The following is a 72,089-nucleotide window of genomic DNA, read 5'->3' as shown; positions in this document are numbered from 1 at the left end:
TAAGAGCTTTACAATGGAAATACGTAAAACTAAATAAGCGTTGATAAATTACTTAAGCTGCCCATAGAAATGTTGTAACAGGACCCACAATTGTCGTTGAAGTGAATAGAGGAAAATGAATAAAATAAACGTTTGTGGATTGAAACAAAAATATATTTGATTTCAAAATACAACAGGAATATTTCCGTTCAAAAGTACTTAGACTTGTATTAGAATATTGCTTTTCTCGGGTATCTTTAAATTTATAGTCACGGGTACACTTTGGAATATGTGGAACACGTGCCTGTTGAGTTGTTCTATCTATAATTCATTGTATCAGCATCATAATACTAACCCTTCACCGGCCCTACATGGCAAGGGTTTCCTCCCCCAAGTCCGCGCTGGCAAAGTGCGGATTGGTGGACATTTATTGAATACTAATTGAGACTTCCAGCAAAATTTTATGACGCAATACTTTTTATATTTACGTTGCGTTGCTACGAATTAGCCAAACCTGATACGCACCATTGTGGCTTATTTTTATGTGAATAAAGTGAAACATATTATAGTAGTTTGTCAGATTGACTTACTTTTGTGGAGTTAAATTCCATTAAATACTTAATAAAAAGGACCGGTTCTCAGTTCGTATGTGACTCGGTTTTTTTTTATATCAATGTAAAAACAAATACTGTTAATTGTAAATTTGAAATCAATGTTTGCTTCCAACACGAAAACCCGAATATGAATACATAATATAACTTCAGTTACAGTTTTTCTGATTACCAGCGTGACTCATTTTTTTTCCAGGTCGTTTTGTCAAACTATCTGTTGAACAATGATGCAAAAGTAACAAAGACAATTTTGTAATCCTGCGATATTTAACATATTTAACCAATATTAAACGCGGGCGTAGCCGATGTCTAGTATTTCATATTTCGCTTAAAACTTACTTATAACTATGAAGTAAAACTTTTAATTTCATAAAATAAACATTGCTTGTCATCATTATGAAACATATTTTGGTTATATAGAATTTACAGGGTCAAGGCACATGCGACTGTTTAATCGTTTATATTCGCAGCTCACGTTTGATTTTACTTCGTTTGCTGTATTCAAATCCTGCTATTTAAAGATTAATAAGATACACATACCCCAAAGTCAGAGTTAATAGTGAGTGCCTGAGACTGGCCGCCTATTTTATGTTGAATTTTTAGCATTCAGTAAAGAACTTTCAAAAAACAACTTTCTCGGTGAGAGTAAAGTTTGCTTGTGGGCTGATAGCATTTAGCAACTCAATCACCGATCACCAATATTATAAGTATCGTGTTCGCTGTGGCACTTAGTCTCGCAGCATTGTCGGGTTTTTTGTAAACAAGATTATGCTGTAAAGCAATAACCATCTCGGTACTTAATCTCTAGGAATACTATTACGCAAAAACCGTTCATTTTTCATTTTATACCAGACTGAATGAAGACTTTGATAGTTACCTTTATTTAGTTGTTGGTTCACTGCTTCTTAGAGTAGGCATGCACAGAAAGCCTCTAGGTATCACAACCCTTTAACGGAAACATTTGACGCGTTAAGAAAATCAAATGAGAGTAAATTGTTCCAAATAAAAAAGAGCGCTTAGCGCGTTTAAGATGGCAGCGGGCTTATCTGCTATGCTATTAGAGGTAGGTATGACAGTTATATTAAACCTTATTGGTTTAATATAACTACCATGGTAACATATTAAATCAACGGCCTATGGTATCTGCACGGCTAAATTGCTTGGCGAGACATCTTGGCGGCAAGTGTGGGTAGGATAGTAACTAGCCACGGACGAAGCTTTCCGCCCGGCCAGAGCAGAGGAAATTCGTAAATCATAAATTCGAAACAGCTCTCAAAAGGGAAGGTCGTCAAAAATATAAATAGGTTTTGGTTCAGCGTCGAACAGATGAATAAAAGCACAGATTATCTGTGCTTTTATACTTCTTGTATCTATAGTTTTGTTGATCAAACCGCAAGAAATAATTGCACGGTTGGTTGCTAACCGCTAACATATGGCGCCTACATTGCAATGCGGTTCGTCAATATTGTTATACCTATTAATCATAGTTACCTTGATTACCGGTATTTCTTTTTGGTAACTCGAACCGGGGTCTTCTGGTTTTGGAATCGACAGATTACCCACCTGAGCTATAAAAAACTTGTATACTATAAAAGGTTGATGGCGAATTTTTATGATATTTGAGCAAATTTTCATTGCCATAAAACGACGTTTTCTTAAATGAAACTCTAGCTAGAGAGATGATACTCCACCGAAACTTCATTCAGTTTATACTTATAGTATATACTTATGTACAAGAATTGCTCGTTTAAAGGTATTTATTAGATTAACTAGTTGTTCCCTGCAATTTGTTCCGCTTACAACTTCTTTATTTTCCATACAAACATTCAGTCGCTATCTAGTAGTCTCTGCGTATTGATCTAAGAGTGGGTTTTCGAATATCCATTATTTAAGCAAATTAACATTTTTTTTTAGGAATAAATCACTCTAAAATTATCTAAGGTGGAATTCCGGTGGACTTCTAGCCTAAAATCGGGATCTGCAAAACTAATAAAACTGTCGATATTAAAAGAATAAACAACAGGAATGCGTTAAATAAAAACAGGACGGACGACGTCCGTTGTTTTAAATATCCCCCACAAAGTTCTCTGTTCTCGAACACCACCTATTATTATATTATAGTTTTTTGGTACACACAATAGTAGTTTTGCTGAAAAGGATATTATTAACCCTTCTGAGGTATTTTATGATATTTTACGGTTTTATTTCAGGCAGCCAGTAACCTCGTAGTACCCGTTACTTTCGCAAGCGAAAACAACAGTCCGCTAACGTTCTAATCGATAATTTAAGTGACAGCTCTGCGTTCTAATGTTTTTAAGGCGAATAAGAGACGGTGGTAAGTTCATCCGAAATTTTCACGGTCGCTACGCGTAGGACACCGTCTTTAGAGCTATGCACTTTCTATACTACTGCTAGAGGCCAAGCCAGAGGCGGTTATCATTTATAACTACGACTGTTCCTGGCGTGAAGGGGTATTCTATTTTAAACGAAATTGCAATACGTGTAAATATTTCATTCTCCACCGATTCCAAAAGGATGGGAACATTTTATCTACTAGGGAGTACCTTTCAAACAAGCTAGTTTTATCTGAAGGTGTATATCAAAGACTTGGAGTAAGAGCCAAAGGTTCCGCGGGGTCAGAGCTTAGTTTTGACGGTGAACATGATTCAAAAATGCGTGAAGCATTTTTTTCTGCGAAATCAAAGTCGTCAGCGGTAATACTAGTATCGCGACGGGGTATTAATTTGACAAATCTACAAATGTATACAGTAATGTATGTATACGTTGAAGCTTGCTCCACGAAGAAGTACGGCGAGAAAGCTCGTGTAAGTCGTTCTGCCTTTTAGTTTCATAGACAGTGTATATCAGAACTCCTCGGTTATGTCTTTAATGGGCTGTCCTTTTAGAGTTTTGAGTAGACTATGGAGCCACAGAGGGTGTGAGAGAAGCTTTTCAGGAGTTACACCTCTGGATAGAATATTGGCAGAGTTCTTAGTGCCAGGGCAATAAAAAATGGTTCGGGTGAGATATTTCCAGTTATCTGATCAACACGACGGTGAACTTTTTATCTAGTATAGTGCGACTATGGAATCGAGAAATGCATATATAACCTTAATCGGGATACGCTCAGAGAAATTGTAATGCATGAAGCAAATTTGACGGTAAGACGCTACCTAATAGTTCGAGACGAGCGATTTGATGAGGCCTTGTCGGTTAAAGTTTACTTTTCGCACAGACAAGATGCACTTTGTTACCAGTAGGGGAGCTAACGGGTCAATAATAAAAAAAAATTATAATAAAAAATAAATAAAATGAACGATAGTAGGTATCTGACAGTCCCGGGAGAGTGACATACATCATCACAAATGGCATGACAACGTATCAGTCAGTATCGGGATTACGGACAATAGACGAAATATAAAAGTCTTCGCATTCGTCAGGATGCGGAATGGAAGCGTAAGGAAGCTCTTTAAGTTCCCAGAAGCGCTTGACTAAGGAGTCAGTGGCGGGAGCCTCTTAAACGAAACAACATGTCAAGGCCGTTTGAGTATTTACGGTAGGTGTTGTGGGTGAATTGCCCATGAACATGAGACCTAACACCGAGCGCAATGCAGTCGCGCCAACGGTTCGCGACGTGACGTATGGACGCAGTCGGGGAGAAGTAAGTGCGGGATTAGGAAAGCTCCTATTAAAGCATCAATTTTATCAGGTACGCCGGAACTTGCATCAACAAGCGGAATACCTTCCAGGTATAGTAGGACTGACGCATCTACCACAGTCGTAGGTAATTTATGTGTCACTTTATCAAAAACAAATGCCGAGATATTAAAACTAACATTCGCGACGTGACGTATGGACGCAGTCGGGGAGAAGTAAGTGCGGGATTAGGAAAGCTCCTATTAAAGCATCAATTTTATCAGGTACGCCGGAACTTGCATCAACAAGCGGAATACCTTCCAGGTATAGTAGGACTGACGCATCTACCACAGTCGTAGGTAATTTATGTGTCACTTTATCAAAAACAAATGCCGAGATATTAAAACTAACATTAAGCGAGAATAAAACGTTAAATCCATCGACTTTGATTGAAAACCCACCGAACCCCTTCACTTATTTGAATTTAGTTTGCAAACCCAAGCGATCGCAAAATTCTTGTGAAAAAAAATCTCCCTGCCAAATCCAACAACATACGTATAACTTGCAGTTCACAGTAACATTCGTAAACAGCAACTTGTGTATCAGCTATTAAGACAGTAAATCGCTTGTCTCCTGCACTATTTAACAAATTAATATTATTCACCTGCGTAGCGATTGTCGTCGGACTTACGCGCGTAGCGCACTGTGCTACGTGGGCGTGCATGTTAGCTACGAGCGATGACGCGATACCGGTAGGTGCCTACGGTGGCGGCACGATAGTGTTTGACACTCCTCCTCGCCCCCCGCACTGCTCGTGTGTTTCGGACGACCACAGGAGCAGTGCGGGGAAGCCTTTACATTGCCCGACAATATGTTTTACAGACAGGCAGTTCACATAGGCATTCTTCTCTTTGACGCACTTAAAACGATTATGAGGAGTGAATATTTTATTAAACTCAACTCATTTATATAAATTCATTGTGTTATATTTCTACACAGACACTTAGATGTAGGTTTTTCAACCGTGGTTATATAGGACTGTCACTTCGGCGCATTGCCAGAAGTCCCGTTATTTAACTTGTTTGATTTTTACTATAATGTCGTGATTAAAAGTGTTTTTAACTCTCGTATTTGTACGCTCAAACATCTTCGCGCGTGTTGTGATCTAGTCCTCAAAGGAATTAGGTTTTTTTTTTGCCGCATTTATTTTAAAACGCACGTATAGTCTCAGCGTCAACCTTTTGCATGATAAGATCGGCCAACTTTAAGTTTTAAAACGCTTATTGCGCAAGCGAACTGATCTATGAATTCTCAAAGTTAGTCGCAGAGGGAGTCTGATCTGTCAAACAATTATAACGAAATAATTCATGTAAATACGTGGAAGTCAACATACGTTTATCATCGAACCTATTGACGAGTGTTTGTAAAATGAGCTGATTATTCTCAGCACACTGAGAAATCCCAGCGATTGCGTTTTTTGCCTTCTTTGTTAGCTTAGGTAACAGATAAAATAGCTTTTAAGCGTCCATGTGTTATGGATTATATATTATCTACCACTGACTTAAAGGTCGTATACAACATCTGAAAAGATTCAATACGACCATCGAACTCTAATATCAATATGAGAGCTAGCTTTGGCTTGGCTTTTGGCAGCGCAGAGGTCGCGTTCTGTATTTCTGGTGTCGAATTTAAAGTCAAGTATTTTGTATTATTGCAAGCTATTATACAAAATCTCAAAGGCGTACAGACATTTGTAATCAGGTTTTGCATTTGAATCTAAGTTTAACAAACGAGTATTATACCAACATACATCACACGCAATGAATCAATTCGTAAGATTCGTCGGAAATGTTCTCTTTTTTCGACGTTCGTATCATCATCGGGTTCAGGAGGTAGGTCAAAATAATTCTGCATGAGACCAAATATAGCTTTACGTTTAGCAAGTAAGATCGACAGTTTAGTATCCTGAATCTCCGTATCACTTTCACTTGACTTAGAATCTACTTTTGAAGGCATTTTAGTAAAATTTGAGTAAGACAATTTTATCTAACGATCACGAAATGCCTATATATTTATATGAGTATGAAAAGTCTAGTCAATCATATACGGGTAAATTAAGTAGGTCGTGCGGAATGCGGACAATATGCGCATACGCGCGCTTCGTATAATATTAAGCGTGGTTGGATTATAAAGAATGTTCGATCGACCGAGGCTTATACAAACAGATCTCGACCTTAAATTCAAGGCCTGACGACACTTGAATAAATGTTTCATAAACGAAGGTACTACAATAATAACAAATTGCAAATTTTAAGGTTTATTTCTAATTGTTAATTTTATTTATATACCATAATATTTATTAAAACATACACAAACATGTGTAGATAATTAGTATGCCTAACTGGGGAAATAGTTAGATCGATTCTATAATGCCGTTTATGCCAGTATTAAGACAATGAAAATAGATGACGCAATGACCTAATTTATATTGGTTTATTTGTATAGAGCCCATAGAAGTATTTTAACAAGAACACCTACGTTTCATATGTTAATTTATAAAGGAAATGCTGAAAATATCCTGCGTAGAAGGTTCCAAAATGTATGCGTCAAGTTATATTAAGGTATTTTTTTAAAGATTTTTATTATCAATTAGTGGACTATCCTTCTCCAGTCCAGTCCAGTCCAGTCCAGTCCAGTCTTATTCCAGTCCAGTCTCAGTCCAGTCCTTAAAAAAAACAAGTTAAGTTGTAACAGTATTACGTCGGGCTAAGTAAAATACTTTTTTATAGCTTGTAGTAGTAGTTATAGCCATTATAAAGACGCAATAACTAACTTACAATGTATTTTAGCGCAGAATTAGATCTGCAGTCGACCACAGCTTGAGGTAGGTATAGAAACTTAAAATATTAGATCCTTTAAAGGCAAGGTAAGAAAGTTAATTTTATGACTACACACTAAACCAACGTGTTAAGTAAATGGAAACATAAGGAAACATGGGAGGTTCAATAAACCAAAATCCTTTTTTGTTTACTTATGCTAGCAATTAATGTACATCTTAAATGTACATTATTTAAATTTGTAAGTGTTTTTACCAAGTGTGTGTGTGTGTGTGTGTGTGTTAAATGAGATGGATATTATAGTGAAAATTTTCCAACGAAGTGAAATGTTGTAGGCGGTGCTAGAGACAATAGACATTAATAATAACTGGGCCTTGTTAAAACATAATGCGAGTATGAAATTATATCGATTATAATATTATATTAAAAAAAGAGGCGAGTAAATGAACAAATTCATTTTCATTATACACCACGGAAAAAAAAACAAAGTTTATTTCTAATATTCAAACTGAAAGTATTGATTTTAACAAGGCGTGGTCAGCGTACCTGTGTACCTAATTAACCAATTCTCTGCGATCAAAGCCTTGACAATATCGCTTGTTCCTTTTCTTCGCTCATAGATAATGTTAATGATACATCGGGGAAAATAAGAAGAGCAATAATCTTGGGCGCACTCAATCGATATAACCGATATTACGGATGAGTCCTTTTGACGATATTCTATTATTATTAGCTAATATTGATTTAACGTCGAAGCGTTGTGGAATCGGGGAACGGCATACATTTTACATTACATCTTAACAGTGCAATTAAAGTTCAACAAAGTTTGCTGCGAGATTCCGAGGACTTATGGCTCACTGCTAGTTGTACACGGATATAACGTAGATGGATAACTTCGTGATCGATTTGTAACGGAAATGACTTCAGGCCATGAAAAGATAAGTTGTGTAGTCAAGATCTAAAGAAGTTAACTTTAACGAAAGAGGTGTTTATTGCCTATAGGTGGCGCCAGTTCACGGAAAGGCGCAACATCTTCTGCACGGCTAACAAGGCAGTAGACAAAAATTTTATCCCCAGATTATATCCACTGACAAGACATTACTTATTCTCCTGCCAGCAGCATGGGTAAAGAATAATTTTACCTCTTTTAATATGACACGCTTATTGTTTTGTATCCTAGCAGCTATATTCGAAGAGGGGATACAACTGTGGGAGTAGATAAACATTTTTTACTCTTTCCAAGAAGGAAAATTCCGGTGTCGAGCAGTGCGGTGTGCGGCAAAGCTGTGGCAAATGTTAAAATATATGGTAGCACCAACTACAGTTCAAAGCAATGCAATGTTTAATACAAAAAAGTTTTAATGACCAAGTAACTCACATAAAAACAATGAACGTGTTATTCGTAGTATGTTGCGTAAAGTTCATTTGTTGTAAAGCGATGCCTACGATATAAAATGTTTTAGTGTTTGAGCGGTTTCTATAAATGATTCGCAATTTTCAATGAATTGAACATTTACAGAACAATAAACCATTAGGTGCAAATGTAAAACTATTACATTCGGAATTTATTTATAGCAGGCGATTAGTTTATGAAGGTTTTGACACATATAACTCTAAAATTCTTATTAACTTATCTCATGCATTACGAGTAAGTTGTAAGAGAGAATGTCCAATTAAGAGAAAGGAATGTAAAATAAGAAGGTATATATACACCGGCATAATTGAAATGTAACTTTAATAAAATTGAACCTAAAACATTAAAGTTACTAAAAGCAATAAAAGTAGGTATAGAATACGTAGGTACTAAATACATTTGGCAGGTATATTAAACAAACAAAGTCCTGTTTGAACACTCAAACATTACCTCATTTAAGCATTCCAATATCCGAAGCTCAAATAAAATGATGTATTACATACTTGTTTAAACTGTACATTCTATTTACACAAGCCGTCATTTTAAACCCCGAACTTGTGTTAATATTGTTTTGGAAGCTGCTATAAATATCATTATAGATAAATAATTAAATTCTAAATAACTGTCTCATATTGAGCTATGATTTTGTTAATATTAAAATATATAGTATTTATTAATAATATTTATTTTAATATAAATAATATTATATATATTACTTTTAGTAAAAATTATTTACTTCGAAATATAATGTAATGATAATTACAAAAGTTTGAAGCGTTAAATCTTTAGATAAGACTCTTTCAGCACACCTTTGGAGTTAATTACTTGACTAATATTATTGTACAATTTTTCTGGCATCCGGATCACTAGGTAGAGATTTCTTACAGAATTAATTAAAGTGTTATCGTCTCCAAATATTATCTTGATTGTTCTTTGTGACTTACTGTTGTTACCAAATACCTATTATGCAGATAAGTTACTTTATATCTTTTATATAATATTAAAAGATTATGAAAGATGCTTTGCTTTATATTTTAATACTAGCTGCTGTACGCGTTCGTCATCCGCGTTTATTACGGTTTTTTTACAAATCCCGTGGTAACTATTTGTTTTCCGGGGATAAAAAGTAGCCTATGTTAGTATCCATCCCTTCCACTAGCTCTTTGCCAAATTAAGCGACTAATCGTAGTTGATTAGTAAGGTCGTAAAGCAACGACAAACAAACGAACAAACACACTTTCGCATTAAATACTTATATTAAGTAAGGATCACAGAAATATTTTTTTTTATCATTTAAAGTATCAGTACCGGCTTCTCTTTCAGGGCGTTGAGTTCGAATACTATATAACTTTAAGTTAAGTGCGTTTTAAGCAATTAAAATAACACTTGCTATAACGGTGAGGGAATACATCGTGACCAAACCTGCATGCCTCAGAGTTCTCCATGTTTTCAAAAGCGTGTGAAGTCCACCAATCCGCAATGGGCCAGCGTGGTGGACTACGGCCTAGAACCCATCTTATTGTGGGAGGAGACCCGTGCCCTGTAGTGAGGTAATTGGTTGAATGAATGAATTAATGAATACACTTTTATTGTACACCAAAGAAAAAAAGTAGTTACAGAAATATAAATACATAGCAAGAGAGTACAATTTGGTGGCCTTATCGCTACATAACGATTTCTTCCAGGCAACCAATGGCGTAAAAGGAAAAAACATAGAAAAGAGGTAGGTGGTGCAATAAATAAGGTTTGAAAATTATAAAAAAATATATAAATAAAATATATATATATAAATATATTACATATGAATACAAACAAGATATATATAAATATGTAAATATATAACATATAACATCCTCAATTTATATGAAATACATAAATAATTAAATTAATTACACACTTAAAATGATCCGCTTCAGTGATGTTCGGCTGATAGAGACACATAATGATCCTTCACTAGTTTCTTGAAGGTCCCAATCGATTGTCCCTCACGGATATCTAACGGCAGGGCGTTGCATATTTTAATAGCCTGAACCGTAAATGATCCGTTGAAGATGGAGGATTTGTGACCAGGCACCTTCAAGATTTACTACTACTCTACTACTCTCTTTCAGGTAAGTAGGAGTAGAAGGATGAAATAAAACACAGTACAGAATAGAAACAATGATTGATATAATGGTTGATATAGTGATGATGATGCAGTATTACTACTGTAAAGTATAGGTTTTAGTTACACGTGCAAATTGAGAATTGGCATATCGAGGCAATTTGAAGACGTTATCTATGGTTCGTGGATTTAAATTTGGAACGTTTACTCCAATCCCCCAGTGGATCGACACATTAATTGGCCCTCGGATAACTTCATTTACCCATGGACCCATAGCGCTATGGATTTCGCGCATCAACTTCAGTTTTCATTCACGTTTCCAACCTAATTTCACGAGACTGAAATTACTCAGTTTGAAATATAAGGTGCATCGTAAAATAAATCAGTTGTCGTTTAAAGCAAAGTAGAAACCGGTAAATCGAGTGGTTAGCAGCAAGTATTAATTTCCAATAACGAGCGTACCGCGTACAAATGGGTAATAATTTATTAGCAAAACTTCATCGACTTATACAAGACAATGCCTAAATAAGCAACGCTTAATCTGAGGATATTCCAAGCATACATCTTCCTTTGGCCAATAGTTATCACCTAAGAGTTGGTGAAACGTAAGTTGAAGCTTAAACCGAATCGTCTAAATCGAATGTCAGAGCACTCGATTTAGGCGATTCCTAGGTATAGTTAAGACAGGCAATTTTTATTTTGTTGTATCATTTTGTATAATAAGTCGAGTATAAGAGATTTTCATATATTTTTTTATTAGGTATGAAATTTGATATAATGAGGCGACAAGTAACAAAACTCATTTTATTTTCTTTCATTCCACTATACCTTTACAAGTTAGCCATTGCCGTAATGGTAACTGATACAGCCCAAGATAGTGAGGGGTTACCAGTTAGAGGTTCTACGCAACATCGTACCGTAACGCTATATCTCTCGGTGGCATATCTTTGTCGGCAGAGTGTTAAATAGCCACGGCCGAAGCCTCCCAACAGACCAGACCAGAGGAAATTCAGAAACTATAAATTTCCAATTGACCCTGTCACCCACGCGGAGGATCGCACCCGGCCCCTTGTTACCATGTTAGACAACATCACCACTGACCACCAGGTATTGCAGTAAAGGTGTAGATTGTTAAACTTTTAGACGTAAAAATGATTTGTTGATCTAGATAATCCTTAAAATGTCTAGCCAAATGACTTCGGCTCGGAGTTACATAAAAGATCGATATCCACCCCCACGCCCCGGAACGCACGATAAGTTTTCGTTTATTATCACTTATATTGATTGAGTTAAATTAAGAGAGATATCAGCATCATCAGTCAAGGACGTACTTGTAAAGTAAATGAAAAAGAAACTTGACCTCTACCAAAAACTACACGTGTACATTTAATTTTGCAATGCGGTGAATGGAATCCAATATCATTCTGCACAGAATACAACATAAATTAAATTCGTACGATAAATTCGCTCCAATCCAAATTTGAATAATATTTTTCGAGTGAATTGTAAATTACGAATGCTTTTAACATTTCTTCTTACTTGTTTTATAATGTAAACAATCTATTCATAACTTTTTTGTGTAAAATATGTACATATAGTACAAGTGCGTTTTGTTAGGATTCAAACACGATTGAGATCAATGTGACAAATTCTCGGGCATGAATTGTCTTCACGGTTAAAGTAAGTGTTATTTAATTATTTAAAACACACACAACCCAAAAAAGTTAGATGCGCCCAAAGGCAAGATCGTGACAAGCATAAAAATAATAATTTGTTTGCTTTGTACTGGTAGGTCCTACTTCGAAGAGAGACTATAATAAGACAGAGAACTTACTTTAGCCTATTTTTTCTTGTGATGAAAATCGTCGTATGTAATGCGTATGGTAGGTACACTCTCTGTTTCTTATCGTAGCCTACCAAGGCGGTATTAGTATACTGTAATAGTGCGAAAGCTTATAGAAAAGTCCTATTATAGTATAAAGGATTACGTAAACGATAAAAAAGCTTGGGTGTAAACAATGCTCTAACCAGGTTGCTTCTTAAATATTTTCTAATGACAATGTGAGATGGTGATAACAAAAAGAACACCCGGCTAAGTTTTTTGTGGGCTTCTTCTTAGACCAGGGCGCGAATGGAACCCTCGTAGCTTTAGTTTTAAGTTTACGATTGTAGTTATCGCCATCACTACTCACTGCTATGTACACATTTTGTATATAATAACGCATCAAAAGTGCCATCTATGTGCCTATTTGAATAAAGAAATATTTGACTTTGACTTTGACTTTGTTAAATCAAATCTACAGAACTCAGACAATATACTAATATTACAAAAACATTTTAAATTTATATTATTATCCTTCTTCAGTTAACGGGTTGTATAACCAAACAATTCATAATTCTCATAAATAAGCTCGTTAATAAATCATATTTTTGGTACTCATTCTCCTACTTTTATTTTTCTTTTATTAAGCTTTCTAACGCGGTTCAGATCCCGGCCGTTACAATTTAGGAATTTATAATTTCTGAATTTTCTCTAGGTTCAGTTTGGTGGCGACCTACTCACTAATGAGAAAGACGTGCGGCGAAGCGATTTAGCATTTCGGTATGATGCCGCATAGTAATCAACTGCCTTACCTCTAACAGGTTAGCTCTATCATTACTAACCAACAGGCGAGTTTGGAGTCGAGTGTTAACTTGTAATGAAATTTAAAAATAATATTTTAATTGAAAATTATAAAAACTTTTTCATTTTCATTTGATACCCATAATACGGGGTCTTGTTAGCCCAGCAGGTAAACGTAAGGATTGTAAAAAATATAAAACCTTTATATTCTATACAATAATGTGATTATTGAGACTACCTAGGATAAAACTATTTAGATACTTTAGCTGAGAGCTACACGAGCACATACTTAACAAGAAATACCAGATGTGAAATACACCGTTAAAATCAAAAACATAGTTTGCATTGATCAAATAGTTAGCAAGACTATTAATTTACAGGAAACTAGGCGAACATTTTCCGTGCAATTGCGCGGCATTGAAGTGTGGGCAGCGCCCGAACACCCAACAGGACAGCAATTAGATGTTTAAACCCCCTGGTACCTAAAACTTTCATGAAATTTGGATACCCAATCTCAACCGCTGGTCTATTTTGAAAAAACAGTGTAATACCAATTTTCAGGGATACTCGTAATTTGGAAATGACAAACTTTCAAAAAATCTTTATTTCTTAAAAAAACTTTAAAAGGGTTAACCCTTTCAAAATAAACCTTCCTTAACACACCTGTAGAGTGCTCAAAGAATATGAGATTCCACAGTTTTAAATTTTTACGTTCAGCCGTTTGTGATGTACGTTGTCTGTCAGTAAATCAAGACAAAGTCAGTCAAGCTTGTACATAGTTATAGATTCATTCGTAAATAAGTCTTTTTGTAAGTTGCCTTTTCAAGGGTAAACATATTTAGATCAAATTGACAAGGAGATTGGTTGGATTGCTTCCTAGGGGATTCCTTTAACTTGGGAAACAAGACGATTCTTACAAGATTTTAATAAAACATGTAAAAAGTTGCAGCTAGCTATTTATTTTATAAATTTAAAATTACTCATAGCTCGCTCGGATTGCGTCTGCACTAAATAGATAAATTGTTACTATCCTAAACCCACCTGCTAGCGGTCTCTGGCTACGAACGCCAAAGTATATGGTTGGGGAAAAAGTTTTTTCGCATTTAAAAAGAAAATTAAAAATATTCTTTAATATAGTTTATTTACATTTAACTAGAGTATGTAGGTACCATATTATTCGATAACTTTTTTCCATCTTATAGGTAGGGACATAATCCTATTGCTATAGAAATTTCGGGGCTTCTGATAAAAAATCCGCGACAAGTTTACTTTAGTTTTCTTTTACTTTAGATTAGAATAATTAATATAAGCAGTAAAAGTAGTGCAAATAATTATTATAAGCGGTTAGCATTTAAGATATTTTATATTATTTAAATGCTAAATAGAAAATTATTAAGTAATACGGTTAGATTGTATAAGAAAGATTATTAAATAAAGAGTCTCCATTGGCGGTCGAGTACTTTCACGCTCAATAGCTCACCGAGAGTTCTCGACCGAGAATTTAATATAAATAGGCTGCCCTGGCCGAATGCCAGTTGCCAGCTCCCCCCGATGTAGTCGAGCCCTGGGGCTCTTCTCATGGCGAGCTTTCGCGCTCTCCCCACTCCCCCGGTGACGACTCAGAAGTCTTTTATTGCGAAGCAAATCCTGCTACCTGAAGAACGGTTTCGCTACCCCCACCACGAGCTACGGCAACCTGGAACACGGTGGAAGTACACGACCGCGGTGCGTAGCAGACGGGCGCCGACCAGTGCACAATTTTCCAACTTTGTCTCTGAACATAAGGCAGGGTTTTTATACCTGCCTTATTTCGTGCCTCGTCACACAGTGGGACACGTTTCCTTGGCGTTGCTTCGGCCGGTTAAACGCCAACGCGTCAACACTGACTCTGCCTAAAGAATTCTGAAGAGACCGAAACAGGTGGAAATCTGAAGGTGCAAGGTCAGGACTATACGGCGGATGCATTAACACCTCCCATCCAAACTGTCGTAATTTTTGCTGAGTGGCTAAAGATGAGACCTCGACCTCACGAGGTTATCATGATGAAAAACCACACCTCTTCTGTTGATTAATACCGGCCGTTTTCTCTCAACTTCTTGCTTTAATCTCATCAGTTGTTCGCAGTAGAGTTCAGATAGACCTTTTTCACACGTCCTTGTCGTGCATGATCCACTTCTCATCACCAGCTATCAGCTTCTTCAAAAACGGTTCGGTTCCATTACGTCATAATAAAGGATCACAAATGAGTACACGGTTCATTAGGTTTCTTTTAGTGAGTTCCTCAAATACCCAAATTTCCGACTTTTTTGTGTACCCAGTTTTTTTCAAAAGCGCTCAAACTGTTTTGTGGTCAATTTTCAGTTCTTTAGCTACGTTGTAACTACTGAAATTCCGATCTTGCCCCGCTTTTTCAAAAATGGCATCCATTTTATCCGTAATAGGGCGACTAGAGCGAGGTGCATCTTTGACATAAAAATTTCTGGATTGAAAACGCTTGAACCAAATTTGTGCTACTCTCACAGATGCTGCACTAGGTCCATAAACAACGCAATTTTTTTTCGCGCCTTCTGTTGCATTTTTAACTTTGTTGTAGTAACATTTTAAAATGTATCGATTTTCTTCGTTAGCTTTACTCATGTTCACAGTACGAGAAACAAATAAAAATCACACATTTCCCTAATTTGAATTTCGAATTATCTTCTTTAAAATTTAAACTTTTTATGATACCAAAACCAGCCAGATACAAATAGTATAGCCAAAGAGATTTTGTTACAAGTTCATAAATACTATAATGCGAAAATACTTTTTCCCCAACCTATTATGAAAATCCTTCTATAAATCGTGTTACAGTAAGTTCATTAAAAAAACCGAGTCTACGAGATGAGAATATAAGATTCATAGCCGACTTCTTTTTATTCAGTATGTACTCGTACTACAATTTCGATTGCAGAGCTCCGAACTATTTTACGATGGACGTCGGGAAAACAAGGTGCTGGGATGGCGATGTCACAGCGGTAAACGCAACCTTGGTCGACCCCCAAAGAGGTGGCAGACGACTTTAAACGAGTCGCTGGGAGCCGTGGAAACAATCTCCCTTCAAAAGACCTATGTTAGTAGATGTCAATCGATTCGAGTGATGATTTTTCGTAGGCTTATTTCTAACAAAATATTATGGACCGCTCGAAGCCGAGTGTTAGTTAAATTTCTTATTTTTTATAATATTAATACCTAATTTCGTCACCGAATTACTATATATTATACTCAATAATAAGTACAATCTACTGCGATCATCCGCCCGCCTTCCCAGCGTGATAATTATGCGCAAAACCTTCCGATAGTAGTGGCTGATCCAGCACTGGACTATTATCGCCTATCGATTAGTAAAATTACCTTGGTGATGAATTTTTAAGTAGTTTCGTTTTATCGATTACAATGCCAATAAGTATTACCGGAAGGTAATTGGCTTTTTTTCTATTAATTAATCTTTTACTCAATTCATTTCAGTAATAATGGCGAATCCTAACGTGCTTACCGAGGTACTGAGGGCTTGATCCCAATCAGAAATCAACCTTGGACCTTATGATGCATATTATAAGACTAAACTGCCTCGTTGGTACTGGGTTCAAATTCTGGTTCGGGGCTATTTTATATAAGGTATTGTGTATTTTCTACCAAAGAGTTTTCAGTACCTACAAGCCCGGAGTTAAAAAATTTAAGATGCCAATCCCCGTACCTCGGAGACCACGTTAAGCCGTCCGTTCCGGTTGTTAAGCCCACCAACCCGCATCGGAGCAGCGTGGTGGGTTTGTGCTATAAAATCGTTTCTTCTATGAAAGACGAGACCTGTGCCCAGAGATGTAAATAGGCTGTGGATGATAATTAGATTAGACATCGGTGGCTAGGTTATGTCTAGGCTTTTTCAAGGGTATGTCACCCCCAAGCGGTTTCTACGCGGCATCGTCCAAGAAGGCTAAAATCGATTCGGCCGCTCGTCCTTGCCGGTAGAGTGGTACCTAGCATTGTTGCATATTCTGAAATTATAAATTCCCAAATTTTCTCCAGCCGAGCATCAAACCTGGGAACTCCCCTTTATAAGATAAAAAAGCACAGGTTTATCTTTTCCAAAAGATCCTATTGAAATTATCGTTATCCAAAAGCTGGTTGTGGGAACTTGAACCAAGGACCTGTAAGACTACATTAACCACTGCCCCAGTGAGGTCGTTAGCTATTAGAGCTATTACAAAAAAAAGCGTAATACTTTCTGTTCTCAGAATATACAAGCCCTTCAAGTTTACTTGCTTATCGATCCGACGCCGCTATGCACAGATTGAATGTAATATTCACTTAAGCGGAGGGCTTGCAACGGAATATTCCCTGGCAATTTAACACCTGTACTTCACCTTGAGTTCTATTACCCTTCATATTAAATTTTATAGATGAGTAAACCCCGTTTAATCGATGATACGAATTCTTTTAGGTAGAACGAATTTTGAACTGTACGAGGGTTTTTAGACACACCCTTACTTTCACCGCACGCGCGTGGGCACTCATGTCTAATCTTTTATGTACAATCAACTATATTTCAATCTTTTTTTAATGATTTCTGTAAAAATGGGGTGTAGGTTTCCTCAAGATGTTCTCCTTCACCGTCGAAGCAAGTGATATTTTAATTGCTTAAAAACGCACATAATTTAGGAAAGTTAGCAGTGCGTGCTGGGATTCGAAGTGCCCGCCCCCCTGAAATTGGAGTGTAACCCACCCACTATAACGCTAAATAGTTTGGGGGTGGCGGCGGGTAGAGTGGTAACTAGCCACGGCACAAGCCTACTACCAGACCAGAGAAAATTTGGATATATTCCCTCAGATTCCCAAATCGCCCTCGCTGGGAATCGAACCGGTTCCTCCACTTGCGGCAGTGAGGTCATCAAAATGAGATTTAGCTGCATTAGCGCCCATTGGTTTTGCGCGAAGCTATGGCAAGAGACCGGATGGTATAACGCTCCTACCTTGGCGGCTGGGAAGGGAGCTTGTTTGGGAAGCTAAGTGTGTGGATACCCTAGCTGCGTCACACTTTCTGGAGACCTTATCAATGGTGGGTGCAGCTGCTACCAGGGCTGAGCAGGCCAAGAGGCGCAAATAAAAAATAAATAAAAAAGATATGCCTATTGGGGGCGTGGGGACCGAGGGCTAGAGTTCTGCCTCCTGCCAGCATTTAAACATTGTTTCGAAGATACTTCAGATTCTATTTTCATACTCAGTTTATTACACATTTTTTATTTGTTTCAAAATGTTTTGATAAATTAAGAAATACAGTCGTGATAATGTCAAGCCAAGGAGAGCCCGGCCGTTACACTTTTAACATGTTCAAACCATTACTTCAATCTTTTTGTTGACAGTTTGAGAAAAGGTTATAATAATTATGTTCGTTTTACTGTTTCATTTTTACTTTATTGTAATACTTGAAATGTTTGTGTTGTCGCTTCTCATTTCGTGTATAATTTAATTCATTAGTTCATCGTTCACGTCACTTAATTTTCTTGGAATTTCTTATAATAAGCATGGTTGTAACAGAACACTGTGTTGTTATGTTATTCAATAATGAAAGGAGTTTTTAACGCTCCAATTAATTAGAAGTCAAGAGAGGAGAGGGCAAGGGGCGAGAGGGCGGTCACCTACTTGTTGGACAGATACGGTGAAATCGTTACACAGACAACAGTGGTAAAATACTTCCGAAACGCTACGAGTACCAACCGCCGCAAGTGAAGAAGACTGGAGCGGGAAGCCGTGCGATCCAATGATGCAAACGCGAAAAATTTGAAGTCGCTTATAAAATAATATCCTTACATTAAAAGAAACGTTATAGAAAACTCGTGTCCGTAATAAAAGTTGCAGTAGCTTTCCACGTAATCAAATTCCATCATTTTTATCATATTGCCAAGAAATGAAATAGGGAAGCACGCTGCGTTCAACGTAAAATGAATTTCCAAGTTCAAGAGGAACTCGCCTCAAGGTCGTTTTAGGTCTGGGAATTTATTTGATATTATCTACAATGGAAACATATTACTGGTAGCCCATACAAATAAATAAAGTTGAAATATCTCCGTGATTTTGAAATAGGTTTTTGAATAAAAATCTGATGAGAGTGGATGTTTCCGATTGTAGCACAGGATATGCGGCTAAATTAAATATATATCGATCCGAGCAATATTGTGTAAAACCTAACATTTGAAAAATTGCTAGCGAAATGCAGACCTATTACTTATATTACCATATTATTTACTTTTTTGAGTTAGGAATGTATATAAATTTTTTAATAGGATATTTTTTTTTATTGGAGATGAAACTGCTGTTCTCAATTAAAATTGACATTTCGGCAAACAATTCAATCAAGTGTTTATTAATGTAGCGACGAAGTGATTTATTATTTTAACTTGTATGTAATTCTTATTTTATTGGTCTTTTAAGCTTCTGAGTACTCCATAATATAATATAACAAAGCGCGACATAAGTCTTTCTTTTGCCGTACGTATAAGCTCGCTCCATCTAAAGCTAGCTACAAGACATCTCTTGTGTTATATAATATGTAAGTATAGATGTAAGATATCCCAAAGTAGCTTTTCATTACAGAATTTTCCTTTTTACGTTAATATGCAACTGTAATTCCTACAGAAGTCGTAGAGTTTCTTAGTCTTTGAATAGGTCTTATTCATTAGCCGTATATAAACTTCTTTAAAACTTTGCTCGAATTTATGTTTTAATTAATGCTCAAACTCTCCATGTTTATATAACTTAGCATACATGTTACTGGTCTAAACTACGGATAACGAGATTCGCGGTTAGATTACCGTGCCAGGTCATGAATTGTTAGGTTTGGATTTTTCCGTTAAAAATAAACGTTTTGCCCTAGAGTGCCACAGAGAGACGGTAAGCCGTCGGTCACGGTTATATGATAGTATTCGTTTAAGACTACCAATACGCATTGGAGCAACGTGAGGGTCCAATGCTTTTAACCCATATCTCCGATGACATGTAGCTATTTATATATTTTGAATTACAAAATTAATATATTAAGTGTGATCAGTACAAATAAAACTATTATTTATATTAATAGCTGCTCTTTATTTTCACTTGATACTCGGTAGTCACATTTTCGCCCAATCAGGACACCAGGTACTGAGGAAAGCATAAACGGCAGGTCGTTCGGGGAGGCAATAACCCAAAAGTTCCAGCAGTGGAGGTGTTTTAGTCACTGCTGTTTGAAAATCTTGGAAGTTGATAACCCCGTCCAGATCCATATCCATCCGTTTCAACATTATATCAACTAGTTCCTGTTGATTGACAATATTAATTTAGCAATTATAGATTTTCCGTGTCCATCGACTCGGCAGGTCCAACGGATTTTAGTTCAGCCTTCAGCAATAGATAAGAATAATTCAAGAGGTAGGTTTATATGTAGTGTGAGAGCAAGGTTTTTCTATGTGTTTTCAGCCTGAAGGGTGTGATTGCCGGTGTAATTACAGGTAAATGAGGCTTAACCTACGCCTCAAGTGGGGGGGGGGGGGAGTGGCTGGCGGGGGCAGATCGGCTGGCGGGGACAAAACACATACTCTCGCTATATTTCATACATAATTACATGCATTGCATGCGTGCGAAGCCGAGGCGGGTTGCTAGTTAATAATAAACCGGTAAAGTACACCACACCGTAACTAATTTTATTACGTGGATTCTAAAAAACATTTTTTTAATAGTGGCGCTTGTTTAGCATTTATATATTAGTTTCCTCGCATATGAAAACTCCGGTGCAATCCAATTAAACATGTATTCCGGAAATTGGTAGAACCGCAGTTGCGGTCGCCTGTCCGCTTCTCATAAAGTGCAAAGCGTTTTTATCAACTTATTAACTTTATTATTATTTAGACGACTAATTCTTGCTTTTTGTTTAGTGGTAATATTAAAATTTAATTGTTAAAGTTTTACAAGCTTTTATTTATCGTTATTTGATTTTCCATTCATAATTTTGCACTGTCATTTGAGCTGGAATTGGCATACCTATGGCCGCGCATGGCTTGACAGTTTATTTTTTAAATTACAAGGGTGCAAACTCACCTGGTGGCAAGTTATAATGCTGTCTAAAATTATAGCGATCTAGCCTTTTTAGAGTATTGAAATTATAATACCCCTTAACGATTTTTACACGCCATTGTTAAGTCGCCTGGCGGCACGTTTTTGTTACTTGTTGATTCGTCGAATTCGAATTACGAATTATTAATAGCCTGTAACAATCCAACGATGGACTAAGCGCTCTCATGTCCAACGAGATGATTTACCCATAATCACGTGGCTGGGCACACTGCACTACAGAAGGTCTACAATTTGTTTTTAATAATTTTTTTATTCTTGTCAAAAAAAGTTCTTTTTCAATTAAGTGTTTCTCTAAAAATACCTGTTTGTCTTCGGTGTTGTCCTTAAATTTTTAACTCGCGGTAACTTCTACATGAACTGTCCGATGAACTGATTAGAATGAAATGTATTTTATATACCATTCTGTCATATTTTTTTTTCAACTCTACTGAGAATCCATCCATTACATAGTTTCAACCAACCGGATCGCGAGTTTTCGCTTCCGTGAACTTGGTCACGATGGTCTTGTTCCGATGGGTAATTAGCGCTTGGCATTGATGGCATCTCAAGTTTTGTTTGTTTTTTTTTATAACATCAACAAATCAAATCTCTTAACACTTTATTTTTTAACAAATTTCATACTCACACGCATAGATTGCCTTCAAAGCAATTTGGGCATAATATTTTCAATTTTGGTCATAGATAAGCTTATGTTCAGACCTTAGAGCTAGATTAATTAGGCTAAATGCAAATTGACATCAAATACAATCCCCTTGTTCGCTTAAGAGATGAAACCAAATCGATATTCGTGCATTTCCGATCTCGCCTTTGTCAAGGTCAATTACTTAAGCTTCAAACGCGTATCAATTTAATTCGAAATGTATCTACTAATTACTTTCTGTGGTTTTGGATTGAATTGATTTAATAGGGTGATTACTTTTTCATATACTGCCTTAAATTTGGTAAAACTATCGGGTTCTTAAAAGCTTACTTTACAACAAATTTGTATTGTACGTTAACGAATTGATGGTGATGATGATGATGATGATGTTAACGTACCTACAGACCTGATCCAATTTAAATTCCATTGATATGCATAGTAATATTCTCAATTGAGGCTTTCGTAAGTTAGAACCAGAACTACAATAAACAAAAATTGGAAAAATGTCTACTAAAAAACCTTATTATATTAAATTTTTTTTAAAACCGCTTTGTTAGGTTACGTAGGTACTATCTTCGTACAACAATAAACTTGATCAAAAGTTGCAGCTATTTTGCAGAGATGACGCTGCTTTGTGGCTTAATTTTACCATCTTATAACCTAGTTAGAGTAAACGTTTCGCCATCTGTTAGTTAATATTTAGGCAGCTCATAAGTTCTTAAATGCCTGAGCTGAGTAAATTAGGCATTGTTTAAAGCTATTGAAATTCCGGCCGCAACAACAATTCAGTCTTATCAAATTTTCATCTTACTTTTACAGCTTCTTCGACGTCGTCATCTCGCGAAGCTTTTGCTAAGCTCTTCTTCATTAGCTGATACATAGTTTCCCTTCTCAAATAACCCTCCCCCAGTAAGTCGTAACACTGCAAATAAATAGTTAAATGGTATAGAAACAAAAGCTAATATGAGGCTAGAGGAGCCTACGCAATATTATATTTAAAAAGTCGACTTATAAAGAGTATTAAATTTTAAAGTTTTCTAACATAACGACTCTAACGACATAACAAGTTCTTGTGGCGTGTTAAAAAAAAACATCTTTTAATCATCCATCATTAATAGCCTGTGTGGACTAAAAATCACTCCCAACGGATGGTTATGCCCACGCTTTAATACGGTTTGGTGATCGCAGGAGATGGTAGTATCATCACAGACGCTGTTCTCGTTATCTGTTATATTCACTTAGATGCCGCTTAAACACCCGTGGGAAGATGGTGACGGCAGATCAAAATACATATCATCATTTAAATCAGATCCAAATTCGACTTGAACTCGATTATATATTTAATGACGTAAAATGAATATCAGAGTTCAAAGCTGTTTAAATATAGTTTTAGTATGGTCAGGTCATCGTCTATTTCCGTAATCTTTTGAATTATTTAGTATTTAAGATAGGAACATGTTTGATTTAAAAAAACGGAAATGAGTATAAACCTAAAGAAACAACCTGGGAATTGCAACTGCGGATTACTTTGAGAAACTAAAAAGCGAAACAAGAGGGGTGGTACGAAGTTTACTGGGTTAATTATTGTGATTTTTTTTTGAGATTTTGACCCCCGATGCAAAAATGATGGGGTGTTGATGAAATGGGGGGATAAGTTGGACGAATCTAGGGCATCGTATTTCGGATGAACTGATTCTGATTTTGTTTTTTTGATTGAGAGGGGAATTAGTGGTGACCTTTGATGAAAATCGGTCCAAGAGCACCCTATAAAATAGCGAATTACTTTTTATTTCACTACTCCTCGAAAGGGCTTGACTATAGTAATATAGTAGAATAATGTATTATACAGGTACATATTATGCCATCTAAAGCCAGTCTGCTTTGATGAGATATTCGAAGCAATATCAAAACCTTTTTTCTTCTGCAATAGGACGTTGTGTAAAAATTTCATGTCAATATAAGGATTCCTTTTTTTAGTTTTGCGGACAGTAACATATTGAAACTAAATGCTAATAGATATGTAGATTGTAAGTGTCACAAGTTTCAGAAATAAGCGGGTTTTTATTATTAGCATCTGGATTAGCATAGATTATAGATAAAATGAACGTCAAGATTTCAATACCGTAAATGCGTAAATAATTCGCTCCTCCAAGGTACCACGTAAATAAAGCGACATCGCCTTAGCAAATGTCGACATAGTGACGTAAGGAGAAGTCCCTCTATCCAGAGCCACCATAACCCGTTCCATCATGTACGCGTCCGTCATACCAAGACCTGTATGTAAGACGTCGCGAAAATGTGCCCTGTTGAACATTAATTTCCATGAAACATTCAATCGAATTCAAAACAAAAGTCATTAGCTCCTTAACTTTATTTAATAGGCAATTTAAGTTATAAGCCTACAACTTTTTTAAGTAACGTGCGTTTTAAGCAATCAAAATATAACTAGCTTTAACGGTGAAAGAAAATATCGCGAGGAAATCTGCATGTCCGAGTGTTCTTCATAATGTCTTCAAAGGCGTGTGATGCCCACCAACCCGCGCTTTGCCGGCTTGGTGGGCATCGGCCTAAGTATTTCTCACCGGTAATGGGTTGATATTATATTAACTTACTACTTCCCTGCCCTGCAAGTATATACTATTGCCAATGCACTGTACTGGAAGTATAATCTATTGCCACTGCACTGTACTGGAGGTATTAACTATTACCACTTCTCTGCCCTTCAAGTATAAACTATTGCCAATGCACTGTACCAAGTATCAAGTATAAAAAACGGCCACTGCAATAATAACTTTCTTTAACTTGATGCTCCGAAAGCCTCCAAAAACATAAACAGATCTGACCCGTTTGGAATAACTTATTGGATCTTGATGACGATGAATATATAATAATAAAGCAGAAAGAGATTTCAGATGGTGTTAGTCATAAGTTTGAATTACCTGGATATCAAATCAGAAGCAGCTGGTTTCTCATCGCGCTTTTGGATTTTGAAAAAAATAACCATAACATCTGAAATGTAATTTAAGCCATACAGAATTTATTTTAAATTTCCTAGCCCCGGAATCACAATACATGAAGAAAAAATTTTAATTACGTGTATATATATACCCATAGATAACTTAAAAGTTATTCTTCTGAAAAGTGAGAAACTGAAAATGTACTAACGCTCCAATTCATCAAAAGAAAAATGTGTATCCTTCTGAATTTCAATCCACATTCTACCATGCTTTTTACGATATCTTATTTCCTCCATGGGATCCAAAACCGAATCAAGAGATGCCGACATTCTTAATTAATAAATTACTCAAAAGATAAATAAAAATGTGCAGTATGGTATGGTTTGTTAGTCTTCAACTTTTATGACCACCAACTTTTAGTTAAGTTTGTAAATAAATAATGACATTGATTACGTGCCCATCTTGATGTTGATCATAGACTATAGAGTCAAGTTATATGTTATGTAATTTTATTATAATAGAAGCTAATATCATGGGATATTTTTGCCAAGACATGACAAAGGGAATACAATCACTATGTTTACACATGATAAGACACTAGTGCCATCGAAAAATCTTAAGTAAACCGAATAAACCCACCTTAACTTATCATGAAAACAAATTATGATATAATAATGTTATAAAGAGGAAAGAATTGTCTGCTTGTTTATTTTAGATCAATTAACCTTAAACTTACGACTTAAAAAATATTTTAACCACTTGAATGATATCTCATCCATTATTTTACCTCATTAAGCTGTATTTGCAAACCAAGCCAGAAGAAAAAACGTTTACGATCTGTTTATCCGCCTATACTGTGTAAATGGTCTGTCACACAAGAAACCTATGTTGTACAAGAATACTGTAGTCGCTGTACTGAATCTTTTGTTGAATAAAAAAAGTCTGAGAAACTATATATACCTATTAAACCAAAATAACGCATCTAAAGAAAAAAAACATTGAATAAGGGTTAATAGTCATAATATCTAGTTATAAACTATTAGTACGTCATAATATCTAGTTATAAACTATTAGTAGTTATAAACTATTTTAACCGCTAAACTAAAAAATAATATTGTAAATCAACATCAGTTCATCAGTTCATCAATCATTCAGTGGCAATCATATTTAAGTTATGATTAGCGATGACGGTATGTGCAGTGATGGGTCGGATGGCGGTAGTGGCGTTTTCTCAGAATGCACCTCAACATCTGATGACAGTTTCCACAGCACTTCTTTTTCTATAAATTCGGCTCTAGACTCTGCCTTTTCTCCGCACTCTAAAAGTTTTAATGTTATTCATATTAATGCGCAGAGCATCCCTTCCCACTATCCAGACCTCTTAACTTCTTTCGACGTTAAAGACATACATGCTATCCTGGTTTCGGAAACGTTTCTCAAGTCTTGTCTGCCTTCAACTTCATATTCCTTGCCAGGATTTCATTTAATCAGAAATGATCGAACTGGGAAAGGTGGGGGAGGGGTAGCCATATATCTCCGTAGCCACATCCCCTTCTCAATTTTAAATAAGTCGCCTTCCCAATACTGTGATTCTTCTGAGCATATTTTTGTTGAGGTTCTTTTTGGTTCTCTGAAGCTTTTGCTTGGGGTGTTTTATAGTCCGTCACTGCGTGTTGACTATTTTGATAGTTTTGAGATTTTATTAGATAGTTATGTCCCAAGTGTTGATCACACTATTATTATGGGTGATTTTAACACTTGCCTTATCAAGAATGACTCACGAGCTAGGCGCCTGGTAAGTATAATTAATAGCGCCAATTTAAATCTGCTCAGCACTAATGCAACTCATTTTTTTCCCAACTGCGTACCTTCACAACTGGATTTAATGATCGTCTCTTCACCTGAGCGTATTAATGTGCATGGCCAGCTTCCAGCCGAAGCTTTTTCATATCATGACTTAGTATTCTTATCCTATAAAATTCGCCCGCCCAGGGTTAAACCTACAGTCGTGATGCGGCGAAGCTTCAAGAGCTTTGATAATGATAAGTTTATGCATGATCTTAGCCGGATTGACTGGGATGTTATTTTGGATGCCCCGGATGTAAATGATAAAATTTCAATCTTTAATTCTCTTCTTATTGATCTATTTGATGTGCATGCGCCTCTTCGGCCAATTAAACTTAAACATCTTCCAGCTCCTTGGCTTACTGTAGAAATAAGGGGTTTGATGGCGAAGCGAAATGCTGCTAAGTCGAAATTTAAAATCAATCCATCACCTGAAAATTTACAAAAATATAAAAAGGCACGTAACCTTTGCAACAAGACTTGTCGCGATGCTCAGCGTAACTTTATACATACTTCTTTGGATAGCAAGGATTCAGCCAAGATATGGAAATTTCTTGACGCTATGGGCATTGGACGACAGCGTAAATTATCCGTATCTGGTTTCAATATTGATACTGATGCCCTTAACAAACATTTATCCACAGTAACAATATTAGATGACGTAACCAGAGCTCGGACCCTGAATAAAATTTCTTTGCAGCCTAAACCTAACCATGCAGTATTCAATTTTGACGCTGTCACTGCTGATGATGTCAAAAAGCATATTATGGCTATCCAATCTGATGCCATTGGTAGTGATGGTGTTAGTCGCAAAATGATTATGCTAGCTCTTGCTTATGTTTTACCTGTACTTTGCCATATCTTCAATAGTTCTCTCTTCTCTTACTCTTTTCCTAATGTGTGGCGGCTGGCACATGTCATACCTATTTCGAAAATTAACCAACCTTCATCTTTTTCTCATTATAGGCCTATCTCTATTTTACCTTTCCTGTCAAAAGTCCTGGAGCGCATTGTTCATGGGCAACTATCTCTATTTCTTAGGAAAAATAACATTTTAAGTCCCTATCAATCTGGATTTCGTCCTGGACACAGTACTACTACAGCCCTTGTTAAAATTTGCGATGATATTAGATGCGGTATGGATGAACAAAAAGTAACAGTCTTAGCATTACTCGATTTCTCTAATGCTTTCAATACAGTAGATTTTGAAATTCTTCTGGCTATTCTTGATTCCATAAATATATCCTGTAATGATTTAAATTGGTTTCGTTCATACCTCTATGACCGTAAACAGTGTGTACGTATTGATAGTAAGTGTTCTTCTTGGTGCAGTCTCAGTGCTGGTGTCCCACAAGGTGGTGTTCTTTCTCCTCTACTTTTTTCCATTTTTATAAAATCATTGACAGATTTGCTTTCGCTGTCTTTCCATCTCTATGCTGATGACTTGCAGATTTATACGTCAACCTCTGTTGATGACATATCGGGGGCTATCACTCGTTTGAATTCGGACCTGAACTTAATTAGTTCATGGAGTAAATCGAGTGGGTTGTCTATAAATGCTAGTAAATCCCAGGTCATCTTAATCGGCAGCCGGCAGCAAATCTCTAAAGTTAGCTTCTCGTCTCTTCCTTCTGTAGTCTTTGATGGCGATATACTTGAGTTCAGCAGTTCTGTTAAAAACTTGGGTATTATCATGGATAATACGCTCTCGTGGGGTCCTCAAATATCCGAGCTTAGTCGCAAGATCTACGCTGTAATTGGTAGGCTTAAAAGGTGGAAATACTTTTTACCTATTCGTACCAAAATTTGTCTGGCCCACTCTCTTTTACTTCCTATAGTGGACTACGCAGACACGTGTTATTCTGATATACCCCAGTACCTTCTTAATAAACTTGAGCGGCTCCAAAATCTAATCATAAGATTTATCTTTGGGCTTAAGAAATTTGACCAAATTACTCATTACCGTCAGCAACTCAAGTGGGTAACTGTTAATGATAGGCGAAATATCCATATTCTTACTTTACTTTATTCTCTTCTATATAGTCCTATCTCTCCGCTTTACCTTAAAGAGCGTTTTTCCTTCTCTCAGCATCTTGTCAGTCTCCGGTCAGCGAATGACAAAAAGCTTGAGATTCCCTTATCTCGCTCTCAGCGCTATAACGAGTCATTCACTGTTAAAGCTGTAACACTGTGGAACTCGCTCCCCTGGGAAATACGTCATTCCGAAACCATTCACCTGTTTAAACATCGCTTAAAGAATTATTACTTATCTATGTAATTGAGTAGTATGTAAGTTTATAATAGCATAAATATATATCACATATATCTATCATAGTATATATAAATTTATGTTGGTATTTGTGTAGTTAATATGTAAATGTAGTATGTATGTTCATGTAAGTTTATATTACATTTCTTTTTTTTTTTTTTGTTTTTTTTGTAACTTACTTTATGCACCATCCATTTTCCACTCTTTTATCGGCTTCGTACGCTCAGGTTGCCTTTAAAAGATCACTTTTAGTGATAAGGCCGCCTTTGCACCCTAGCACTAAGTACTATTACTGTTTTCCTTGTATTTTTCTTTTTTTGTTGTGTTGCAATAAAGTTTTTCTATTCTATTCTATTCTATTCAACTACTCACACCAAAAATAGTATCTTCGATAAAAATAAAGCACAGATTTACTTACAATAACGTTATACTTTAATTAAAATTCACATCCTTAAAAATTAATTATCGTTACATGAATTAACAATGAATGAAAGCAACAATAGAAAATAATTTCACCTGCCCTCACAACACATCAATGGACTTGGCACAGACTATAGAGTGTGCAGACCAGACAGTCAAAAAGAGTATAATCACTACGTTTTACACACTGATCTCTTGTTAACACTGGACTGGCTGTCCCTATATAAATGAAAGCATAAATGTTGTCCCATTTAACGCACTAAATCTTACATACGAACTTCTGACATACCAACTTTGACCTCTATTACCACTGGATAGGCTATTGTAACTTTGTTTTTGTATCCGATTGATTGACGCCATTTTGGCGTTGTAAGTTGTAAAGCATGAGTGTTCAAGGAACTAAAATTTGAATAAATAACGACGAATATCACGTTGATTAAATATGGGAAATGGGTTGTAATGATGATGATGATGGTGAATATGGGTTGTAATGATGATGATGATGGTGATTACACTATTCTCTCCGTTGATCCATTGCTTGAAACGGCATAGGTTAGGGCGCATCTGATGATTTTAATCTTTGCTTACACGTGTCCACTTCGCAGTAAATTTTATCGAAACTTTTCGATAAAAATTTTACGAACCATTTTCGACATTCAAATATTGAAACAACATGTGAACTCAAGCAGAATTTAATAAGGTTCAATTAACTGCTTCCGTAGGTGTAATTCAACTTTGTCGTAATTAAATGCAAGCAAATTGCAAATGATTTTTGTATGAAATATATATATTTAAATATCACTATGTATCAGATTAAAAGCGGTGATAGCCCGAGCGCCGAATCCCAGAACGGAACAGAACCTTTAACTTTTCTAGGTTTTTTGCGTTTTAGGCAATTAAAATATCACTTGCTTCAACGTTTAAGGAAACCATCGTGAGGAAATCTTCATGCCTGAGAGTTCTCCGTAATGTTCTCAAAGGCGTTTGGAGTCCACCAATCCGCAATGGGTAAGCGTGGTGGTTAACTAGTCACTGTAGGAGGAGACCCGTGACCTGTATTGGTCCGGTAATGGGCGTATATGATGTATCAAAACAGAATATAAATTATTTATTCATAATCATGCTTTCGAAGGTCTAATGTATTTTCATAACCCATACTAAAACTAAAAATGTCTATTTGTTTAATGGCTTGTTTGTTTGTCACCTATGCCTCAACCACGGCACTAATCTTGATGAAATTTGGCATATAAATAGCTTACACTCTGCAAAAGGCCATAAAATACTTTTTAACTTAGAACAGCACTGCGGTATCTAACCCGGGTAGTGTAAAAAACCTTTGATCTCTAAGCACGGCTGCAAACCTAACGCACGGACGGACATAGGTTGTAATGGTTCGCATTGGTTTTTTAAAAGACGAAAAGACCGCGGACCGAACTCGCTTGCCAGTCTATTAAAACATATGTTTCAATGTATGTTCACGCCAGCCGCCATCTTTTTTTTCTATTTTCCCACCACAAAGCTTAAAACTGCTTTGCTAGTTTGATTTAAAATTCCGTGTATCCGTTCGCCCCCAGGTTTGCTACAATATTGTGTACGATTCCACCCTGCTATTTTTTTCGAATAATTGTAATACTTGATTAACCAACAACATGACCCACCTATAAACAGAGAAACACTTCGTAGGCAGACTAGTTCTACAGACTGCCTCATGTGTCTTTAATAACAACAATAACTACCCCCGGAATGCTGCTTGGTAGTAAAAATCGGCATGATGACAAGACAGGCTCTGACGTAAAAAGCTACCAGGTAGGTTCAACATTTATACTAGTAACTCGAAAGAATTAAAAATTTCATCTATAAAATTGGATCTTTTACCCTATCCACAACTATTACGTAAGCATCCCTAGCCCGGCACTGAAAATGTCGAGGTAAATATTCGTGTGGATGCGGCCTAAAGCTGTTGCATTCGCCAATCACCGCGCCAATGTCAGTGCGGGGTAAGCCTTGCCGGCGGAAGGATCCTCCCCGGGAGCTCGAGCGCGCGTGTGCTTAAGTTTGCGATACATTTGTGAAACAGTTAATGGATAAATCCTAAAAGGTAAGTGCAATTAAAACTTATTGCTTATATATTAGGAGATAATTTTGTACAAGAAAACATTAAAGTTTCCCCAGGCAAACCATAAAAAAACGGAATAAATCCTTTATTCGAGTCTTGAGTTGTTGGCGCGACTTCGCCCGCGTTTAGGTTGAGTTCTTTTAAATCTTGAAATTTTTGAAAGATTTGATGGGCTTATGGTCTATTTGAACAAGGGCTGTGTTTTGTACAAGAAACATAAAACTTTCCGCAGGAAAAACTACAAAAAATTTATGAAATCCTTTATCCGAGTCTGAGTTGTTGGCGTGACTTCACCCGCGTTTAGGTTAAGTTTTTATAAATCTCGCACGAGGGGAGGTCCAAAAATTCGTGGAATGAAAGGGTTTTAAATAAAATGTAACAACAAATCTATTTTTCTTAAACTGAATACATTTATTAAATCTATGAATTAATTTTTGTAAACCATCGTAAAAATATTTTTATCTTTTGCCTCAAAATGAGCCAAAATTGCCTCCTCACCTCATTGTCTTCGAAAAATTTCCTTCCCCTTTAGTATTATTTTAAATTAGGGAACAAATAAAAATCACATTGGGCCAGATCTGGATCTTCAAATCACTAGTCAACCTACCCAACAGGGTAGGTGGACTAGTGATTTGAAGCCATACGTGTGCAGAATAGCCATAGCAACTCTGCTCTTGTGAACCGGCGCGTTGTCTTGCAAGAGCAACACACCGTTAGTCAAATTACCTCGACTTTTTCCTTGGTGTTGTGTGATGTTTAATTTTTCTAGTATCGTTGCGTATTGTTCTCCGGTCATAGTTCTTTGCCTTTCTTTGTAAACAATCAGTATTATCCCCTCACAATCCCAAAAAAAGTAGCCATCAACTTTGCCACCGACTTGGACACTTTGAATTGCTTTGGCGGTGGTGTCCCCTTTTTGTGCATGCATGGACTCTTGTTTGGACTCAGGCTGAATGTGTTGAACCCATTTTTCATTTGTGGTAACTTTCCGCTCCAAAATTTGTGCAGGTTCGTCACTACACAACTCGAAAAATTGATTTGACGCATCGACGCGTTGCTGTTTTTGAAGAGGCGCAAGCATTCTTGGTCCCATCTTGCACTGACTTTTGTCATACCCAGGTGGTCGTGTAGGATTCGCTAAATGGTAGTATCTAATACTCTATGTAATGCAGATAACTGTTTTGTCTTCGAACGTACAATTTCTCGTACGTTCCAGTACAATTTTTTCCACTTTTTCAATGATGTCTGATTTGGTGGCCTTCCTGAAGGTCGTCCTTAATCGACCCCCGACCATGTTTAAGAAGACTACGCCACCTGTAACTCATTGATTTACTAGGGCACTGTTCCCCATAAACGGTTTTCATATCATTCAAAATGGTCAGAGCGTTCTTTCCTTGCTTAGTAAGGAATTTTATCACAGCGCAGTTTTCAATTTTCGCCATAGTATCAGCTTTCTTCCCGATTGACCCGTTCAGCAGGTCTGTGTTCGTGAAAGAATTACGCAGTGAAGCTGAAACTCTATTTATATACTAATGATGAGTCCCGAAATAGTATGACACTATCCCCACTCCATCCCCTCCATTCGACGAACTTTCGGATCTCCTCTCGTAGGGGCGCCAAATTTCATCAAAATCGGTTGAGCTTTTTGAGCCGAACGTAGGTAGCAATAAACACACTTTCGCATTTTATAATATAAGTATGGTTATTTGTATTATTCTTTCAGAATGTATATGTTAACCCTTAAAATTTTCTGTGTGTGTGGGTGCGTACGTGCATGGGAGCGTGCTTGCGTGTTTGAGTGTGTGTGTGTGTGTGTGGGGAGGGGTGGGGGTGTGTTAGTGCATGCTCGCGTGTGAGATTGTGTGTGTGTTGGGATAGCGTGTGCGCCCGTGCGTGCTTTTGTGTGTGTGTAGGGGAATACGAGCTTGCATGCGCGCGTGCTTGCGTGTGTGAATGTGGGGGGATTACGTGCGTGAGTGCTTGACTGTCAGTCATGCGTGACGGTCTATGTGTGTGTCTGTGGCATCGTAACTCCCAATCGGATTAATTGATTATGTTTTTTTTTATTCGATAATATTTTTCTGGACCCTGTCATAACGTCTACGCTGAACAGGTCGAACTAGTTTTCTCTCTGAAACTACCTCAATTCTATTTAACCCGAATTGAATTAAAAGAAAATGAAAGAAAAGTCCGTCATTTGTTAAGTACCATAATATCGATGACAATAAATTGATATAAAAGTTCACAAATAAAAGAGTAAAATACATGGATTTGTTTGCTAGGAGACTGGGTACGTTGAGCCGAATAGCAGAAGAAACTTTTACACGTGTTTCGTGACGTCCAATTTTTTTGCGTGGGTGTTGAACTCCAGAACTACCAATTTGAAAACTCTCTTTGACATTTAATAGCCCGAACATTGAGAGACGAAAATACAGTCTTTATTTGACGTCATGTTAGGATCTGGCCATACGTAGTACCTCCTATGTAATTTTTTTTATTGATTATAAAGTATAGTTACAAGTTTTATTGTATTACAATAAAACTAACGAATTAACGAATAAACGAATTACTGTAAACGTCATGCCCTCGTGGAATACTACCTAGAATGTAAGCTGCATTTCCGCGCTGAAGCCATGTTGATTATTTTCGCTACAAATGATCCAGATCCTTCTGTCACCAGACAAGGCTATCAACCGAGGTGTAACGAATGTGAATGTCTGGCACGAATTTTTGCACAAACCCCAGGGTCTCCACGGCAAACGGAACAAATATATAACTCTCTATTAGGCATACCTTTTGCCGCTTACAACCATTTTCAGCTGCGGTCCCCCGTCTTGATACATATTTATTCTCCTATTGTATACACATTCCCATTTTATATCATTTTATTGATAAAAAATATTATAATTATACACAGGTACACGCCCTCAAACGCAAAAGTGTCATATCGTTTGCCGTGACGGCACTCTCTTCAGTTTTATTATTAGAATAATTATATTACAAAGAACCATTGGAACTTACATTTCATAAATTCACGTGGCAAAGCAATTTGTTAGTATTTGCCTTCATACAAAAACACTAGCTGACCCGTGCAACTTCGTCTTCACCAAATCGGTTATTACTGGAAAACACGAATAAAATGACATTTTCTAATAATGAATCCTAGCTAGATGGATTTATCGCCCCCGAAACCCCCTGTATACTAAATTTCATGAAAATCGTTAAAGCCGAATCCGAGATTCTAAATATATATATGCAAGAATTGCTCGTTTAAAGATATAAGATACGAAACAAGAAAGTAATGCGAGAAGTGAACAACTTCCTACGTGGAACAAATGATTAAGCGTGATATCTAATGACTCCAGCTACCATTCTGAACTACGGTTCACTTTTGAATAGAAATTTGTTCTAGAACCTTGGACAGAAGAGCTGATTAAAATCTTACAAGAATCACGTATTCTTATTTCAAACCTTCGAACGATATCTATGGGAACATACCTGACTAAGCTATAAAATCTTGTTTCAGATGGGGATTCTCTTTCGCGTCACTCTCATTCTGCTAGTACCGCATCTATACCTAGCGCATCAGTACCATGTTCTGGGAATACCAACCTCGATCAACGCACGACTGTATGCCAATGAGTAAGTATTTCCTTTAGTCGACCTTAATTTGTTTTATTTTGATTTTCATTACTCTTTTTACCAAAAAATAAGATAGCTTAATTCTTTTTCTTCTTTATTTACTAAAAGGTACTAACAATAAAAAAAAAAATTGAGTGTGGCCTCCTCTCGCTGAAATAACTGCTACAAGTCTGCGTGGCATGCTTTGGGCGAGGTTTTCATAAGCTCCTGGGTAATAAGGTGATTATTACATAGGAGCAGGCATTAGGCATTCGGCCGTAATAGGAATTTAAAGCTCTAGCATGTTCTGTGGGGCTCTGTGTGCAGTTCTAACACGTCATTTGAGGAAGTCCTATGCTCAATAGGGTTGAAATCGGTACTTTGGCTGGCCAATCTAAATCGGATCCCAACTTCACTTAAGTAAGCAACAACATCGCCCACTCGGCGGGCTCAAGCATTTTCGTCCATTAACACAGCAGCACTTCCAGCTAAAGCTTGTTGTGCATGATGAATAAAGAGTTCCATGATGTAGCGTTGTGTATTTGAAACTAAATCTGTACGATCTGCAGAAGGAATGCCAGCCCGAAACATGACAGAGCCAGAGTACGGCGTAATTTATTTAAAACCTACCTATGCAGAACGCTCTCCTGGTCTTCTTAGCACTCACCAATTAAAGAGATTCTGGCTTCATCTGAAAATAAAACCTTGCTCCACTCTACATCCATCAACTTAGCACAATTTTGGAAAAATTTTAACCTTGCATTGTGCCCACGGAGTAATTTAGGACTCTTAGCTGGATTTCGAATGTGTATATCGTCTTTTTATAGTCTCCTCCTGACAGGCCATACGCTAATACTCACATTTCTTACATCTTCAAGATTCTTTTTGATGCTATTGTTGGTAGACTTCCGATTTCGTAAGTTTTGCTCACAATATATAGATCGTCTCTTGGCTAAGTACATCGTTTTCTTCCTGATCTCGATCTTCTTTCAAAGAACCGGTTTCTTGAATCCTAGTCCAGATCTGCTGAACAGTAAAACGTTCTGATACATAGCATTGGATAAAGCCTTCTTGGAGAAGAATCACTATATTACCAGCGATAATTATCTTGTCTGGCATATTACAGTATAAAATTTATCACAAAAAAATAATTTCTACTATCTAACTTTACATCAAAATGATTTTATTGAAATTACAAAAACGTTTTTTATTTATTTGTAACACAGAATCCAAACTAAAACTGCGAGCAAATGCTCGGATCGAAAAGAATATTTTGAATAACTTTGTAATTCCCAAATTAGAATATTTTATTTTACTTCCCAGTACTTTCTAAAACGTAGACAAGTGTTGCTAATTAATTGAACTCCGATAAAAACTCTTTTGTTTAAGATTTCCATAGTTGTAAGGAAAGTTTTGGTTGCCCATTTTTTTTTTTTTTTTGCAAATGGGTGTTATATGTTTTTTTTTGCAATTACGTGTACATAATTATTGAAAAGCGGATGGTGATAACTACGTTCGCCAACTTAAACCTAAAACTTCTAGAGTTCCAAACTCGCCCTGGTCTGAGGTTATATCTGTGAGTTTTACTTATAGACTTATGCAAGATTTACATAAAATCACTTTACACATAAAAGCCTTACCGTAAGATAAGCATGTAATTGGAGGGAAATTAAAGTTTATGTAAGTGCGTACGAACCCATTTACATCTAAAGTCTGTGGCAATGCCTAATTATCGCCGATGTGTAGCTACCGCTATTATTTATACTATTAATTCATATTATACATACCTTTTTTTGCTTAACTAGTAGAATACTAGACACTGTGGCATTTCAAATCCAAGATGGCCGCCACCACAAAAGTGTTATTTTTTTCACAACTCAATATGGGTACCGAATGAAAGGGTTTGACTAGTAGAAAAATACACAGTATATTGAAAGTCGGGAGTTTATTAAATCTTAAATTACATATTAATTCTCTAAAACAGTCACACTGACGTGAGATCTGTACAGTGAGACGTTTCGGCGACATGAAAAAAAAAGTATAATCTTTTTCTAAACTATATTTTACTGTATTCCGACCCGATTATTTTTCAACATCTTGGGAATGAATTGATTTTTGTAAGCGTGAACTTATCAACACTGCTTCAAAAAGCTGTAAGTTTCTCTAAGAGAGTTTTAAGGCGCCACGTGACGTGTTTACACATTGATTTAATGTGTGACTATATTTATAAGCTTACTGTGTTTACACCTGACTTATGTATATTCCGCGACTTACAGCATACGGACGACACTCTCAACTAGCTTACAAAGATGAGTAATTAGTACTTCGATCTTAAGGGTCTTTCTTAAGGGAAGGGTATGATCGACCAAAAACGACAAACTCAGCAGAGTATTTTTTTTTGTAATCACCATCTCACAGTCAATAATATATAATACTAGCGGACCCACGCAACTTCGTCCGCGATTGAGTCAACTTCAAAAAGTATTCGTATGTTGTCGCGGACTGTTTTATAGAACTTTAAAGAAACAATTCCGATATACTTACAAGATAAATAATTTCCCTCGTTTGGCGTAACGTTTACCGTTCACCCATCGCACGCATTGAAATCTCTCAAAAAGGATATTTTTTGTTGTAGCGTGATGTTGTATAACATTACAACAGCCTTAATTGATACTACCAATCAAAAAAAAAACAAAATCGAAACTGCATTTTCTTAGATTAGCGTGTTCAACCAAACAAACTAAAAAGCTTGATAATATTTCAACTATGCCTATCTAAATAAACCACGTTAATCTAAAACTCCGTTGCGCGGATTTTGAAAGACAAATACGGAAAAAATGGCGATGCTATCCTGTAGGAGCTGTTTGCTTTTCCGGGATAAAAATAAGCCTATGAGCTATTCCAAGATGGTACGCATGCATTCAAAAAAATTCAAAATTCAAAATTCATTTATTTCAAGTAGGCCTAATACAAGCACTTTTGAAACGTCAAGTCTGTCCGTGTGTAGTGACTCTACCACCGGTTCGGAAGGCAGATTCTACCGAGAAGAAGCCGGCAAGAAACTCAGCAGTTGCTCTTTTCCAACATCAAAAATTTACATTTTATATTTTAACATTCATTTTTCTATCTTGTGAGAGATGAAAGCGGAGCCGGATGCTTCCAAGCAACCTTGTCATTAAGAAACTCATCAATTGTATAATAACCTCGCTGTAATAAATGTGTTTTAACACATTCTTTAAACTTATGCATTGGTAGGTCCAAAATTACCTATTACATTCGATCGTTGTTCCATATGCCTTGCGACGTGCTGTTATCTGTGAAGAATTACGTCCTTTATCTTCGACAATATTTATCAGATCTTCATTAAAATTAGACAATACATGCTTAATGTATACACTTTCAAATAAAAAAAGAATTATTACAATTGAATCAAATTTAACGGTGGTATAAAGAAATATTGATAAATAATTTCATACCATTTCCTGGAGGAAACTTGTTTATCGGGATAAAAAGTATCCTATATGTTGACATATATCAGCTACAACTATACAGAATTTTATTTGAATCCGTTCTGTAGTTAGTTAGTTAGTTAGCTAGTTTAATCTATGCAATTAAATATCACTTGATTTCCCGTTGAAAGAGAACATCTCTAAAATATTCTTAAAGGCGTGTGAAATCTACCGATTCGCACTTGGCCAGTGTAATGGACTTCGGCCTCGTCATTCTGCGAGGAGACCCGTGCCCAGCGTTGGACCGATAATGAGTTGATAATGACGATGATGAATATTATTACTAACCCATTTTAATATTAGTGTTACTGTGTGAAACATCTCATAAAGTAAATAACGAATTCAAGCATGGGGGATAATTGAATTAGTTTTTCCAAATTATATGAAATTATGGATTTTTTGACAACGTGAACAAAGGAGAATTTTTATTTTGGACCCAGACCAGATACGAAAGAGATTTTCCAATTACTCTCACTTTATTTTTTTAATTATATAAAAGTGGCTTCTATCATAAAATACAAATTGCCTTTTATTTTTCTATAGGCGCAGTATTAAATACTTATTTTTAATTCACTTCCACTTACATACATGCAATCATCAGAATCGTCTTCTTAAATAGAACTCTTTTGCAATTGTGATTCCGGTTCTGTTGAAGAAGTTCAAAGGTGGAACTCTTAGTTGCCAACAGCATGATAATTTATCCAAGGTGAAACTCTGTTATTGCCTCTTCATATTAAAACTGCCTTAACTATGGGCCTCATAAGAAGCCTCATAGTCATTCAGCTGGCGATGGAGAGAGCTATACTCAGAGTATCTCTACGATATCAAATCAAAAAAGAGATCCGTACAAAAACCAGAGTTACCGACATAGCTCAACGAGTCGCGAAGCTGAAGTGGCAATGGGCGGGGCACATAGTTCGGAGAAAGGATGGATATATATATGATAGGGTCCTGAGGTGCTGGAATAGCAGTCTCGACTGGTAAGCGTTGGTCGACCCCAAACGAGGTGGTCAGACGACATTTAGCGCGTCGCAGGTAGCCGCTGGATCCAAGCGTCACAAAACCGTGGAATTTTGGAGTCCCTACAAAAGGCCTTTGTCCAGCAGTGGACGTCTATATGTTGATATGATGGTGATGAATAAAACTGCTGAGTCACTTGATGGATTGGGGCAGTCCAAACTCTTCAAATTTTTATTTATTCCCGTCCGAATGTTTTTTTTAGTAAAGGGATCAAGAACTAACTATGAGATGGCAAAAGTGCATAATTATCATCATCATATCAACCCATTTCCAATACTAACATTGAACTAAATCAAAAAACTTTGCCTCTACATAGTATTCGTGTTAAACCGAGTAAAGCAAAAGGTTCCTGAATGAATTTAGTCTACGAGGCTGAGTCATTGACCTCTGTAGCGCATCGAAGGTCGCGTAGGGTAAGCTCAATGAATGGAAGACCGAGCGTTTTCGAGTCTTTTGGCGTAGCTTGACTTCAATGCCTTTACTATATTCCTATAGAAAAAACGTTTCAAACTATTAAGATATTCCCTTGATGATGGGATTTGCTAGGGATCCTTTGGTTGGGTTGATTTCTGGGTTGGGCAAAAGTAATATATATCGTTAACAAATTGTTTCAATACAATAGTTAAGTCTGCTAGCCAACATTGGAGCACCGTGGAGGTTCTAGATTCTATACGAGAAGATGGCTATCTGTATTGTTATTGAAGCAGTATAAATTTATCTAAGTAAACCTCGCTGATGCTCTGAATTTGCGAAGGAATACTATTAACATCCTTAATTCATTGTTTTACAAGACCGGAAGAGCGTTGTCCAATATTTGTTATCAGTATACTCACAGGTCACAGGTATATAATGAAGTTCACTAAACCGCGAAAAGTGTTCTGTTGACATCCATAGAGCACCGTAAAAACTGTGAATTTCCATATTAGCTCTAACCAACATCAACCTTCGCGTCCGGTCAATGTCTCGGTTACTATATGACCTAGATATTACACAACTTCAACCTTTTCTGTTGCTGTTTAACACTTTCGCTTTGCGGTATAAAATTTCTAGGGCGCCCTGAATTACAATTCACTGATAATTTTTAAACGACTTCAAAAAAGAGGGATCCTCTATTTGATTTTTATTCAATTCCTCTATTACCAATTTAAAAAATCTAGTTTTGTTTGAAACGGAATACTTCTAATGTGGTCCAAATGTCAACATTCTTTAACAAACTTAAGGAAAGGCTTTGTAGAAGGCATATTAGTTTTTTCTGTCAGAGGCTTTCAACATAAGGATATTTGAATGAACTGATTGCATTACTAAACATACAATTTTAAAAGATTATGCTGCAGCGACAGTTGCTGCGGTCTAAAATTTGTGAAGTAACTAAAACTTATATGCATATATAACTTGTAAAATTTTATTAACATCATATCCAAAAAATTAGTCCTTACGTCTGGTGACTCAAGAGCTGGCGCTTATTTATAATAGGGCAATAGCGCCAGCATTTTGGGTACGGTACCCATAAATGAACAGTTAGGCAGCTTATATTTATAGTAAACTAGCGTAACCAGCCCGCTTCGCCGGGCTAGATTTTGCTTTATTTAATTTGAACAATAAACTTACATCATTAAATTTTTAATTTATGTCTCATAATATATTAAATCATTTATTTCTCTCCGTATTCATTCTCTTCTATTCTCTTCTCGAGCGGGTGAAGATCATTATCTACACCCTTGTACACCCAACAATAGAATATCATCATAGTAAATAAAAGCTGTATTTGACAGTTTATCAGTTCAAAAATAGGAGTGCTCCGATCGTCACCAAACTTTACAGGATTACTCACCAGGTCAATCCGAAGATTTCATTGAAATCGGTCCAGCCGTTTCGGAGCCTATACGGAACATACCCACACACTTTCGATAGATAGATATTAATTTTTAGTTTGTAATTATTATTTCCCTAGAAAAAATTATTTTTCGTTGGTTTACTTATATGCAATACTATTACATACTTATATTACCGGCCCACTCACTACAGGGCACCAGTCAAATTTCAGAATAAGAAAGAGGGTTTAAGCCGCAGTCTATCACTCCGGCAAAGTGCAGATTGGTAGGCTTCACACACAGTTGGGAACATAATGGAGAACTCGCAGGCATGCAGGTTTCCTCACGATGGTATTCCTTCGCCGTTAAAGCAAGTGATATTTAAATTTCTAAAACTAATACACATAAACATATACAATAATATACTTAAATACTATCTTAGTATTTTGACGGCCGATTGGCGCAGTGGGCAGAGACCCTGCTTTCCGAGTTCAAGACCGTGGGTTCGATTACCACAACTGGAGAATCTTTGTGTGATGAACATGAATGTTTTTCAGTGTCTGGGTGTTTACAGGTGTACTATAAGTATTTAAAAATCCTCCCCTTAAGTATTTATAACTCGTACTGGAGATTTTCTTCATTTTATGACATCTGCATACCCTGTGCATATCCTCTATGCACGCCAATAGTTATATTATTATATTGCTGGTTATTGCGTAAGCGAAGTGTCAAAGAATCCGTTTATCCAGTATGCTCCTGTCCTAATTGGAACCTCTCAAGTCATCGCCGTCTGTTCCTTCATCTACTGGGCTGGTTCCCGAATTTAAGATTTCTTATCTGTTATACCCTCCCTGACTTATTAGCCCATAACGAATATAATATAATAAATAATGACAACTTCAAAAAGCTTCTTAGCATTTTCATACAAACTTCCAACCCTTGTTTTACTACTTAAGGCTAGAGAAAACCCACCATCCAAATGGTCAAGGTCAACCAAGGGCAAATCTAGCTATTATTTCCCTCGTGAAAATTATATTTGAAGTTGTGGAAACTTCATTGGTTTATATTATACAAAAATACGGCATTACTTTTATGTGTAATAATACTGTTTGTTTCCCTTGAAAAGCTAATAAAGAAATAAACAAATAATATATCTCAAACTGATAACTTCCTTTTCAGAACTCGATTAAAACAGAAATGCACATGAGGCAATAGGTATTGCGAAGCCTTAGTCCCCTACTAAGGGGGATACTGTAGGGATAGAGAACACGTGTACAGTTTATATTGAGTATTTCAAATATGGGGGCGGAAAATACGTTGAAAATGATGTATGGAAATATTGCAATATAGCGAGTAACAGAAATGGTGCGGCTATCTATTAATACGATTCGTTTATTTACTAGCTATATTTGCATTATTTAGATCCATAATTTTCAACATATTCTCCACCTATTTCGATATATACGATAAGCCACACGTGTATTTGCAGGTCAGCTAAATAACTCTCAAAGGGTTATTTAATATTACCTATACGACCAAATAGATTTAGATTCACTCTAAATAGACGTATCCAAATCCATAAGTTTTTCCGGATTAACATTCTTAATTAATTTTTCTACTAAATTGTCTCATCATCATCATATCAACATATAGACGTCCACTGCTGGACATAGGTCTTTTGTAGGGAGTTCCAAATTCCACGGTTCTGTGCCGCTTGGATCCAGCGGCTACCTGCGACGCACTTAATGTCGTCTGTCCACCTCGTTGGGGGTCGACCAACGCTGCGCTTCCCAGTTCGGGGCTTACTTTAGCTAATTTCCGGTATATTTAATTTTTTATAAGCAAAATGGTTTCCTTCGCCATTTTTCTTCCTAGCTAGGTAATTGTCGTACCATTTTTGTTCGACAAAAGTGGTTATGAAATATAATTGATATCAAACTTCTCAATGGATATTACCAACGCTCTTTAGACTTGATGACACTTGCACACGTACCAAATCATATATGAGGGTCTGGAACGGTGGTATAAATATACCATTATTTGATTAATGGCTAAACATGAATAATAATTGTATAATGTAATTTCGTAGAATAACTTTTTTTTTCCACTTAGGGTATTATTTCACCTCTGCTTCAAGCACAGGCCTTCATTTGGCCAGCCTTGTTTCATTTGGTTCAAGAGCATACCACTACGCTGCGCTTAGGTAGGTTGATTGGCGAGCTTAAACTGAGATGATAACTGGGACCTATGACTTTACGTGCTTGCCGAGGTATGAAGTTGGACACCAAATTTCCACTTATATTAAGCCAAACCAAGGAATCGCCAAGCTCGTGATCCGTATTTGAACACGTGACTAAGGAGGCAATTTGAGCTGTTTTCCACTTAACAGAATAATAAAATAGTAAAATCAATTCTACAATATCTCTTATGATGGTTTACTTAAAATTACATTCGCCGCACTTTATATGTCATAAAAACAAAGGAATTGGAGTGTATAAAAATAATAATTTAAAATGTATTTTTTTGGTTTCAATAATGTTTTGGTTTGAATAATCTGGGGCCAATAAAAAAAAATCCTTCAGGCCAATGTATGTTGCAGGAGAGATTTACTAAGAAATTTTAGCATTAATAAAATACTAACATTTTTTTTTTTTCAGTGCTAAAAATTGCACGGGACCAGGCGACGAAGGACGAATGGCGGTGCGTATTTTTATTAATAACTACTATAATAGTCATTTAATTAAGTATAATAATTTTTCTATAATTACTTGTACAATGTTTGTATATTAGTTGTAGGTAGGTTGGTAACAAATTAAACTGCAAATTTTTTTAAGCTTATATCTCAAAAAACTGACTGAAGTTTTGCATACACATTTAGTTTGGTCCTTAAGTCATAGGAAGGTTCAACGGTGAAGGAAAACATCGTGAGAAAACCTGAATGTCTGAGAGTTCTCCATAATATTCTCACAAAAAAAACACCCGGCTAAGTTTGTTGTGGGCTTCTTCTTAGACCAGGACGCGTTTGGAACCCTCGTAGCTTTAGTTTTAAGTTTACGAATGTGGTAATCGCCATCATCTCACTACCGTGTAATTCTTATGTACGCATCAAAAGTGCCACCTATGAGCCTACTTGAATAAAGATATTTTTGACTTTGACTTTAACGGCGTGTGAAGTCTACCAATCCGCACTGGCTAGCGTGGTAGACTACGGCCTGTACCCTTCTCAGTCTGAGAGCAGACCGTGCCCTGTAGTAGGCAGATAATGGGTCGATGATGATGACGATGATGTTTAGTTTGGATACCATTTAATGGAGTCCACAGAAATGTGGACTCTATTATTTGGCGAATAAATTACAATTACAAGTAGGGTTTGCAAAAAATTCGATATATATAATTCGATTCTATAACGACACAATAAATTTAATAATGCGCAAGCCCCAAGACTACAGGTAATTTTTTATCTCCTTTCATCTATTGGTATTAAATGGACGTTTACTGCTGGAAGGTATATTCTGGTATTTTGTTGTGAGCGTACAATAGTACGCTCACAACAAAATACCAGATTATTATTGGTATGCCGGCTATTTGTATGGTAGGACGATTATTTTAAGATGATTACTTTAGGAAAATGCCAAAAAAAAAAAAAAAACATTTATTTCAAAAAGGCCTAATACAAGCACTTTTGAAACGTCAAGTCTGTCCGTGTGTAGTGACTCTACCACCGGTTCTGAAGGCAGATTCTACCGAGAAGAAGCCGGCAAGAAACACAGCAGTTGCTCTTTTCCAACATCAAAAATTTTCATTTTACATTTTAACATTCATATTTCTATCTTGTGAGAGATGAAAGCGGAGCCGGATGCTTTCAAGAAACCTTGTCATTAAGTAAATCATCAATTGTATAATAACCTCGCTGTAATAAATGTGTTTTAACACATTCTTTAAACTTATGCATTGGTAGGTCCAAAATTACCATAGGAATCATATTATAAAAAGCGTATACTCAATCCCACAAATGACTTCTGCACCTTTCGCAGACGATATGCAGATGTCACTAATTTATGACAATTTCTTGTAAGTCGACTGTTTATATCCACTTTTTGTTTATAAAGACCCTGCACGCACGTTTCGCTCCGAAACCGTAGCATCCTAAGGAGGTATTGACTTTACAATGAATAACAAAGTCAACATCTCTTGGGGATGCATCTCACCGAGCATCAAAGCACTCCCAGGTGTTTGCGGCCGACTATACGGCCCTGACTCTTGGTACCCTGATATCGGTTTTCTCTCACAACTATTACTTATTGTAACTGTTAATATACAGACGTTACCCTCTGACTACGGCGTCTCATTTACCGCAACAACTTCCCGCTCCCCGCAACGACCGTTCCCTCTTGCTTACAAGCTTAAATGTCATAATTTACAGTATAGGTTATGGAGATTCTTTGAAGGTTTCTTTTATTTACTTTCGAACGCCATTCTATAACATGCTATTATCTTTTGGCCAACATCAATTAAAATGATCTTGTAGATTGAACAAACAGAAGACACAAATAAGACTTATAAAAGCAAGCTAAATAAAATCATTTTAAAAACTAGCTCATAACAAAAAACGTAATACTCAAAATAGACAGTAAAGCTAGTCTCTAAAAAGATTTAATAGAAAAACATATATAATATAGGGTATATTATATATGTTTTTATACCGGGCTAGACTGAATGCTGCCTGAATCATTCCAAAACCAGATTATGGACCCTGTTGGTTTTCAGTATTCATCCATGAAATAATATATATGAGGGCTATATTTAAAGTCTAATTCTAAGTTTATCACATCCATACAGTATGTTACTAAAATACATGCATGCACACAATCGGGGAATCGTTTTCGAGTATGGAAATCAGAGTAAAATGAATCTAATTTTCATTGTTTTAAAGCTTAAATTTTCCAAAAATTTGAAACTTTAGATCAGACTTTAGAAACGTTTTTAAAAAACAGATTTACAGCACTCTTTCACATTACTTGGACTTCTCGATTGCTAGCGAGGAAATCTTGTACTAAGGCTGTTTCGCTATAGCTCTACCTTAACTGGATCATAACATATTACTCTTATTTCAGTTCCGGACATTTATCGAAACTTTACACGTCGTTGGATACGCGTTATCTGCCCTAATGCTAGCGATGGCACTCGGAGTATTTTTCATTTTCAAGTAAGTAATGTTTCATTTGAGAATTGTTTACTTTTTAGGAAAATCTGTGTAATTATACAGTTCAATATTTACGCTCAAAAACCAAATAGTGTTTACATGGTTTTTGCATGATTTTCTGCAATTTTAAGTGTCCACATATTGTGATTCTTCCGCCTTTCTGCTTTTATTTTTTCTTGTTTATTTATTTATTTCGTATGTAATTTTAAAATATATATCTTTATTTTGCACACGTTCCAGTTCAAACCAGTTTAAATATTGCCTTTTTTTTATTTTCTACTACGAAAACCGGTTTCATTTGCAGGTAGGGTCAAAATATTGTTTGAAATTGAAGACATATCTGTCAAGAATATTATAAGCCCCAGTTTTGAATTAGGAAATTGATTCAGCCCTCGTCTATCGATCGGTCTTTCTCGATAGGAAAGAAAAATTTTTAGAGTGCAGTTCCTCCATACTGTGTAGTGCTTTCCGAAGCATGGGAGTGAACACCACTAATTTTGTAACGTAACGTTCGACCCTATCCGGAAATGAAAACGGTTTCCGTAACATCTAAATGCTAGCAAAAGGCCAATTGGCTACATAGTTTTACATTGCAGTGCGATTTTTTTATAGTTCCGTCAAAGTTCATGCGAAATATAATATTTTTGTAAAGCGAAAAAGTGCGTTATACACTCAGCGTTATTATATTTGTATTGACTTAAATTTACAGCCAAACATAGCCTCTTACTAATGCAATCACAGGTATGTGACTTACCTACTTAATTTCATAATAATTAGTTATCAAAAATTATAATTTTTCAAGTGTTGGTGTCCCCCTTATCGTACTTGCATATTATTGGCTACACTGCTGTTCTCTAAGAACGATTACATTTTAGCAATTACACACGTGGTGTACACGATATAGTTCCAATAAATACCCATTGGTATTTAAATCATTAAATGCACCATTTGCCTCAATTTCAATATGATGATGTTTCTTCACGTGCATATACTTATCACTGCGCCTTAAAACAAGCGGTACAAGGCAAGTCGTAAGAGTCATAGCAATAGTAACATATGAAATAAATGCTATAAAATTTATAAATCTCATGAAGAATAAATTAACAAACACTTTAGCTTTTACATTTAAAGGTTACGAAATATTTCGCGCGATCCGTCTATTGGAAGTCTTATTTAACAATTTACCCTTAATTACAAACACCACGCTTGCAATCGTAGAGTTTTTAGCTTACAAAACGTGAGAGTGAAATTGAATTTAGAATTATTCCGCTGGTTTTTAAAGTTAATTTCACAACTAATTGATTTAATTTTTTTAGAACTCAGAGCAGCGTCAGAGTTTCTTTGCATAAATCCCTTTTTTTCTCATCTGCGGTCAGTGGCGTCCTATGGATTATATGGGACCAATTCATCACAAAGAATGAAGAACTATTGCGGGAAAATCCGGTAAGTATTCATATTTATTACATCTTACAAAAAAACGTATATTTTTTAAATAATATATGCAGACCACGGGGCAAGGTTCTTACATTTATTTCATCACCATCCACAGCCTATCACCTACTGTACCAAAGCTAAGAAAGATAAAAATAAAAACTTAAACGCTGATCCAATGTTTTGCTTTATTAATTATTATAAAATGTGAGTTATAATTCGAGGCATGTATTCGAGCCCAAATTTGCCAACACCAGGCACGCGTGATGGAAATCCCTATAACCTAAAGAACAGTTGGCCTACCTGGCAATCGAACCGAGGATTACAAGATCCGCAATCGACCATTCTAACCATACGATGCAGGTTTCTTTCGATTTGACATATTTTTTAATTACACTTGTGGGGCACAAGATGCCTGGATGTTTTCTATTTCGATTTATTTAGATAACATAATTTATATACATTTAATATTTTCATTATTAAGTAGGTAGGTAGGTTAATAAATACCCATATAATAGTAATAATAAATTCAAAGAATATCATTAATGAGACTGCGCATTTGCCGTAACGACATATTTTTTTTTTTTTTTATGTGGCTTTATTAATGGAAACTTTTGATACAACTGGAATTGAACCGCCAACAATGATTGTTTCTACCCTTTAAACATTGGTTTTGTGCTAAGAGTGGTTTAAGCGAGCTTACACAGCTATCCTTCATCATCAGTATGTGTAATTTTCAGTGAAAATATCATTTATCAGTGAAAACCTGTTATGAGTTTTAAGTCAACTAATTTCTTGACTTTTATGTATTGACAGATGTTGGTATAAATAATAAACAAAATAATAGTTATTATGCAACTGTTGTATAACAAGAGGTATTAAAACTCTAGTTTGGGTTTCAAATCACACGAAGCGAAGCAGAGTGCGATAATATTATCACAATAGTTTTTTGATGCCTTATTAACAACAGTTGGCTAGTAGACTTTAACTACCACCATAATATGAAACCTCTTAAATATTGTAAAACAGTTAGCTTGATGTTAACATTAAAACAGCTAGTCCTAGTAACCTAATATCATCAATTACAGAATATACACAAATAAACTAAGTATTTAAGAAAAAAATAATTATTTTAGTAGTAATTACACTTTTTATGTATTGAATGATTAAAAATTCACTGAAATATGTTCTTTAATGTTCGAAGGTCCCGATCGGCGGAATATTTATACTTACCACTGCACAGTTTGAATTTTTTTATGGTATTCGTAAACATTAATTTGAAATGTAAAAATAACGAAGAAAATAAGAAGATTCGTTTAACCTACTTTTTTCACAGAATAAAGCACAAACAGAAACCGTGTACGCGACTAATGTTGAAACTTAAAAAACCACTCCAATTTAGTAGTGTTTCTCGAACAGGCGGTCTGTCACACAAATGGAAAGCATTTAGCAGTTGACAGCAATTATTTTACCCCTAATGTTCTAACCGCTTACCATTAAATCGGGAAATGGGAATAATTTTGTGAGCTGGCAACATTCCGCGTGTGTGAAGTGAGTCGTGCGCGGGGCGTATTCACTGTTTTTGGTCACAATGCACTGCATGCAATAATGACTGAAACAGGGTTCTTTATTTTCTTAATTCTGTTTTTTTTAACGGCGTGGGGCGTTGAGCAGAGAACACGCGTAAATGACTAAGTTCTTTTTTGAAATTCATACACATACCACGCATCGAGCTGTCAGTAACTGTCTGTGTAAAACCCTTTGCGCAGACGGAATCGAAAAAAGAGCACAGAAGCGTTATAATGAAATTTAGTATAACAGTTCTGAAAAAGTTTCTTATTTTCAACATTTAAACACCCAATGTCATAATAACCATTATATCATCTAAACCGATGATCTGTTTGGATTTTGACAACCGGGTGGTTTTTAGTAGTAATAAATAAATAAATAAATAAATAAATATACTACGACAATACACACATCCCAATCCCTCACAAGCTACGCTTACCCAAAGTAAGCTTAGCTTGTGTTATGGGTGCTAAGATGACTGATGAATATTTTTTTTTATTTATAATATACATAAATACTTATAAAATACATATAAACACCCAGATACTAAAAAACATTCCTGTTCATCACACAAACAATTTTCCAGTTGTGGGAATCGAACCCACGGCCTTTGACTCAGAAAGCAGGGTCGCTGCCCACTGCGCCAATCGGCCGTCGAAATAGAGCTGGAAGTACATCTGGAGAAGTATTACCGCGAGGTTTCTGTCTACCACCAAGAAGTATTACTCTGTTCCGGTTTGAAGAGTGTTGTTGCCGGTGTAATTACAGGTACATGAGGCTGAACCTACGCCTCAGGTCGATGAACACAGCACGGCACTTTGTATCACCTAGACTGTAGACTAAATATTATGGCCGCAGCCGTTATGGAATATCGCTCGTATGATTTAAATTTTTGTTTGTTTACAGTTTTGGTGCCAAATGTTCCACCTATTATTGCAATATTATGAAGTCTCAACATATGTGTGGATGGCAATGGAGTCGGTATTTCTATACCTTTCCATTGTAAAAGTAAGTGTCATTTAAGGGATATACGAGTAGAATAGTATTCATCAGGATGGTCATATTACATTTTACAGTCGATGCTACCTTAGGTGCTTCAGCTAAAAGCGAACGCGCTAAGAAAGCCTAGAGTGTGACAAGTAATGGTAATAACCATACGCGTGACGATTTTCATCAAACTTGCGAGGAAAAAAATAGGATAAACTTTTAAATACGTTTTCAGAAAATAGCTGACCCATTTTTTTTATGTTTTTCCACTGTATAAAAGTCTCTCCTCCTCTGAGATTTTGGTTGAAACGGGTCATTCACTTGCGATGCGTGCCTCCATTAATATTCCTGAAGGAGTAAATCTACTATTGCTCTACTCTCCAGTTTAAAGTGAATGTGGATTGAACATTTTAAATTATTAATAATAGACAAAAAAGCAAACATATTAATAACGGAAAATGGCGCAAGGGTTTTTTTATTGCGCTCCAACGTAAACCCATATCCAGCCATCATCGTTCGCTGCCTATATTCAAAATAAAATTAAGATGGTATTTTCGTATTTAAAATACGAATAATTTTATAAAATTAAACGCTCATTTATCATAATTGAGGTATATATAATCATAAGGTAAAATATTTGTTCGATTCAGGAAATGCCTCATATGTTAAACAGCATAAAACGTTGGTTAAAACAAATAATCTGTACCACCCGGCTACATTAAAAGTGGTCCACCTTCATACATATAACTTGCAGTGAGGTACTAACTAAAGTTAATCGGCCCATCATAAATACAGTACAAGTACGGTCATTTAAAATAAAAACCGCGTGTCTAATATCTTGGATTATGAGATTTATATCGATATAATAACGTTAATTTTACGAGGATTTTTTTAAGTGTGATGTAATAGTAAATTATGCATCAAGTATATTGAATTTCGTTATTCCAGAATTATTACAAACTGGTCTTTTTTGCAGGTTTTCTTCGACGAGGAGCTTGCCCGAAAGATATGTATGTATATTGGATTTGGTGTGCCAGTCATTTTCGATTTCTCCTACGCCGCCATCCGATTATACTCAGATGATACATTAAGGTCAGTCATATACATATATATAAACATAAAACACATATATTTATAAAAAACACACACATATATATATATATATACTAGCTGTTGCCCGCGACTTCGTCTGCGTTTGATTTTGTTTTTAAAGTATTCAGTATCGCTAAGCCTTAAATGAGTATAGTAGTATATATATATATAACATGTGACTGTCAATTAATTATAGACAAAAAATTTGCAATAAAATAAAATTGCGACTTTACTTAAAGATCTAAGCTATCCTATCTCTTAAGTTGGACCAGACTGCTCACGGTGTGCCAATTTAATTTAAAATCGGTTCAGTAGTTTAGGAGTCCATCGCGGACAAACATCGTGACAGGAGATTTATATATATTAAGATAAACACACACACACACACACACACATACATATATATATATATATATATATTTGTGTGTGTGTGTGTTTGTCTTCTAATTTCAGGGAAAATAAAAATTTCAACGCGGACGAAGTCGCAGACAACCGCTCATAATATTATAAGGTAATAATGTTATATTGGCCCCATGTTATATTTACCCCTTTTTTTCAAGTCACAGACCGCACACATATATCCCGTAATGACACTGAAATGATGATTGATGATCATCATTTCTAGGCAAAAAGTATTCATCCTTACAAATTTGATTGATGATCATCATTTCAGTGTCATTTTACTATAAAAAAGAACTTTAATTTGGTGGCATAGTGCAAAGGAGATAATATTATGGGATGTATGTGAGGGGTCTGTGACTTGTAAAAAAGGGGTAAATATAACATGGGGCCAATATAAGATTATTACTTTATAATATTATGAGCGGTTGTCCGCGGCTTCGTCCGCGTTGAAATATTAATTTTCCCTGAAATTAGAAGGAAACCCGAGACGGCATACGCCTATCTCAAGCAAAACTTCAAAATCAGTTCCATGATTTATACGTTATAAGGTCACAATAACACAGTAATACATATACTGTCAAGTTTATATTATTATCTATAACTGATTTAAAAAAAGCTCATTAATAAAGGATATTAGTAGTGTTCACCTTAGGGTGACTTAAGCGAATTCCCGCGACATTCTCAGCGTAGATTTCCTGATTTCCCGTGAGCTTGAAAATACCTGCGTTGGTGCCGAAAAAAAAACCGAAAGCTACCGACAAATTTCTTAAAGATAGTTCAATCGTTTATACGGTAGCTACAAACAGACAGTAAGAAACACATTTATATTATATTATAGGCATTTATATATATAGTTATGTTATTTTATCCCATGTGCTACTGTCCTAATTAGAACTCCTCAAGTCAGCACCTACTGTTTCTTCATCTACTGGGCTCCCGCAATAGAAATGTATTGTCTATTGTACGTTCATCCCTGACTAATAACCATTTATTCATAATATTAACTTTAATTATTAAATATAATTAATGCATATTTTGGTGAACTTCAAAAACATAGCATTTTCATAGTATCTTCTAACCTCTGTTTTACCCCTTTAGGGATTATATTTGGATAAAATATTTTCTTAACTGTTGTTTAGGCTTTATAAGAAACCTATTTTCTAAATTTCAGGTTTGTGACTTAGTAAAAAAAAAAATCAGCATATACATGCATCCCCTATTTTACCACCCATAAAAAGTAATAAAAAAAAATTGATAAATGAATTTTCTATTTATACTTAGTAAAAATGTAAATGCAAATACGACGTCTCTTCCTGCAAAAACATAGGACTAATAATGTACTTCCAAAGCCTCTTTACCACTTTAGGTGTAGATATGGATAAAATATTTTCCGAACTGATGTCTAAGCATTAGAGAAACCTATTTTCATTCATATTTCCTATTTTTATATCCTATTTAATGAAAACATTCAGTAAAACTTTTGGGGGGTGTTCCCAAAATAATTTACACTATTTTTAATTATTTAAAGCCGATAACATAAATGCCGATTTTAACGTATCTTAATACAAAACATAGGACTTTCATACAAACTTGTAACCCCGAACTTAACTGTTTCTAGACCCTAGAAAAAACCCACCTTTTCAGTTTTAACTTCGTAAGCTATACAGTTCCTGAGATTTTGTGATGAATGTAGATATAGCTTTAGCTGTGTAAAGAGTATTTCCAAAAAATCTAATTCAAAAATGTTTTATTCATGTAGACCTTATCACAGGCACTTATGAAGCGTTCATACATTTAACATGTTACACTAATGTTAGTGATGGTGATAACTGCATTCGTTAACTTAAAACTAAAGCGTTAACGTTTGGAACCTTCCTAGGTTCCAAACGCGCCCTGGTCTAAGAAGAGCCCACAACTAACTTGTTGTACTAAGGTTTTTTTTTGAAGTTATACTTATTTTTGGCGCGTTTGGGGAGTACATCGTAAAAATTTACTCTGATCCGTAAATTTTTACGATGCGCGCGCACACCGTCACTAAAAACCGACATCCTGAAGTTAACTATAAGGTTTGACAGTGTAGACTTTCAATTGTCAAAGTTTGCGGGCGCATTCCGGTGATTTCATTGATTTAATCGCACAAAAATCTCAATTGTTAATGTTGAGTGAAACTTGGCTGTCCGATAATGAGTTTATTAAAATTTCAAATTCAGTTACGTTTATTATGTCCATTTCTTTAAATAGTTTTTTTGAGATATTTAAAACAACTTCATTTAACTAGATAATGCGTTATAACAAGGCTTTCAATATATTAAATACCATTTTTCCATTGTTAGTGTCGCCTTTTCTACAAACTCAGAATAAGGTGAAAGATAAAATTTTTGAAAAGAACTTTATCTTATTACGCCAAAGAAGTATAACTTCTAACGCGTGTACGTAAGTACACATACGTTTTTTTTGTTATCACCATCTCACAGTCTAGTTAATGTTAAGCTATGAAGTTAGAGCAATTCATACCCAAGCTTTTCTATCATACATGTAATCCTTAATATTATAATAGGATTTTTCTATAAGCTTATGTTTTATATAAACTTAAAACTTATTGAGAGACATCTTAAGGATACAGCTGGTAATGTGTTATAAAATGATATACAAATACCCTTCAAATGCATTACAAAATTTTTGCAGCCTAGGAAACTGCACTACAAGCATTCACCATCCATCTTGTATTTTTTGTGTTTATTTATTTATTTATAACGGACAACCAACAGTAGATACGTTAAAACTTGCTCTTTTTTTTGGAATGAGTCACATAGTAAATGTTCAACTATGAGTTACAGGTTATCACAGCATGCATTAAAATGTAAAAAGTCATTCCTATAAATTATTTACAATTAATTATTAATCTGTTAATATAAATTTTTAAAAGTATAAATATTTAAAGCTAAGTTACAATGAATAATTTAAAACATAATCAATTACTAGGAAACAAAACAAAAATTAATTAAATCGGATTACAATAATAATATTGAGACTTTGGGACCGTGGGGTCCGGAGGCACGAGCTCTTTTCAAAGAACTATCGAAAAGGGTTATCGAGTCTACCGGTGATCCTTGAGTTACCTTGGCCAACGAATTAGTTTTGCCATCCAAAGGGACAATGCTGCCAGCATCTTTGGAACTGTACCTCGATGAGGTGGTTTCGAAGACGTTTTAAATTTTATTTAGTTTTAAATAGTTTATTTTAGATTATATTGATGTCTTAAAAATAATAAATAATGTTAAACTTGAACTCAACTAACTAAAATTAGTATCTAAATATCTATAACTTTTCGTCTAAATTTAAAATGTAACTAATGTAATGTCATGAAAAATGTCAATGTCAAAAGTCATTGAGCTTAATCACACATTTAGTATAGCAATTTTTGTGACAGAGTACGTCCGGAGGAGTTAGTACTACCACCACGCTTATTTCCGCCGCAAAGCAGAATTGTTGCAATGCTGTGTTCCGGTCTGAAGGGCGAGGTTGAAGGCGCTATTATATCATAGGAGGCTTAACGCCTTCGCATCAGGTTTATAGACACAGAGCAGCATGTTGCAGGACGAGTTCCTTTCACGCCCTGCTTAGATATTTGCATCAATAACGATAAAAAAAAATAATAAGAAATCACTTGAAAATATGTTACATAATTGTATCTGCTAGAAATGTAATCATCAAATGTATCTCGAGAACTAACTTATTATTTTTAACTACAATTGCCAGTAATGCTATCTACGTTAACACTTGGTGGTAAGTGATTTACTTATCTTGCAATTATGATTATAATTGTCAATATCTCAGTTGTACCAAGTAGTACCATCCCTTAGAATTTAAATATTACCCTGATAATAATTTGCATGCCAAATCGGCGTGGTACAGTTAAGATCTACATATTTTTTCTGTAACACCTATTCGCCTGTATCAGCAAATAAATCAAATTAATTAATTGATTTATAATTAATGGATGATTCTATGTAGGTAACTAACCGATATAAAATCATCCAAGAAATAATTAATCCAAGAGATATTAATACAAAATTATAAATGCATGATAGATATTTTTGAAGTTTTACTGTATGTAACATCAACCAAAACCAAATTAATAATTGCTTTGGTTATAATTTTTTATTGCAATTATTACTAAATAATTAATGTTGCCAATAGTGCTGGCTGCATTTCCGCTCTAAACAGCCAGGCAAACTTAAAATTTATATTATTTTATTTCTTTAGCAATTGTAATATTAGTAGGATGGTACGCATGCATTCGATCGCTGCCCATATGCATTGCGACTTCCTGTCGCAATCTGTGTAGAGTTATGTCCTTCATCTCCAACAATATTTATCAAATTTCCATTCAAAATAGACAATACATGCTTAATAGTATACACTTTGTAATAAAAAAAAAAAATTATTAAAATCGGTACAAATTTAACGGAGCTATGAAGTAAAATTGATAAAAAATTTCATCCTGTTTCCTGGATGAAACTTATTGTTTATCGGGATAATAAGTATCCTATATGTTGACCCGGAATACCAGCTACCACTATGCCAAATTTGTTTTCACGTAATGCCAGACAGACAGACAGACAAAAATGAAATAAAAATCTGTACTGGCCTCATTATCGATTATAAAGCATCCCCCGGTTAAAATTTTAAAAATATATTTAATGTACAGAAATTTCCAGCTATGTTTTGTGATAACTTAAATATTTTTTGAGATATCTAAAAAATTAGCTATTATAAGGAAACTGAACTAATGACCTATTTATTCAAGCAATACTATTTTACTTGAACAAACTGGTTATTGGTTTAGTATACAACTTGTAACCCAATTATGAAATACAGTTGAAGGGTGTAAAATTATTTAAAAAAAAAATTATTAATATAAAATTAGCATTTATTTTTCCTTACACACGAATTCAAAACATGCTAAGTGTTTACGTATGACAACTTACTATTGAAAATAAAATACCATAGACGCATAGTTCCTACGCTACGCGACATGTACCTAATAAAGAGACAGTAGTAACTTGATTATAATTTTGAATGTGATGTTAGGGTTGTATCTGATTTCTTTCACCAAAACCTATGGCAGTCGTTTGCTCAAAAACTACGCGACATGTCATCATCATCATCATCATCTCAACCAATTGACGTCCACTGCTGGACATAGGTCTTTTGTAGGGAGTTCCACAATACACGGTCCTGGGTCGCTTGCCTCCAGCGGCTCCCAGCTACTTGTCTGATTTCATCCGGTGCGGGGTCGCCATTCCAGCACCTTAAGACCCCAACGTCCATCGGTTCTCCGAGCTATGTGCCCCGCCCATTGCCATTTCAGCTTCGCGACTCGCTGAGCTATGTCGGTAACTCTAGTTCTTCTACGGATCTCCTCATTTCTGATTGATCACGTAGAGTTACTCCTAACATAGCTCTCTCCATCGCTCGCTGAGTGAATCTGAGCCTTCTTATGAGGCCCATAGTTAGCGACCACGTCTCTGATCCGTAAGTCATCACTGGCAACACGCACTGTTCGTAGACTTTAGTCTTCAGGCACTGGGGGATTTCGGACGAGAAGATGTCACGAAGTTTCCCGAACGCTGCCCATCCGATTTGGATTCGGCGGTTTACCTCTTTCTCGAAATTGGACCTACCTAACTGGATCTTGTGTCTACAATTTTGAGTGCAGGGCTCCCAACAGACAGTACATAATGTACCTCTAAAGTCTGTGGAGTATTATTTCGGTATTTTTTAAGCGTATATTGTTTGCGAATGTATTCAACACAAACACCCCGCTATATTAATGCCAAAGACAATTAATCGCACAAGTCTTATCAACTTTATTACGGGTTTACGCCATAGTCCACCACACTGACCAAGTGCGGATTGATGTTTTTGAGACGCCTTTGAGAACAATATGGAGAACTCTCAGGCATGCAGGTTTCCTGACGCTGTTTTCGTTCACCTATACAACAAGTGATATTTTATATCACTTCAACCAATTTATAATATTTTATATCAGCTTCAAGTTTTATGACGGCCGGTTGGCGCAGTGGGCAGCGACCCTGCTCTCTGAGTCCAAGGCAGTGGGTTCGATTCCCACAACTGGACAATATTTGTGTGATGAACATGAATGTTTTTCAGTGTCTATATATTATAAGTATTAATGTATATTATTTATAAAAAATATTCATCAGTTATCTTAGTACCCATAACACAAGCTACGCTTACTTTGGGACTAGATGGCGATGTGTGTATTGTCGTAGTATATTTATTTATTTATTTCAACCGATTGTTGTCCACGGCTGGACATAGGTATTCTGTAGGGCGTTCCATGTTATCCGAGCTACGTGCCCCGCCCATTGCCACTACAGCTTTGCGACTCGTTGAGCTATAATAGATAACTCTAGTTTTTCTACACCTAACAAAGCTCTTTGCAACGCGCGCTGAGTGACTCTGAGCCTTCCTATGAGGCCCATTGTTAGCGACCACGATTCAGATCAGTTAGTCATCACTGGCAACACGCACTGTTCGAAGACTATGGTTTTCAGGCACTGAGGTGTTTTATATGTTAAAATTAAAAACACACATAACTTCGAAAAGTTAGTGGTGCGTGCCGGGGATGCCCACGAAAGTGAAACCGGGTCCTAACTACAAGACCATCACTGCTTAACGCCTTATAATAGTTCGCTATAAGCCTGGTATTAGAATAAAGAAATTTTGTTTTGATTCCATTATTAACGTAATTAGTTATTTATTTCTCTAAATTATTGTTACTAAAAATAAACTTGTAAATTATATAATCAATGTAGTGTATAGAGTGCGTTTGTACCATTAGCCTCATATCTATATAATGCGACGCGAATCATAAATGAAGTTTTCTCTATAATTGATCTTGTACTTCTTTGTTTGCGGTATTATGTGGGATGAGACTATTATGTTTAACCTTTACGTGTATTTTTTACCACAGCTGCATGTGTGAACTCCCGACTATGCCTGTCAACATCATCGAGATCCCCATTTGGTGTTCCGTCATGCTATGCTTAGGTGAGTTATAATGATACTAAATCATTAATTTAAACACACATCTTACTATAGGTGCTTTCCTCATAGCTCTCGTATTAAGTTTAGGAAATAGTTATCGCCATCATCTCTATACACATTTTTTATGCAATTTACCTACGCATCGCTATGAGCCTACATAAAATTCAAAAATTCTAAATTCTAAATTTTTTTTTTTCAAGTAGGCCTAGTAGGTCTTAAGCACTTTTGTAACTTCAATTCAGGCTGTTATTAAAAACATGTTTTATAAGTTCGGCGCCTGCATCCGTAGTGCTACGACCTTAAGTGAAAGAATGCTCCAGATGTAGTAAGTTATTTAGATTTAAGTGATTTAAAAGTTGATTTATTTGAAATTTTTCAGTCCTTACTAAGAGCTAGTAAGATTGAAATGGGTCTGTTATTGTTAATGTTGTTTTTATTGACAGATTTATATATTGGAATAAGTATACTATGTTTCACTAAATTAGGTAAAAGTACCTCTAACACATTCATTAAAAAGTTTGGCTAAATAAGGGGCAATGATGTCTATAGTGTTACATATTACTATAATAGACATACCCTGTGCTTCCTGATCCTTAAACTATAGCGACTTGAAATGAAAACAAACTTTCTTAAAAGTTTTAGAGTACTTTTTTTACTTGATGGAGAAAAGTAGGAGTCCGGTTATATTGTTTTTCACCGTACAGCTCATACAATTTATCTATGTATTTGAAATTTAATATTTTATTAAATTCATTTTCTATAATATTAAAGAGCGTACCATAAAAGCCGTCTGGATGACCGATTTCAAAGACATTTGAATGAAGACTTTATTCAAATGTTCTCTATTAAAACTATCATTAAACTTTAGCTAACGATCAATGCTTCATCGTCGTCATTAATTCAGTTCTTCTTGGGAAAGAAGCATCTTTCCCACGAAGCGCCCATAATCTCAGGCTTCCTCATCCACCCACTCCCCTCGATTATCATTTAAAGCAGTATTATTTTATTATTTTATTCTTTTGTTGAAGTTATACTTCTATTGGCGCATTAGAGAAAAAAAAAATTAACGATGCGCGCGGACACCGTCACAAAAAAACGACACCCCGAAGTTAGCTATAAGGTTTGACAGTGTTCACTTTCAATTGTCAAAGTCTATGGGCGCATTCGGGTGATCCACTTGTACATAAATATCAAATTTTAATGTTGGCTGTCCGATAATGAGTCTAATAGTATTCCAAATTTAATTAAGTGTATTATGTCCATTTCTTTAATTATATAGATATTATTTAACTAACTGATATTGCGTTAAAATAAAACTTTCAATGTATCAAATACCTTTTTTTATAAACGTAGAAAAACGCGAAAAATGAAATTTTTGAAAAGATTTTAAATTTTATATCTCGTCACGCCAAAGGAATATTAATTTTAACGCGTGTATATAAGTACACACACTTCTTTTTTTTGTCGCTCTTATTTTACAAGTATATTTTTTTTTATTTTAGGGACGTAGGACATAACGTAAGTCATATATTACTGTCAATATGTTAACTAACTATTATATAACGCTGAAGAGTTTGTTTGATTACTTGAACGTGATGATCTCAGGAACTACTGGTGCGATTTGAAAAATCCTTTCAGTGGTGAACAGCCCATTTTTGGAGGAAGGCTTTAAGTTGTTTATCATCACGCTAAGACCAATGCATGCAATGCATAGCAGCAATGAAGAATGTTCCAAAATCGGGGTTTTTTTTTCATTTTTAGAGCTGCCGCTGCGTATTCTGCGTTAACGGTTAAAGTCTCGATAAAATCATGTATATGACAAAGTGGTTGCCCTTTCAAAGGTCTATAAAAAAGTCTGCGATAGCATATTATGTCTATCTTTTAGGGTTGACTTATACGCGGATTCCCTATGTAAGTTAAGTATCGTTAAAAGTTTCATAAATAAGATACGGAAAATTGTTCCATTCATATAGACTTCCGCTTCTTCGGATAGCCCCTAGACCAAACCTCCGGATAATACCTACTAAATTTATCATCACTCAACCCATTACGGACTCAATACAGCTAATTCGAAGTCGTAGTCCATCACGTTGGCCTAACAAGAAATTGCTGAATTGCTGAAAACGCCTTCGTCAGCTCTCAAGCATACATTTACACAAATTTAGTGGGTACATTTAGTAGGCTGTCACCGCTGTATCGCTAACATATAAAGCTTTATTAAATCAATCAATAGTCAATAAGCGAGCGAATTCCTATCTATCTATGTAACAAAGAAATAACTTAAAAAATTGTTCATTAGGTATAACGGTGATCGCCATCTACGTGACTCTAAAGAAAAACCGAAATTCTTATGGAAAATTGCGAAAGACAAAACTGACCATACGGAGGTCACTTGCACTAGTAAGTATTAACTGTCATTGCTCAATTTAAAGATTTTAAAGTAAGATTTTCGTGGTTAATAATATGATCATGGTATGTACTAAAACCGTATTCTATTTATATGAAAATTTCTTGACAAAAGACAGGGAATTATATAAATTTATTAATGTAAATTATTTTGTTGTAGTTTCCGGTCTTCGGCCTACACCTATTACTCCATTTCATAAAACCACCACAAGACACGCTTGTTTATGAAATTCATGAAATTGTATTGGCTGTACTAACGAGCTTTCAGGTACGTATATTTCTATATAAATAGAACAAATAAATAAATATACGACGACAATACACACATCTCCATCTAGCCCCAAAGTAAACGTAGCTTGTGTTATAAGTACCAAGATGACTGATGAATATTTTTCATGAATAATCGGCCGTTATATACATAAATATCTAAAATATTTATACTCTTTATTTGTACTCCAGAAAATTTTAAGAAAATAAAAAAACAGATTTTTTAAGTAATACTATATAAACGGCGGCCTTTTCGCTTAGTAGCAATCTCTACCAGGCAACCTTAGGAATAGGAAAACTAAAAAGAAAACCAAAATCTTCTGTTAGTTTTGCAGTTTTCAACGATAATGCAATCAGGATCCTGTTGATCAAAGATATATAGTCTATTGCACCATCTATGCGAGTCACATCTATAGTAATTTCCTTTTACACCTTTAGTTGGACACAAAAAATATGTCCCACGATTATATCCCTTGAGGGATAAAATTAACGTAACCTGCCAAAGCATGGCAACAGGTATTACAAGAAGTTTACCGCTACGTTATAATATTAAGTGTACGCCTGTTATTTGAATATTATTTACCGTGCGCTAATGCTCGGGGAGTCGCTAAAGATGAGGGGCAAGATAACATTTTGTCCTTTACCCGGGGAGAAAAATTTAGCGATCTTGAAATCCATCTGCGCCCATCTGTTACATCTTTGTTAGGACGACTTACGGCATAAGAAAACTTCATATCAGAGTTAATGGATTAACATTTAGCAAAAAACAAATAGCCTATGTTTTGCACCACCCACTCAGATCCAAACATCTCGGATCGGAATGAGGCTCTTTCCATCTCGTTTACCTAATATTTTCTATTAACAGGGATTTTACTTGGCAATGTTTTTCTGCTTCACGAATCCCGAAGTATTGGCACATTTAAAGCGATATTACGAACAACGGAGGGCAATGAATAGCTTACCGAAGAGGACTGGTAAGTATTCATTTATTTATGTATTTTTAGCCACACATAGGCCAGAAGAGTCTACACGAAATAACAACAAGTTTGTTATACTTAGAATATATTTGTTATAGGAAGTCAAATTTAGGAACTAAATTCCTAATTATTAATTCCTATTCCTTTCCTAGGAAATCTTTGCAATTCCTGGCTTATTAAAATGTAAAGTGATAATTCTAACATTTATTAGTACACAAATGAAACGTATAATAACGTAACATTTCCTTAGAATTCTATAGGATTACTAAACGACGATAGAAAATTTGTTAAAATTTAACAGTTGTATTCACTAGAACCTTAGGGTCAATTTCACTAATAAAGTCGCAACAAGGCTTACTATATATAGTACCATTGAAGAGACCAGTATTAAAATTTTCCAAATACTTATTTTCAGATAACGATGTCTAAATTTATGAACCGGCATTACCTAATCGTTTTTTATATATTTAACGGACCTATATACCCGCAATTAACTGTAGTGGCCCGTCGGACAAGATAAGCACTTGTTAGTGCGTGGTAGGACACGCATTTACACCAACAGTCCGTTAAAGCACTTAACGGGTAGCTAAATAAACAAACATTGATCGGTGAAATCGGCCCAGTCTTAAGAAATCCAAATTCTATTTAGATTAGGTTAGATTAGATTAGAGTAGTACATGCATAATAGGGTATACATCCATAGGTGCAAGTTATTACGTAAGAAATAATATTTATTCATTATTTCATTAATTGTACGGATTTCCTTGAACTATTAAGGAATTCTTTCGGTATCTATTGGCACTTCTGTAAGGGTTTCTGTTCCAGATCAACTTTATGTTCTAACTGACTGTAACGTTTCATTTTAAACACATTTCCTTTTGCCGTTTAGGAATTGTATAGACTTCCTAGTGAAAAACAATTTATTACATACATCACACATGCATCTAACATCCGAATTGTAATCATTTCCTGATTTCATGCATTTCCTGTATCTGTTATACATGAAAATACATGATATTGTTACAAGCTAGGGTTAATAATAAGCGTATAGAATAACAAAACGGGTACTTGATGATGAGCGGTACCGCTCTACACTGTTCTGTTACACTATTTTCCACGAGACCTAATTCTTACAATGTAGCCCTTTTCCACTAACGACGAACAAGGCATTGCCTAAGTAAGTAACACCTAATTTAACGAGATAACTAGGACTCCCTTTCACCAATCAATTTTCACTAGGTCACTCAAATAACTTGTGTACTATTCTCGCCACAAGGTCAATCAATTTTCACTAGGTTACTAATATAACTTAACTTGTGTACGATACTCGTGTTCACAACTTGTCGTATTTTATGTTTGTATTACCATATCTTTTATTTTTTGTATGGATTTAACGTGATCAAGAAAACTGAATTTATATTTTTTTCATCTGTTAAGTATCAATTTACGAATTCCCTATACATGGCGCCTAACGTCGCTAGTCATCATTTATCAATTGGTGAAACGGTTTGTCTCGTGGTAGCTAGCTCATTAGGCATCCGATTTAAGAGTTTCGCAGATTTAGTGAAAATGGCCATATATCTACTTCTTCTACCATTACTTCTTCTTGGAAACTGAACGAATAGCTCAAGTTATCTCGAAGACGCCTATTTATATTCGACATTGAGTCACCCAGAATTCAATTGTTAAATCATCATCTATAGCTTATAACGTCCCATTGCTGGGCATAAGCCTTCTCTCTCATGATAGAGGGTGGTGTAAAGCATAAACCCATTACGCACCTCTCATGTGGGCTGGTGGGTTTTTTACAATAAATAATAAGTATCACATATGTATTAATAATAATAACCGAGACTATGGCTTAACGTCCCCCTGATGCACAGGGATGAAAATCACCAATTCGAAACTACCTGCTCAGCAGGTGCTTAGAATTATTAAGACCTACCTAACTAGACTAGACCTATTCAATTTAATCTGGTACCTTAAGATTTACGATTAAATAGACTTTTAACTACGGGCGTAAGTCTAATATTGCAATTTTGTCTCCGTGGTCGATAAATGACATCATAGTTCCAATGAAATAAAATTTACTGTTTATTTCTTAACTAAGTAATCATGAAAATACTAACGGTAACGGGGAGCATTAAGTAAACACAACTTGAAATGGCACCCACGATACATGTGCGGAATGCACGGAAATATTATGAATTTATTATTTTCGGAAAATTATCTCATTTTAATAGAGGTTGTTTTCAAATTTTTATTTATTTGTTTTAAAGACCACTGTAACATAATCGTAATGGCAGGCTTAAGCTCATGTTTTTTTATTCATCTAACATCAATATTTCTTATCAGCTCGCCGGGCTCGAGTTACGAGTACGTATGTTTAAGCTGCTAGTTTAAGGGCATAATCTTTAGGTTATTTCAAAATGCTGTTAACCTAAAGATTAAAAAGTGTTATTCGATGCCCGATACTCGCAGCTAAAGCATATGTGCGCGGATAAGAGGAAAAGAGGAGCAGAAGAGATCCTGGCGTCCAGTTGAATTCAACGTGTTTGTGAAATAATGTTTCTTCTGGACGGTGCGCGCATACCGGAGAAGACGGATAATAATAACATTACCTGTCATCAACCCATTTTTGAATAATGTAGAGAATGTAGAGTAGAAGATTTTATTGTTACCACTATAAATTGATAACTTCAACAGTTTCTGTCTCGCGTTGAAATATCTGCATGTCGTGTAGATTTAGAAATATATATAGATTAATATATATATATACATATATATTATAGATATGAAAATAAATTCAGAAGATGATTAATAATAACGTTACCTGTTATCAACCCATTTTTGAATAATGTAGAGAATGTAGAGTAGAAGATTTTATTGTTACTACAATAAATTGATAACAGTTTTTGTCTCGCGTTGAAATATCTGCATGTCGTGTATATTAGAAATATATATAGATATATATATATATATATATATAAATATTATAGATATGAAAATAAATTCTTGAATTTTCTATTTACTTTTGGATATGACTAGGAAAGGGTTTGGTCGTGGTCAAGTCTCTTAGTTTGAGATTTGTAATTGTTAGCTATCCGATAAACCGTAACAACGGCTTATAGGATAAGAGGAGTTGCCTAATTGTAAGTATTTTTCTGAATCTCTACGTCCAAAATAAATATTTTTGAATACTTGAGGTTGTTAATGAGACGTATAAATGTGACGTAGTTAAAGATTTCCTGTCATATATTTGTATTGATAGAAATTTATTAATAAATAAGGTAGTACAACGGAACATTATTTTTTTAAAGATACAGAGCACATATGAGATTTCTTGTTATATATTGTATTAAACTATCTATTTGTTTGTGCCAATTAAGATAATGGTCTATATATTTTTAATCCATCACTTTTGGAAATTTAAAATATCAACTACTCACGACTAAGAGTAGTAATGGCATTTTATAAAAAAGTCACCTGGTGTTGCGGTTAATGCCATCTAAAGCAAATGCGTTTAAATAAACGTGCGCAAATTGTATATTTGTTGTCCATTGCTTTATTTATATTTGTATAATGAAAGTGATGGATATGTTGATTTTAACTATCATACGAGTAGCGCTTACTAAAAACTACTAATAAATGTATTATAATGTTATTTCAATACAAATATTTTTCTATATCTTCCATACGGAGTACCTTAGAAACCGTTTTTTTTTTTATATAATAAATGACATTTCGTAAACTACCGATTGATACTATTTGCTGTGTATTTTCATTGATGAATTTCTATTTGTGATTGAAACATTTTTCTGGATTAGGACGTGAAGTTTGTAAGAATTCAAGAGTTGTATTACAATTTGCGTAGTAAGTGCATGTTAATATTAAGTGCATAAAATGTTAATTATATTTTATTCAATAATAAATAATATGGAATGTTTAAAAATAGTCAAGATTAATATCACAGTTTTTTTATTTATTCCTCGTTAGATGATAGAAGAGTACTCCTTGCCATTTGCAGTCCAGCAGAATGTGTGTGAGGATTTTTATGGTATTGGAGCCCGGCTGGGAATTTCGGGATTCACTCGAGCGCGTCTGAATAACATAACATGTGCATTACAAAATGTGCATTTCTATAATATGACAATTTGAGCGTGACATCAGGAAATGCGGGGGTTACAAAGTTGCAAAAAAACTTCACCTTTAGATTTTCGAGTGCGATTAATTTTTTTTTATTTTGAATGATATTAGTAAAGACTCCCAGTAATAATATAATCTGCCGAGTAGTAGCGTAAGTCAAATTGAGGATATACGTTGTTTTTTTTTATTGATTTATGTTTTTTCTAAAAACCGGATATAATTTTATCTGTAGACAAATATATTTACTATTGTATTTATAACATTCATTTTCAAAAAGCGTCCATGAATTATGATCGCGTCCTAATCGTCAGTCATCTGAATAGCACCTACTGGAGGATCCTCTTAACATTCTTTATCAATGTCTCGCTCTGATGGCCACCCCACCATGAAAACAGGCACATTTTTTCCTATATAAGATAGACATGAGGCACATATGCTATTAATTTGAGTATTTTTTTTTACATTTTTGAAAACCTGTACACGCTCCACTAGGTTAATAGTATAACATCACCTAAGTATAAGTCATCTAACCTTCACAACCTAATAGATCCACGCGACATTCGAGTAAATCCCGAAATTCGTACTTTTCCCTAGTATGAGTTATTTCGTAAATTTTTTAAATTCATTGTTTCAAACAGTCACATGACGTTAAAATATACAACAACTTGATGTACACGTTTTAAGACGTCAAGCGGTAACTAAATTTCTGGTTTTATGTTAGTCACTAAGGCAATTATTAATATCCTGAACAACGAGTTGAGCTCGAGTTGAGCACGTCGAGCTATCACACGAGTTGAGCTTAATACTAAAGTATTTTCACACAACCACGAAAGTAACTTAGCGCGACATTTGGCAGTTTGAAGCAATGAATGCCTAGTTAGTGGTTAGGACTCCGACCCCCCTTCCCGAAGGACAGAGTTCTACTTCAATTCCAATACAATTACTAAGTCCTTGACTGCAAACTCAAAACGAGTAAGTGATTATCCAGTCTAATACGGGCTACCTTGTTAGGAGTACGGCGCCACGTCTTTGTAGGGAGGTAAATAGCCACGGCCGAAGCCTCCCCCACACCAAATTACCAATTCCGCGGGAATCTAGCCTGGGACCTCTAAATTAGTGCTCATTGCTGTGCCAGGGAGGTTTACAATTTTACTAGTAGTGAAGAGCTTTTTGTGACAGAATTCGTCCGGGAACTACTACCGTCATGCTTATTGCCAGTGGCGTGCACTTCATACATGCTCAAAAGCACTGCATACCCAAATTATTTTGTATAAGTCATATTGGAGGTGAAAATTCCCATTTTATGCCATGTACCTGCTTTATGCATACCCGGGTCAAAAACCCTGTGCACGCCACTGCTTATTGCGACATCGTACCGGAACGCTAAATCACTTTTTTGATAGGGTGGTGACGGTAAGACACAGCGGAAGCTACCTAGACCAACACCAGAGAAAATTTCCGCCCGGAATCGAAGCCGAAATTTCCTACTTATAAAACCACAGCGCTCACTACCACACCAGATACTTCAGGTCGACACTTGCTTGCCTGAGAAGGAAATCAACTTGAGAATACCTGCATGCCTGAGAGTTCTCCATAACGTTCTCATAGGCGTGCCAGTCTACCAATCGGTATTTGGCCAGCATTTGGCACTACTAAAATTTTGGACGCCTAAAGATCCATTTCATTCTGAGAGTAGACCTGTCCTGTAGTTCCACAGTGATGGGTTGATAATGATAATGAGAAGTCCCAAATTTTTCAGCAAACTACTTCACAAAATCGTCATTCACGTCATCTACGTCAACTAGCTTCACTAAATTGTGCCAGTCCAAACGTGTAGGTAAGTTCCAAGCCACGCCTCCGGGGGATGCGCGGGGTGCGGAGCGCGTGGCAATATAACCGAAAATAGAATATAATCTATTCTACTTGATTACTTGTCCACTAAATATTATGTTTCAACTTACTACTAAATTCAGTATTCATGCATTTTGTTATTCAAAATTGAGTTGAAATTCAGGCTTTATTGCTCAGTGTCTAATTTAATACGCTTTCTATATTTTATTTACAAAATTGGAAAATTGGAAAAATTAAATTTTTCGATATCCTTTCTAAAGGATTCAGTCCTTTAGAAAGGATATCGAAAGATTTAATACATGACGTTTTATAAAGAAAATCATTAATAGTAGTAGTCTCTACCAGAGACACAGAGCTCGTCCGGGAAAGTACCTGATATAGCCATGTTTATTTCTGCCGCCAAGCAACATTTTTGTGTTCCAGTCTGAAGGGCTTGGTCTTGGGTGTATTTACAGACACGTGAGGCTTAACATCTACACCAGATCGAAGGATACAGGGCGGAAAACAAAAACACAAATTTACAAATTTTTAATTATTACTACATGTCTAACAACTCTACATATAACTATTCATCATAGAATTTCGCGGACTAGTAACATTTGGTTTTATTTATATGAATCGTCAAATTGTTTTCAGAATGTATGAAATGATGATGAATTATGTAAATATTCCTAACAATCCGATTCATTTACTTCAAGTATTCTTAAAAATAATGTCAACATTTTTCAATAGGTTCCTAACATCTATGGGTCGTTGGTTGCAAAGCAACGCTTTGTTGGTGAGAATTCTATATCGAATACCATATCGTTTATGTATGGAACTAAATATTGCACAAATTACTAAAAGTACAATAACATTTAGTAGGTATGAAAAAAATAATAGTTATTTCAAGAAAATAATAGATGCCCTTTTTATGTATAGAGTATTTTTGTTTGTTTCTAAAAACGTATACACAAAAATGAAATGAAATTACAGGACTTTTTTTATCCACGTCCCTGATACGTACTGCTAAGATGTGGAACGCACTGCCGGCAACTGTGTTTCCTGCCGCATATAATTTAAGTACCTTCAAGGCTAGAGTGAATAGGCTTTTTCTAGGCAATCGTGCTCCAACCTAGGCCTCATTATTGCTTTCTAACGGGCATTATTTTCGTCAAGCGCTGGCCTATCGTTAATAATAATAAAAAAAAATCTTTGTTTATTACTTCACATATAATAAAATACCTTTAACTAGGACAGAGAATCACAGCAAATTGACGCGTCCCGCCTGTGTCTTTAGTTGACCTTGACTGACATCTCACCTGGTGGTAAGCAAAGATGAAGTCTAAGATGGTAAAAGGCTAATCCGTTACGGGTATGGTAGTTTTTATTATCCATAAATAAACTCCATACACATAAACTTGGCTTGTTTCTACGCGACATCCGGTACATCAGTTCGCTTGGCGGCAACCTTTGCTGGTAAGGTGGTAAATAGCCAGGACCGAAACCCCCCACCGACCAGACCATGGAAAATTCGGAAATTATAAATTCCTAAATCACCCCCACCGGGGACTTAACCTGGATATAATAAGAACAAATCGCTCACCAAGCAGGTCGTCAAGTCTAGGTAACAAACGCGCGTTCAAGCAAGAATAACGTGATTGGTCTCACGCAATACGCTAACCTGAAGCTCTCTATGGACGCAGGTTTCAGCAAACCTTTTATTCATTAATTGGATTTATCTATCACTATTCATAATTAAGCCAGTGTTTATTTGTGTTTGATGGAAGTAAAATGTTGGTTAATTTAATCATATTTTATTAAATACAAGTAACTTTGGTGTTAAAAAATGTGAAAATTCACATGAAAATTATACAAACTTATAAATATACAAAGAAATCGGAAACAAAATATGAATTAATCTCAAATTATATATGACACCGTGAGCCTACAAATTTTGGTGTATAAACTCTGAGTTTTGTGGAAGTTGCTTGTGGGCCCGTGTGCGGGGACAATTAGTGTCTGCTTAAACTCTTTTGGGGTGCCAAATCCTGCGCGGGATATGGGACGGAAGTCGCTTTCACGATTTCGTGTGCCAGCTAAGTCATATGGAGGTGTTCAAACTCGTGCAAGAAGTCGCAGACGCAGAATCCCACCCACAATTATATATTTTGTTTACTGTTTAACTATTTGACAAACACACCTATTGTGTACTACTAACATTGAAAGGAGATGGGGCAAATCGGAGCATTTTATTTATTAATTGTACACTAACGGAAATATTATCTTTGTCTTAATAAAGGCTACCTAATGCAAAGATTTAGCAATTTTAGTACTGTCTGCAGAATGTAATTTTTTTTTTAAGTAAATAATTTTATTTCATTTATTCAGGCCTAGAAACGCGTATTAAATTATTTTATAATTAATAAAGACTAAAAGAAGGATATATAAATAAAAAAGGAATTGTTTTACCGACCTTTTACTTTTCTTCTTTTGATTTATATTTATGTTATTTGTATCAATGTCATAATTATCTGTTTCGTCAATTGTACATTGTCAGTTGTTTTCACGCAAGAAGCAAGTGATAATCATAATCCTAAGTAATTAGCCTTATATTATTATAGTAAAATGAATGTAGATATTTCTATGAGCCAAGATTACAATGCATATAAATCAATAAAATATTGCTTTTTAAATTCAATTTACTTTGCACAGGCAGTACGAAATTAAAAGTAATAAAATATTCTAAAAAGCACTAAAAATAATTATTATATTTCATGTTCATTAGGTCAATGTAGAAACACTTTAAGTTTCTCCCCAAGCTCTATCCAAACCATCCCAATCTCATTTTGATTATTCTTTTACTTCTGCTAACAGCAGTAACACTTGAACATATTAACCTTTTAACATTTACTTCATTGAGGTATAAAGAATAACACGCGGAAAGTCGTAGTTCAAGAGGCTAAGCGAGCGAAAAAAATGCTATGAATCGCGTGTTCCGCACGTGATTACCTACAGTTTTAGCCATAATATAAAGCAAAAATTATACTATTGTGGTAAAACAATCGTGGGCTGAAATCCACAGTGTTTCCACTAATGCACCTGTTGTTAGCTATTTGTGCGCTTTTATAACTTTAGCAGCGGAATA

At 35.6% G+C, this 72,089-nt stretch overlaps 2 protein-coding genes across 2 annotated transcripts; one reads left to right on the top strand and one right to left on the bottom strand.

Moving 5' to 3' along the window:
* Positions 1-20,305: 20,305 nt before the first annotated feature.
* On the bottom strand, positions 20,306-25,340 carry LOC120636454 (EF-hand calcium-binding domain-containing protein 1-like). The gene is made up of 5 exons (XM_039907934.1): positions 25,152-25,340; positions 24,926-24,995; positions 24,109-24,289; positions 22,798-22,908; positions 20,306-20,532 (listed from the first exon to the last, which is right to left on the bottom strand). The coding sequence occupies exons 1-5, from the start codon at positions 25,270-25,272 to the stop codon at positions 20,347-20,349; spliced, it is 669 nt and encodes a 222-aa protein (XP_039763868.1). The 5' UTR covers positions 25,273-25,340; the 3' UTR covers positions 20,306-20,346.
* A 7,494-nt stretch (positions 25,341-32,834) lies between these two features.
* On the top strand, positions 32,835-69,007 carry LOC120636447 (vasoactive intestinal polypeptide receptor 2-like). Its single transcript, XM_039907925.1, has 7 exons — positions 32,835-32,909; positions 51,721-51,836; positions 59,242-59,318; positions 61,615-61,715; positions 61,882-61,989; positions 62,854-62,962; positions 68,871-69,007. Exons 1-7 carry the CDS (start codon positions 32,835-32,837, stop codon positions 69,005-69,007), a joined length of 723 nt encoding a protein of 240 aa, XP_039763859.1.
* The last annotated feature ends 3,082 nt before the right edge of the window (positions 69,008-72,089 follow it).

This window comes from Pararge aegeria, chromosome Z (assembly GCF_905163445.1).
Source record: "Pararge aegeria chromosome Z, ilParAegt1.1, whole genome shotgun sequence".
NCBI lineage: Eukaryota > Metazoa > Arthropoda > Insecta > Lepidoptera > Nymphalidae > Pararge > Pararge aegeria.
The sequence above is the reverse complement of the archived record's forward strand: the minus strand, read 5'-3'. Positions and strand labels throughout refer to the sequence as shown.

What these genes read in the sequence shown, in the direction of transcription:
- LOC120636454 (XM_039907934.1), bottom strand. Translation starts at nt 25,272, where the DNA reads ATGTCGGCATCTCTTGATTCGGTTTTGGATCCCATGGAGGAAATAAGA. An exon ending in TTCTTTTGATGAATTGGAGC is followed by an intron (nt 24,996 to 25,151) that starts GTTAGTACATTT and finishes ATTACATTTCAG; the next exon opens with ATGTTATGGTTATTTTTTTC. An exon ending in GAATTATTTACGCATTTACG is followed by an intron (nt 22,909 to 24,108) that starts GTATTGAAATCT and finishes ATTTATTTGCAG; the next exon opens with TGTTACGACTTACTGGGGGA.
- LOC120636447 (XM_039907925.1), top strand. Translation starts at nt 32,835, where the DNA reads ATGTCTGATTTGGTGGCCTTCCTGAAGGTCGTCCTTAATCGACCCCCG. An exon ending in TTCCGTCATGCTATGCTTAG is followed by an intron (nt 59,319 to 61,614) that starts GTGAGTTATAAT and finishes ATTGTTCATTAG; the next exon opens with GTATAACGGTGATCGCCATC. An exon ending in CTGTACTAACGAGCTTTCAG is followed by an intron (nt 61,990 to 62,853) that starts GTACGTATATTT and finishes TTCTATTAACAG; the next exon opens with GGATTTTACTTGGCAATGTT.